The 67,729-nt window shown below is 48.3% G+C and overlaps 3 protein-coding genes across 3 annotated transcripts in view; all 3 read right to left on the reverse strand.

Moving 5' to 3' along the window:
- Nucleotides 1-3,424, reverse strand: part of LOC144274137 (butyrophilin subfamily 1 member A1-like) — a 15,491-nt gene extending 12,067 nt beyond the window's left edge. Inside the window, exons 1-3 of the mRNA XM_077832783.1 lie at nt 3,373-3,424; nt 2,292-2,396; nt 348-695 (exon numbers count right to left, since the gene is read on the reverse strand). Of these exons, the coding sequence (XP_077688909.1) occupies nt 348-695; nt 2,292-2,396; nt 3,373-3,424 (505 nt within the window). The remainder of the gene's footprint in view (nt 1-347; nt 696-2,291; nt 2,397-3,372) is intronic.
- Nucleotides 3,425-15,475: 12,051 nt separating this feature from the next.
- LOC144274138 (butyrophilin subfamily 1 member A1-like) lies at nt 15,476-39,582 on the reverse strand. The gene is made up of 9 exons (XM_077832785.1): nt 39,573-39,582; nt 38,548-38,676; nt 35,330-35,677; nt 33,859-34,140; nt 32,454-32,558; nt 31,132-31,152; nt 29,777-29,797; nt 19,253-19,279; nt 15,476-15,984 (listed from the first exon to the last, which is right to left on the reverse strand). The coding sequence occupies exons 1-9, from the start codon at nt 39,580-39,582 to the stop codon at nt 15,476-15,478; spliced, it is 1,452 nt and encodes a 483-aa protein (XP_077688911.1).
- A 2,806-nt stretch (nt 39,583-42,388) lies between these two features.
- LOC144274139 (butyrophilin subfamily 1 member A1-like) lies at nt 42,389-59,383 on the reverse strand. Its single transcript, XM_077832786.1, has 11 exons — nt 58,836-59,383; nt 58,478-58,561; nt 57,736-57,852; nt 55,795-56,142; nt 54,872-55,153; nt 53,823-53,927; nt 53,080-53,100; nt 51,632-51,652; nt 51,057-51,150; nt 46,384-46,589; nt 42,389-44,607 (listed from the first exon to the last, which is right to left on the reverse strand). Exons 3-11 carry the CDS (start codon nt 57,833-57,835, stop codon nt 44,090-44,092), a joined length of 1,695 nt encoding a protein of 564 aa, XP_077688912.1. The 5' UTR covers nt 57,836-57,852; nt 58,478-58,561; nt 58,836-59,383; the 3' UTR covers nt 42,389-44,089.
- Nucleotides 59,384-67,729: the final 8,346 nt, after the last annotated feature.

Genomic DNA, 67,729 nt, shown 5'->3' on the forward strand with positions numbered 1-67,729 from the left:
GCCATAAAAGTCTGGCAGCCCCACCTTAGCCACACATCCTAGAAACCACTGCAGAGCAATTGGAAGGCTTTATGTGTCCAGAAGGCCTTTCCCTCTTAATTAAAGACCCCTTTGGGAGTCAATCAAGACTGGGCAAGAAAGTGCCTTGCCCATCCTGAAAATGTGTTTAATAACACGTCGGGAAAGTTTTCAGCATATTTTCCCAAGTATGAAAGTGGCTGTTTGCTGAAAGTTAGATACACTGTGTTACTGCAAAATATTTCACAAGCAAGGAGTCACAGCTGTTGTGATAGGAAAGAACAAAGCCTGCAGACCACACACAGTTAAAACTGACACAAGGTACTGACCTGCTACCCGCAGTTCCAATACGGTTTCTTCATAAAAAGTACCATCTTGAACAAAGCAGTGGTATTGTCCTTCATCAGAGGGTCTGATATTGAGAATCCTCAAGGGAACATTTCCATCTGTGAGTCCGGCTTTCAAAAGCTCTGTCCTTCCCTCATACTCTGGCATCTGCCCTTCATACTGATCCTTCCCATCACGGTACAGGTGCACAAAGGATACAAATTCAGGTCGGAACCATCTCACCTCCATGTTTGCAGCGCTCATCCGGGGGGACAGGTGACAGGGGAACACAGCTTCCTGACCCAGGATGGCAGCGACAGGGTCAGGGGGTCCAATCACCGTGAATTTTGCTGGAAAATGCACCGGGACAGCAATAACAACAACAACAACCTTGGTGAGGCAGAGAACTGGGAATGGACATGCTCGGTGTATAGTTGAGACAAGCTATTCAAGTAGCCCCTTTTTCTAAGTGCTCTCAAATTGACACGCTTACTGACATTGGCATGAGATTTGCTGGTCCTCACCAGGAATAAGGGGAGGGTTGGTGGGCCATATCTGGTGTTCTTCCACCCAAGGCGCTCCTGAGATCTAGGCCTATTGCTCTAGGCAACTGTTGAACTATTGTGGTTCAATACTTCATATGATCAAGAGACCAATTAACCAAACGTTGCCAAATGTATTGCCTAAGGACAAATCAGTACACTATGAAAAGGAGACATACATATCCTCCTTCTGGAAAGCAATCCTTACCTTGCAGTGTGCTCACCTTACACAGAAATTGTGCTTCAAAAATGCACCACCAATACCACTTATATTTATACCAGGGGTGTTTGCAAGTGAAAAAGCACTTTATCCGTCACCCCCTCCAACCCCCCACTTCTTAATCTTGTTCTGTACGTTCCTTATTGCTGTTTCGGACAGAACATTCCAAACCAGGTGGGAGCACACGTACATCCCAGCCACTGCTAGGACATGCCATTCATGTCTCTTGGCTTTGATAGGCTTCTGATGTTCTACCGTGAACACTAACTTAACTTTAGCAAAGTTTGGTGGGATATTTGATGTGGGTGAACAGAATTGTTAGAAGAGCATAATACATTCCGTTAATTTCCCAGCACCACATGTAAAGAGAGAATTACTGTGCATATAATACCTAATAATAAGGTGGTGTATACTACACCTAACATATATGTATTAGCTAACAGGCCCAATAAAAAAAGTCACATGACATAGAATATCAGGGTTGGAAGGGACCTCAGGAGGTCATCTAGTCCAACCCCCTGCTCAAAGGGGGACCAATCCGCAATTTTTGCCCCAGGTCCCTAAATGGCCCCCTCATGGATTAAACTCACAACCCTGGGTTTCGCAGCCCAATGCTCAAACCACTGAGCTCCCTCCCCCAAATAGACTCCTAGTGGAATCAAAACGAGCTCCGATATTCCACAGTGGAGAGAGGAGGCGGCGCAATTGTCATGTAGGGCCCTCACCAGGGGCCCACACCATCAGGTATTGATACCTGTCCCCAGCCTCTCTCAGATATTCTAGTTCTTATTTCATTTTTGTGCACATGTGGGGCTCTAACTATGGCTCCGATCTCTGGATATCTCAGATCCTCTAAGATAATTTATGTACTTTATGAATTATTCTTGTTATGGTTAAACTCTTCAACAAGTGTCCAGTCAATGCTCTGGGCATCCTTGACAACCTTTTCAAGAGACTCGTGTGAAGAAACAGACCTGAGCCCTATCCCAGGAGCAAATAAAATAACCCCGCAGCAGCAACAGAATGAGAGCAAACAATGGATAATGAAGGTGCTGATCTTGTTGCGTGGTTACATTTACACACCGGGAGTAGTTACATTGACTCTGAGTGGAGCATGTTGTTCAGACACTTCAGGAGCCTCAATAAATTCTCTAAGAAACAGCAGCCACGGGGCGAATTCCTACCTGATCCCATCCTGTGAACAGAACAGGTAAGGAAGCAAATGATAATCCCAGGGAGAAGGGAGCTGTGGCAGGATGAGTAAACCTTCATCTGCACTGTAACTTGACCTAGACAACGGGAAGAAGGAGGAAAGAAAACTCATCTTAGTGAACATAACACTGAGACTAACAGGAAATCATTAAAGTCAAACATTAAAGAGGACACATTAAATAAGAAAGGAATAAATGCATTATTAAGTGAACTTTTTCATATTACGTAGTTAGAACAGCCATTTAAATAAACTGAATATGTGTTTCCTTTATGAGTCTGAATTTGTCCCATCCCTACAAAATCCACATTAAAAAAAGTAAGATCCGTGTAGAAGTTGGTAGTAATTCCATCAATGGAGAAAAAAGTTTTAAGGAATGAGAAACAGTGTGTGTTTGTCAGGTTTCAGAGAAGCAGCCATGTTAGTCTGTATTCGCAAAAAGAAAAGGAGGACTTGTGGCACCTTAGAGACTAACAAATTTATTTGAGCATAAGCTTTCATGGGCTACAGCTCACTTCATCGGATGCATGTGTGTTTGTGTATGAGAGAGAAAGATTCTTTGTTTTTTACCCATTTCTTTTCTTTCAACATATCAGAGGCAAAATGATTTAGTCCCATAAACAGAATTATCAAGTATCAGAGATAACAGAGAAAGAGGCTGCCCAAAAAGTTGGATTTGCAAGCATTTGTAACTTACTTTTCAAAACAGAAATCTACAATAAGTTAATTCATAGCCAGACTCCCTTTGAATGCATTGAGAGCAGGATCAGGTCCAGTTTTCCTGAATAAAATATAAAGAGGAAAGACAAAAAATTCTTACATTGAATAGCCACAATACACTGGTGTTAAATTCCAATGAAAGGGGAGGAAACAAAATCGCTCAGATAAAATTTGGAATATATAGTTCAAAAGCAAAGTTTATATTCAGAGTCAGATACATTTATCTGGGATTACTGGATCATTTCGCAGCTATTTATTCACCCAAAGACTAAATGTCTCGTAGGAGCTATCAAAGAGCAGCAGAGAGAGTATTCAAGTGACAGAAGCTCACCTACCTGATGACTCCTGGAAATCAGCTTTGGGACCGTTTTGAGCTCTCCCTGGCATCTCCGGGTTTTCTACAATCCTCATCCATTCTCCTCTGGGGGGTTTACATTTTCAGTGATGATTTCAGTGAGGCCAAATTAAGCGAGGAGAAATGACAGAGACAAGGAGCTGGATCCCAGGCTTTGCTTCCAAATATCTGCCAAAACGGTGTCTCTTTTTTGTCAAGACACTGAAGCGAGATGTGTCTCTCTCGAGGCCTCCACCACACTAGAAAGCGAAAGTAGGAAAGGGAGGGGCACGCGGGGGGGGGGTTCCGTCCCTTCACCCCCACATTGCCCTTTGGGGTGAAGGATCCTCTCCCGGAGAAGTCCACCCAGGGGTCCCGTCTTGACTCAGATCTACCCAAGGGCCCCAGTTTGGCGGAAGCCCCGTGAGAATTTCGCAGAGACTCGGCTCCCTGCTCCGCGAGACCTGCTACCTGCGGGACCGGATTTCTGACGGCGCTGGGTTCACACGCATCAGGGGCCCCCCGGTCGCTCCACTTCTGCTGCAGCCCAGCGGCCGCGGCGCCGGCTCCGCTCTCCAGCCCCTTCCCCTAGGACCGGCCCCGGGGCTTCTCCTCCGCCCCCCACCCCGCCCACTAGCTCCTGCTCTCCGCTGGCCGGCTGAGGGCTCCTCTCGTCCCCCCCGTCCCCCCCCGCCCGTCACTGGCAAGCAGCCTGCGGGGGGCCGGAGAGGAGCCCTCAGCCACTGCCCTGCCGCTCCTCCGGGCTGCCGGTGCCGCTTCGGGCTCCCCCGGGGTCAGGCAGCCCAAAGCCAGGGACTGTCACCCAGCCGCCCGGGGGGAGCGGAGCGGATGGAGTCCCTGCCTGCCGCTCAGCTGGGGGGGTGGGGGGGGGCGCTAGGACTAGGGAGAAGGTGGGCGGGGGGGGGATCCTGTTTACCCCTCCCCCGCCCTGCTGGCCTGCAGTTTACTCCTGGCACCTCCCTCGCTCCAGGGACCAACCCTAGCTCCCCCCCCCCGCTGTGCTTTTGCCCCAGGCCCTGCCCCGCTCCAGTCAGCAGGGACTAATCCTCCCCCCATGCCCTACTGTGCTCGTCTTGCCCCTGGCCCCTGCCTCGCTCCAGCTGGGGACCAATCCTTCCCCCCCCCACATGCCCCCCTGTGCTCTTGCCCCTGGTCCCTGCCTCGCTCCAGCTGGGGACCAATCCTTCCCCCACATGCCCCCCTGTGCTCTTGCCCCTGGCCCCTGCCTCGCTCCAGCTGAGGACCAATCCTCCCCCCCCCCCCATTCCCCTCTGTGCTCTTGCCCCTGGCCACTGCCACACTCCAGCTGGGGACCAATCCTCTCCCCCCCCCATGCCCCTCTGTGCTCTTGCCCCTGGCCCCTGCCTCCCTCCAGCTGTGGACCAATTCTTCCACCCCCCACATGCCCCCCTGGGCTCTTGCCCCTGGCCCCTGCCTCCCTCCAGCTGGGGACCAATCCTTCCCCCCCCCACATGCCCCCCTGTGCTCTTGCCCCTGGCCCCTGCCTCCCTCCAGCTGGGGACCAATCCTTCCCCCCACACACATGCCTCCCTGTGCTCTTGCCCCTGGCCCCTGCCTCCCTCCAGCTGGGGACCAATCCTTCCCCCCACACACATGCCTCCCTGTGCTCTTGCCCCTGGACCCTGCCTCCCTCTAGCTGGGGACCAATCCTTCCAACCCCACTGTGTCTCGCTGTCAGGGTAGATAACAATCAATGATTTTTTAAAAAAAAATTAAAAATTGGATTTTTTCATTTAAATTGGATTTTTTTGAGAAAATGCTTTTTGAGAAAAAAACCTATCTAAAGATGAGATATTTTTGAGCTATAACCTATCATAGAATAGGGATGATAAATTATATTTCTATAGTATGAGACAATATATTCATGTAATGTTTGAGAAAAGTTTTGTAAATGAGTTCTAATAGTTCATGGATTAGGGACCCAATCTTATGGGGTTCCACAGGCTTCTCTATAGATTATTTAGGTTAATCTTTCTATCTACCCAATGGGACTCAGTGCTCAGTCTAGAAGACACCATCAGAGATGCTTAATTTTTCAGTTCTCAAACTGCGGATTTGGGTCTCCAGAGGTAACATGCTTGTTAACAGCAAAAATGTTTTAAAATAAATAAATAATATGTAAAGGTGAGAAATAACAGACCTCAACTCTATTGTCCCTCTGCAATTTTGTGTACATGGAGTCAATCCCTTTGTACCTCTCTCTAAAAGTGCAAAGTTTCAAAAAGTTCAATGAATAGAAGACTGTTGGGGGCAGAATAGATCTGGACAAGGAGAAGTCTGGACATAAATGTGAAAAGCGAGGGACATATGCTTTTTTGTTAAAATATTATATGTTTGCTGTTGAAGAAAAAAATCCAGAATACTTAACGTTGTTTTTGTTAAATAAAATAATTGAAATGTCTGTCTGGTGATGTTCTCCTCCTAATACAGCCAGGCAAGAAAATCCTCCAATTATTAATGATTAATCTGTTGAATTGGAGATGGTTCACCTCCCAGTGACAATAAATATCTGCTTCAATTACCTTTGGTAAATGAAATAACCAATCATTCATTTTCTGATATAGCTGTAAAACTAATCTGAAAAGTTTTCAAAATAAATCACTGTTTAAAAATGTATAGTGTGTACCTTCTAAAAATGAAACCTACATCGATCTCTGAGTTGTGAAGAATATGTATTAAGGTTGTAACAACAAACAAGAATGCACATTTATATAGAAAACCCTGATTAAATCGAGACTTCCTGACTAGTGATTTAAATCATGATTTAAATCAAATGCACCCTGCCTGCTGTGCTCTTGCCCCTGGCCCCTTCATTCCCCAGGGGGCCCCACAAATATGTTTGGCGCCAGGCTCACAAAAAGCTAATCCGGCCCTGTTTAATACAATCATAATAACCATTATATTTTTCATCTGCTGCGCCAAATGAAAACTCCCCTTTTAATTACTTCAGTAATAAACAGCCCTTGTACGCTACACTGGAGTTTATGGTGAAGGGAGTGTCTTTATTGCTGTAAGGTCGAAGGTTAAAGCCAAACCTCTCTCTGTTCTCAGCTACAAATCAAACAGGGACCAAACTGCGTAAGTTGTTAGTTCTAAGTCCTGACTGGTCAGCAGACATAGTGCTCCCCTTGTGACAGGATCCCCCGCGTGCAAACTGGATCTGGGGTACCACTGTGGCCCCTTACGTCTCCAGCCTGGGCTGTCTCTCACAATGCTTTGAAGCAGTAAACCCCATTGGGAGCTGTCATCACTCAGCACAAAAATAGGTGGAACCCCACACCCAGCTGGATTGCCTGAATGCTCCCAGAGCCACTCACACATCACACAGAGAAAGGCACCAGCCAATATCCCCCAGCTCCCCAGCCTTGCACCCCAGTGTAAGTTTATTGCCCAGTATGGAGAGGACATGCACCAGCCAGAAATGGAAATCCAGCTGAGGTGAGAAAGGAAAGCTTGCCAGAGATGTGGCTTGTTACCCAGGGCTGCTGTAAAGTTGGATACAATGTTGCACTATTTAATGCACTACACTGTGGAATTTGTATGTTCTTGCAGCTGGATGGTGTGAGCTGAAATTATTTTCCTTTAGGGGAAGGCTGTCATTGCTCCTTGTTTTGCTGGGGAATGCATGGCTGGAGATCTGTAGCCATCAGTCACTCGCCTTCATACTGCTGCTGTTTCATGTGGCTGGGCCCTGCAGCCAGAACTCTTCTGTGGCAGAGTGGATCTGAGATCAGGATCAAGAGGGAATCTGGGGAGTGGCCTTCTGGAGCCAGAACAGGAGCTGCAGCTGCGATGGGAAAGGTGTGCTGGGCAGAGGCATCCTGGGGAAGCAGCTGGTTACTTCCTGAGCAACCAGATACAATATTATTACAGATCCTGACTCACATTGTGATGAGATACATTGCTACCCTTGTGTAAGGCAAACTGGCTACATGGTTGTAAACTTGCTTCTAACCAGCCTTGCTGCTTCATGGCATCCAGATGCTGTCAGCTCTGGTGCATGGGCTCAGGGTGAGAATCTCACTGCTGCTGGGTTTTTGTTGCTGGTGAACGTATTGCCTGAGAATTGCAGTCATCAGTCAGACACTTTCTCCCCCCAATTACAAAGTATTTGAGAGGCTGCACAAGGTCACTTCAGGTGGAACTGGGAAAAGAACCCAGCTCTCCAATATGGAAAACCCAGGTGCTAGCCACTCATTCCTACTGCCTTTGGGTTGAATGCATAAAATAGATATGATCTGGTTAGCACCACTGCACAACAGAGCCAGGCACAGAACCTTGGAGCTCTGACCTCTAATCTGGCTCGTAAGCATTTGTGTACCTGATGGAACAGTGTGTCAAGTCCCCCAACAGTGATTGGCCTCAGAAATAATGGTGGGGGACCGGGGAGGCCATGTTACAAATCCTGCTGCTGTGGGAGTGGGGACTGAGGGGTATTAAAAAAAGAAAACTAAAATATATAATTTAATTCACCCGCTCGTTGAAAATGTTATAAGCAATTGATTGAGGGGCAATGTGCCCTGAAATCCTGGTATTCCAGATTGAAAACATCAGTCTCAAAATATGGGCTGGGATTTTCTCAGGAGCCAAGTCCCCATTGAATTCCTGCCCTGAAGCCCTGGGGATTGCACTGGTTGGACAGACGTGGTCTAAGAAGCATTAGGGCCAAGCCCCATTAGACAGGCTGATTTGATGTAAGAATGGTTGGGCTTTGCCCTAGTGCTGTCCTGAACACTCTCAGCAGCAATGCCTTCCGGGTAGGTATCTACAGTCCCAGTCCCTAGAAAGATCACCAAAGCAGTGGATCCTGAGAGATTTGAAGATGCTGCACTGTGGGACTCATGGAACCGCTGTGGTTGGTCCTTGCCCATGTACACCACAGAACAGGTCAGACTGACCCAGGTCAGCACAGCCCAGGGGTTAGTTTTGTTGCAATCCAGTGTAATCCCAGTGGTAAATGACATGGACCCCTGAGCTGTCTGGAGCCCTTTTGTGTGTGGATTCAAGGTGCTGGGGGGGTGGGGGGAAGGGGGGAGGTCTGTGCATTATTTAGCACAGTCACCTCCTGTGCCGGCATCTGAGTTTAACCTTCAGTAGTATCTCCCAATGAGAAACCTCATCTCCCTGCTGGGCCTGGGATGTTTGTCAAAGAGTCTTTCCTTCCTAATGGCTGCACTTCATCACTGCTCAGTGCTGTTGTGGGGTGGCAGGCTGGTCTAGCAGTTTGGGCACTGGACTGGACCTTCGGATATCTTGGTTGTATTCCCAATTCTGCCACTGACCTACTGCATGACCTTGGACAAGTCACTGCCCTCTCTGTGCCTCAGTTTCCCTTCCCCACCTCTTGTCTACTTCGTCTGCAACCTGTTCAAGGTGGGCATTGTCCCTCATTGTGTTTTATGCAGGGCCCAGATCTCATTTGGGGGCTGTGGGGACTGCTGTGATCCAAATAAAACTAATAATAAGTTCTATGATACAAATCAGTAACAAGATCAACAGCTTGTAACTTCCCCATCTCCAGCCTGAAGGCAGCATTCTCACATAGACCGGCCTGCAGCTCTTGTGATTCAAGCCTCACTGATCATTTAACCGCTTCTGTTCTATAAAAAGCAATTTTCCAATGTGCTGGGGGGAGGGGACTTGACACCTGGCTCTGCCCAGGCCCCACCCCGACTCCACCCCTTTCCCCAAGGCCCCACCCCAATTCTACTCACCCCATTCTACCCCATCCCCGGAGGGTAACAATGCTTACTCCTCCTCCTCTCCCCTCAATAGCCCCCACAGCTGAGCTTGACAGGCGGGAGGCACGGAGAGGCACTGATCAGCAGGACCTGACAGCAGGACTCATGCGGTCGGCACCTATGATAAAAAAGTTCCCTTATTTCACCAGGGGAAGCTGGTTTTAATAAGGATTCCACTTCTTAGATAAAAGTCTCCCATGTCAGGTATCTTTAAAGATTATTTTTTGCCCTTCTTGCCACTCTCCCAGATCATCTATTTTTCAGTAGTATCTCCCATTCAATGAAGGCTTTGGAGAGCTGAATGATGTACACTTGCAACAGGCAACTTCCGGTGAAATGAACCTTGTAACCAAAGTTATTACCATTAAATTTGACAGCAACTCCCTACCTTGTACTCCTGGGCAGCTTCCTCTATAGGAACCACCGTGTGAGCTCTGTGCACTTGGGATCTGTCGCACACCACACAGATGGGGGTTTGATCCTCTTCACAGAACAGTTTCAGAGCCTCCTGGTGTTCCCCACACACCCTGCCCCCTCCTGCTCCTTTCGCTGCCTGAAAAGTCAGCCCCTTTGGCTATTTCTACATTTGCCAGCTGCCTGTTGGGCCTGAGGTTTCTCTGTTGCACAGTTTCTCTGCACGGAGGGCAGGAGGCGGCTGTGTCAGGTCCCTCCCAGCACTGGGCGATGCAGGCTCGGCAGAGATTGTGCCCACACTCCAGAGTGACAGGGTGTGTGAAATACTCCAGACAGACGGGCCATGTCGCTTCCTCCTGGAGACTTTCCACGGGGCTCTCTGCAGCCATGGCTCTCTCTGGGCAGTGGGACAAGGTTACTTTCACTTTCCTGAGGTCAGGAAGGTAGGGGCAGGCTGGTGGTGGGGGTGCTGTACCAGCACTGATGGTGAAAAAAATCCAAATAAAAACAAAAAACAAAAGCCTTGCCCCCAACTGCCCCAGCCAGGGCCCCCACAATGCCAGAGCCAGACCCCCACGCCTCCACCCCACTCTGGGCCCCATGCAACACCCCCCCACACACACACACACTGTCCATGCTAAGGCCTCCACCATACACCCCCACACGCTGTACATACCAGCACCCCCTACTCATTCTGCATTCAAATCCCTCCCCCCATACACTCTGGGGACCCCCTGAAGCAACACGTCTCTGTGCCCCGCCAGAAACCCACACAGCCAGTGTCCCCTTTGCCCCTCTTACCCCCTCCCCCCCACACGATACCACCAGTCCAGTGTGCCCACCAGGACCCACCAACCAACACTAAGAGAAAGACAGGCCAACACACCGAGCAGAACTTTTAATATTTTTTTAAAAAAAGAAAAAGAAAAAAAAGCAGGGGAGCCGACCCGAGGTGCAGCCAGTACACACCCAGAGCAGATCCCCAACAGACAACCCCTCCCAGGCTGGTGCACCCCAGATAACCAAAGACTGACCAATAATTAGCACAGGGCAGTGGGTGCCACTCCCCTCCCCCCACCAGCCCAGTCGAGCCACCCCCAGCCCAGCTGTGCCAACCCCCCCAACTCGCGCAAACCCTGCTGCAGCCTCCGCCTGCCCCTCCCCCACACAGCCTGTGTGTCCCCCCGACCCCAGCTGCCCCACAACAGCCTCCCCGCCCCGGTGCACTGCAACTGCCAGGCCAGCAGGGCAAGGGCAGGTTAAATCGATGCTGCCCTGCTGCAGGTACTGCTATCCCCCCCTCAAACCACAACGCCCCGCCCCCCCAACCAAAAACCTCCCTGCCGTGAACCAGGCGCAGCAAAGCAAGCTGGTGGCTGGGGTGGCCCTGCTGAAGGGGCGGCAATTCGGCAGCAGCCCCTCTCCGTTGTTTCCCAAGGCTGGAATTCACTTCACCTCTGGGTGTCCTCGATCCCACCTGCCACATGGGGCTAATGCTGACCCTGCCTCCTAGGCTGAATCCATTCATGGCTGTGTGATGATGGGGGAAATGGCGATACCAAGGTGAGTAGATTTGGGCTGAATTACTCCACAGTCTGAGAGTGAGAGCCAGCTCCATGCAGGGGGCACGGGAGAGAGAGGGACTCAGGCCAGCTCCACATAGAGGGGGGTCAGGGCTTTAGCCCTGCAGCTTCTGTTGCTAGGGCATCTTGGGGTCCTGAACTGGGGGCTTCAGCCCCACGTCTTCTCCCAGGGTCCAGGGCTTCTCCCACCCACCCTGCGCAGCTTCTGCCGGGGTCCGTGGCAGTGTTCCCTGTAATTTTTTATGTCCATGTGCAGAATGACTTTTGTTATGTGCACCAGTATGGAGGTGTGTGGTGGGGCTGGGGCCAAGCGGTCTCGGGGGGGTCAGGGCTGGGGCATAGGGTTCGAGTGCGGGGCAGGTGAGGGCTCTGGCTGTGCATGTGGGGTTAGGGGTCAGGCTGGTGATGAAGGGTTTGGGGTGCTGGCTGCCCCGGGTACTACCCTCAGCCCTCTCTCACCGAAGCAGCTTGGGGCCACTTGAGAGGTGCCTCTCCATGGTCACAGCATCTCCAGTGGCTCGGCTGGGGGCATCTGTCCCCCAGCCAGAGCAGGTCCAGGCTAGGCTTGGTGGGGGTCAGGGAAGGGGCGTAGCTGAGAGGGAATTTAGGTCCGGGGCTTCTCCTTTATCCCCACCCTGCCCAGCGCATCTCCTGCTGGGGTCTGGAGCTTCTCCTCCCCCTAATCTGCCACTGCACCCATCCAGCCTGTGCGCATAGGAGCCCTGCAGCACGCCTGGGTGATTTCAAACGGCCTGGAGCTCCCAGCCACCGCTACCAGGACCACCGCAGTGGTGGCAGCCAGGGTCCCCAGGCCCTTTGAAATCTCCTGGGCCCCTAGGCAATTGCCCCCTTGCCCCCCCCAGTGGCCCCTGGTGGGTGAAAGGTGTAACTGCAGCACGTCTCTGACGATGTATTTTCTGCAGAGAAAAAGAAAATTCTGGATGGCACATGAATTCTGTGCCTATGCAGGGGCACAGAATCCCCTGAGCAGTGTTTGATTCTTGTGTTGCTCTCCCTTTTATCTAATCCCCGGTAAATGCAGTTTCACCCCTTTTAATTATTTATTTTATTACTCTCATTGTTCTTAGTTCACCATCACTTTGGGTAAGACTGTGTAGAGGTATGTGCTTGTGCTACCTGGTTCACGATTGACTTACTTCGCCCGTGTTCACTAAGGGCACTGGCCTATTGTTGGTTTAAAGCCCCTTAAACGGATGAATGTAGCAGCTTCCCTTTGTCCAGGTTAACGGTTACACATGAGAGCAAGACACAATAGCAAAGAGAAGACCCGAGGCCACTCTGGAATTTTTGTGTTGTGTGTGTGTGTGTGTGTGTCCACACGCGCACCCAGTCACAAGTTGACTGAGAGAGTTTGGAGCAGTGAGCAAAGGAAGATTTCTGAGGTTTTTTTGGATGGGTGGGATGGTTTGGTGCCTCCTTAGATAATGGAAACAGAACTTCCTGCATACTTTGTAAATACACTAGATTGTATGAAAGATACCAGACTCATCATCAAATTCTGCTCTCAGCTAGAACAGTGCGCAGGGCCTTGAACATCAGCCATCCACTCGGGTCAACCTAATAACACTCTCTTGTATGACATCTCTCTCACAGGCAAATTTCTACTGTAATTTTAACTAAACATAGATATACAGTAGTGATAACCCCAAGAAATCATATGGTACATCATGCATCAAAGAATTATGATTTAAAACCAAATATGTTTGGGGTTCTTTTCATTTTTTGTTTCTGAGCCTTTAGGGGTGCATTAGATTCATATTTTCACATTTTTTCCAAAACCACAAGTTAAAATTTTTTTTATTGGTATACTTAGTGAAAACTGTGATTCTCAAGCAATCATTTGATTCCAGAAGTTTGTGCTTTCAGAATAAAAACACCAAATACTGCCACCCTCATGGTAAAATGGCAAGAGTCGGTAAAACTGGTGATATGTATTTGGCTATCTAGACACACATGACACTAGTATCAATGAGAATTGCACTGAATACAGCTAAGGACATGGTTACATTATGTTTCTGGATACAGGCCGTAGTTTGCAAGCTGAAATTGCAACCATTGATTGCCTGTTACTGCTCCGAAAGGTTCCATATATCTGAAATGCCTTTATGTTCCTATGACAATTAATACCATTTTGGACTTCCAATGTTATGAACTTTTTATACCTTTTAATTAAAAATAATAAACCTAATGTCTGTAACTAATCCTCCCATTCTGTGAACACTGAAGCATATGCTTTTTGGAGGTAGCTGCCCTGGGACATGTGTAAGGTGATCAGTAGATACTGCCAGGCTTATGGCCTGAGGACGTCCTGATTTTTTGTACCTCAGTGGTGGCAACCCTATTTCAAAGCCTTCGCTGTCCTTCATTCTCACTAGTTTACTTTTCTTCCCTTCCAAACAGGGGCATCGTTTGCTGTGGGCAGGTGCCCCTCCAACCTTGGTTCCCCAGCCCCCAACATTTTCATAGCTCTTCGCCAGGGGTTGTGTGAAAAACAGCCCCCTGTCAGATTTAGCCGTCAGATTTAGCCATCATGTTTAGCTACCAGTGGGGGTTTCTGATACTATCCATATCACGTCTTGCTTTCCTATCTGAATTAACTACCCGCAACTTTCCACATGGGTGTCTCATTCAGAGGGCCCTGCCTGCCACATCCCTCCTCACCCCTGAGAGACAGCCCCCCCACCTGCCACTCGCCACATCCTTCCTCACCCCCCGCCCCTGTGAAACGCCTGCCTGCTGCTCACCACGTCCCCTGTGAGATCCTTCCCCCACTGGTCTCCAGGTCCCTCCTTTCCTCCACCCCCCAACAAAATCCACCCCCCACTACCATTTGCCTCATCCCTCCTCATCCCCCAGCCCCTGCAAGATCTCCCAGCCCGCGGGTCACTGTGTCCCTCCTTTCCTCCACCCTCCCCGAAAGACTGCCCAGCGCACCCTGTCCCTCCTCTCATCCACCCCCCTACCCGCGAGATGCCTCTACCCATCACTCACTGTGCCCCTCCTCTCCTCCATCCCCTTGCCCATGAGACCCCCCCATACCTCACTCATTATGTCCCTCCTCTCACCCATCGCCTACCCGCAAGACCCCCACCTGCTCGCTGGATCCCTCCTCACCCCTCCTCCCCATCAAGAGCCCTCCCCTCTTGCCGCATCCCTTATCAACGCTGCCCTCACATGGGCAGGAGAGTGATGCAGCCAACGGTGGTGGCTGGGCAGGGCCTGGGGCAAAGTGGGGACAGGGCCAGTGGGGGGGATGGAATGTGGATGCAAGAGGTGGGACAGGGAACTAACCTCCCCCAGGGGAAGCTTCACCCACTGCCCATGTTAAAGCTGTTTTAGTGCTTGAGGGGTTCACAGTTGATACCTGGTGAGTGAAATCTAAATACAGAACAGACAACCAGTGTGGGGTTTGTGCCCTGCTTTGTAACTGCCCTGAGGTTGGACCTCACGTTCTTGAGCTGCCCACAACAATTACAGCTGGGACATTAAGGTGAAGGAAACAAGAAGAATTGTTTGTAGTGTTTTTATTTTACAGTAAGTAGGTGGAAAGCAGGAAAGTAAAAGGAGCTAAGACAGAGTTTAATGACCACAGCATATTGTAAGGAGATCCACAGCTACTCAGAGCAGTTTGCTTAATAGCACTAAAATAGCACCAATGCCCAGGAATTAATATAGGGAATTAATGAGTTACAGTCTCACTTTCAGTAACATGTCATAAATCCCTCTGTCCCTCTCAGGTTCCCTTTCCTTCTCCCTTTTCTTTCATACTCTCCTTTTCTACTCAGCATTTTTCTAGCCCTCACTTGTGATCCCTGTTTATTTTCCTGTGTCTTTCCCACTCTCCTCCCCTCCCTCCCACAGATCAACCCCCTTGGCTGCTCCCTTCTTTCCCCTGATTTTCTGCCTTCCCCTCTTGCTGCCCCAGCGAGATCTAATGCCACAGATCTGCACAAAATGCTCCCAGCTGCTACAGAGCTTCCAGCTTCTCCCAAAACCCTGATTGATTCATGCTGGGTCCCTGCCTCCTCCACCTCTGCCTGTCCCCAGCCCGGCTGTTAGTTCTGCCCCCTGCCCAGCCCCCACCTCTGCCCCTCAGGGCCCCTCTGCCCCTCCTGCAGCCCCAGGGGTTCCTTCCCCTCCCCCTCTGTCTCCTGTTGCTGCAGGGAGGGAGGGGGAGGAGCTTCCACTGGTCATAGAGATGAGGGGCCGGGGCTGGGTAGATGGGAGTCCTCCAAGGTCATAGAGACTAGGAGCCATGAGGCTAGAGAGGCTGATTTCCGGTTCCCCCCTCTTGCTGTGGGTCTCAGGGACGCAGGCGGAGCCGGGTTCCCCACCCCACCCAGAGCCAGGGGCGGATTCTCTCCCCAGGGACGGAGCCCGGCGGGAAAGTGAAGATCGGGGCCTCGTCACCAGCATCGATAAATGTCACCTGCCCCCGGTCACAGTCCAGACAAACCCAGATCCTGCTGGGGGCCCGGCTCCGGGGCAGGGGGGTCACAGGGGAGCTGAGAGCCCGGAACTGATCCCCCCACCGCTCCACAGCCCAGATCCCCCCCTCAGGGCTACGGCTGATCCCTCCCTTCCTCCCCACAGACTCTCTGGCCACCCCCACAGCCCAGTATCCCCCACCCTCCACCTCCCAGCAATGTCTCCCCGCGGTGAATCCCTCACAGCCCAGCACACAGGGCCAAGAGTCAAATCTCTCAGGGTTGTCGGGCAGTCGCTGCCGCGTGTCTCCCCATCTCACACTTTTCCCACCCTCAGACAGGACGAGTTGGGGATGAGCCGTGTCTGGATCCAGAGTCACATTCGCTGGGGAGAGAGAATCAGAGCGTGAGGGGCAGAGCTCGGCCCTGGGGGAGGGTTTGATGGCGTCAGTGACAGAATCTGCCCCAGCTGGGGAGTGACTCAGGGAATCTCCTTCCTCCAGGATTTACCCGTCAGCTCTGAAGGGGGAGCAGCTCAGAGATGTCAGCACAGTGCAGGGGAGAGTCACGCCCCGGGCAGAGATGGGCCAGCCATGCAGCCAAAGGGTCACTTGAGCCAGGTCTGGGACTCAGGCTCTTTCCTGTCCTGCTCCACATCTCTCCAGGGAGGGGACTAGAGACCCAGGTTTCATGGGGGGCCCCACAGAGTGGTGAGAAACTGAGCTCCCTCTCCTCAGTGCTCACTGACACGCCTCACCTCTCCCTGCAGTTTCCCATCTTAAACCCCACATTCCCAGATGAGAGAGAGCATTGCTATGGGGAGAGAATAGATGCCTCCCATCCCTGCACCCTCAGCCTACGTGAGAGCAAGGGAATGCTGGGGGAGAAGGAGCACAAGGTTCATCTTCCCGTCTGACTCTGGCAAAGACCAGACTAACTCAGCAGACACATATTAACAGACACACACACCCCTCACTCACTCAGCCCTTGCCCAGCATGGGGCAGGAGCGGTGACTGTGGGCAGGGATGGCCTGTGCTGGTGGAGGGTCCAGCCGGGAAATGAAAGGGTCTGAGCGGGAAGGGCAGGGGAAGGGCAGCCTGCCCTGCCACTAGTGAAATGGGGGCACTAGGACCCCGCGGCAGCAGATGATGCAGGGAGGTAGCAAGGAGCTGCAGGGGAGAGACAGGGACACTCTGCTCTGGGGCCCAGGGAGGTGCAAGGGGGGCAACAAGGGGGGAACAGGGGACACTCGGAGGGGGCATGGGGGCGGGGTGGGAGGTGGGGCCAGGGGGAGACCTGGCCCCGAACATTGGTGGAGCCGGGCCCTCAATATTGCTGGAGCCACGAGCCCATATAACTCACCGCTGCGGCTTGCCAGTAGGGCCGTACCAGGGCCTATTGGCTTCCTTTCACCTCTGCTGTTATTACCTGTAAAGCTCCTTTCTCCACTCCCGCTACCCTGCTGTTCTCTGGCAACATATTTTGTCCCTGGGGTTGGCCCATTAGCTGGTGTCCCGTGTGTGTGTTTTATGATACAATCTCCAATTCCATGATCGCACACTGTTTTTGCCACTGGACCCCTGCCTCATTCTTTCACTGCCCAGGATGGATGCACAAGGGGTGAGAATTAAGGGCGTACAGGCCAGGATAAAACTAGCATTTCCTAACTACCAAGTGTTTGACATTTCAACCTAAATCATCTTCTGTTCAGGGGGGTTGTGCAATATTCTGTACTTGTATCATGTCCCTTCTTGCTCCTCTCTTTTAAAGGTAAAAATCCCCCGTTTTTTCAATCTCTCCTTGTGCTGATTCTCATTGCCTTTCTCTGAGCCCCCTTTTCTTCTTCAGTACCCTTTCTGAGGTGGGGTGAGAAGTACCCAATACAGTACTCCCGATGAGGGCAAAACACTGATTTCTATAACGGCTGTATAATATCTCCATGTTGTTCACCATCCCCCTTTTATGGATTCTCAGATTTTGTTTGACCTTTTCCCCAGAGCTGCGCAGTGAGCAGAGGGTTTTCTCAAGCTGGCCACAGTGAATTCCAGGTTGCATTACTGAGGCCTTGGCTACACTTGCACGTTATAGCGCAATAGAGCCGCCCAGAGCGCTCTCCCTCACTCCCCGTCCACACTGGCAAGGCACGTAGAGCGTTCTGACTCCCTGGCTAGAGCGCGGCTGGTCCTCCACCTCCCCGGCAGGGATAAGGTTTGCTGCGTATTGGGTGAGACTCTGCAGCGTCAGTGTGGACGAGGAGTAACGTTACAGCGCTCTGATTGCCCTCCGGAAACGTCCCATCATCCCATTAACTGAAGTGACCGCTCTTGTCTTTGTTGAGAACTCCGGCAGGAATGCGGAAGTGGCCCTTTCAAAGCTCCATTTCGGAGCCGGCTGCTTATCAGCTCGGAGAAAAAAAACAAACAGCTACTGTTTGCTTTGAGTGACGGAGAGAGAGGCGGGGGTCTGAACTTACAGACAGCGTGGTGACACACTCTCAGCATCCCAAAAACCCACTCTCTCTCCCCCCACATACACACAACACACTCCACTCCACCCCACGCCCATTTGAAAAGCACGCTGCAGCCACTTGAATGCTGGGATAGCTGCCCATAATGCACCGCTCCCAATGCCGCTGCCAATGTGGCCATGCCCCTGCGCTGTCAGCTCTCAGTGTGGACAGACTGCGGCGCTTCCCCTACTGTGCTCTCCGAAGGCTGGTTTAACCCAAAACGCTCTACAGCTGCCAGTGTAGCCAAGCCCTGAGCTGCTGATGCACTTATTTTCAAACCCTGTAATGTGAATGAGTCGCTCAATTTTTTCCCTCCATGATATGTTAATTTATCACCAGTGCACTTCATATCCCACCAGGTTTCCCTTTCACACAACTTGCGGGGGGAGAGGTCCCTCTGAACCGCCTCACAGTCTTCACTGGACTTGACTAGCCAACCTCAGCTGTGGCCCTCTGGAAGAAGAATCATTCCCCACAGGGACCACTCCCGAAATGCCCTGTGCATCCCTCTATTCCTCTCCCACTCCCTAACCTCATCCCTCCCCATACCACTCCTCTCCTGCCCCATCTTCCCCAAGGAATTCCAGAGCGCGCACTGGCTCCTTCTGTGCCCTTACTGGCTTCTCATGCAGCTTGGATCCTGCCGTGTGTTTGGGGGGTTGCAGTCAGTGTGTGATAGGGTCTCGGTATCTCTGTATGTGACCTATGGGGGTCTGTGTGCAGTGAATGTGCTAAGCCCTGCTGGCTGCCATGTACCTGTGCCACGGCTAGAGCAGCAGCAGCAGCTGTCTGGGCACATGCAACTCGGTTAGGGCTTCTGAAAATTGAAATGAGCAGCCTAGACATTAACCTGGCCCTGGCCCAGCCCTTTGTCCACCCCTCCCTCCCTGAGCCTCCAGCCCCATCAGGGACTCTAACAGCATCTCACTGAGAATCCTCTGAGCTTCCAGTGGGCACAAAAGAGCTCCTTGGGCACCCAAAATCACAATGTTGGCCAGACAAACCTTTGAGTCTTTTCACCTTAGTACAGAGCCATCCCTGCCCCAAAGAGCTAGTGTAAAATATTAACTGTGTGACAAAAGGGGACTGGAAGTCTCAGGGCAGGGGAGCTTTGGATATCGATGCAATAGGAGCTGTAGTTACCTGGGCAGACGATGTTTCTTCTCCAGTCTGAAACCAAACACAGAGAGAGGGATGAGAACTCAGCTGAGCAAATGCAGCAACACCAGGGCTCTGGGATGAAGAGCAGCTGGCTTAAGCTGAACCCAGGCAAGAGCAAAGTGATTGAGAAGCAGGGACACATTTTGAAGAACGAGATGAGACTCTGCCCTTCATTTCATTGAATCTGTACAGCCCCCGTTCACCAAAGTCGAGGTGCAAAGACTAGGTGACCTGGTAGCATCAGTGTCTAAACATCCCAGCTCACTAGGCCCAGGGCTACCCTGGGGTGGGTGCGGGGAGGGGGAGATTGACCTAAGATGCACAACTTCAGCTACGGGAATAGCGTAGCTGAAGTCGACGTATTCAGGTCGACTTACTTTGGCGTCCTCACGGTGGCGAGTTGATAGCTGCCACTCCCCCGTCGACTCCGCTTGCGCCTCTCGAGGCGGTGGAGAACCGGAGTTGACAGGAGAGCGCTCGGGGACTGATTTATCACGTCTACACTAGATGGGATAAATCAACCCCCGATAGATTGATTGCTACCCGCCAATCCGCCCTAGGAAACTCTGCCTCTTCCTGGGGGCAGGAATCTGGCCAGTGATCCCTGCCTCTGCCACCGCCAGGCTGGGTTACTGTCGCTCACTGAATCTACAGCTGAGTGTGAAGGCTCCAGCTGGTACCGAATGCAGCTGCCGGCCTTCTCCAGGGCTTAGGCCACAGTGAACCCATCAGGCCCATGTTCCAATCCCTTCACTGGCTCCCAGTCCCCTTCTGATGCCAGTTTAAGGCCTTGGTTTTAATCTGCAAATCAATTAAAGAATCCAGCCCCAGCGGAGGCTGTTTGTGAGCCGTCCAGGTAGGAGGCTACAGAGGCCCCTGCTCCGCCCCCACCCCACCTCATTCCACCCCCTTCCCGAAGTCCCCGGCCCCACCCTGCCTCTTCCCCTCCTCCCCCAAGCGTGTCACATCCCCGCTCCTCCCCTTCCTTCCCAAAGCATCCTGAGTGCTGTGAAACAGCTGTTTTGCGGCAGGTGGGAGGCACTGGGAGGGAGGGGGAGGAGTTGGTCAGCGAGGACGCCAGTGGGCACCGCGGGGAGGGGACAGCTTGGCTGTGGGTTGGTGCAGAGCACCCACTAATTTTTCCTTGTGGGTGCTCCGGGGCTGTCGGCACCTATGGCCAGTGGTGACAGCGAGAGCAGCAGCAGCAAGCCAGTTGCAGAGGTGGACGAAGCAGTGGACATGTTGCTCAATGTCCCCGCCCCCCCACCACACACACACACACCTTTCAGGGTTGGGAGGTGAATCCATGTGAGGGCACCTCTGAACTCTGGGTCTTGGCTGATTAAGAACAACCACCTGTGAGTGGGCTGCAGCAGCGGGAGAGGGGAGTGGTGTGTTACAGGTCATTCGCTCATTGGATTTTCACACGGCAAGGTGGGAAACTGAGGCAAAGGACACTGCCCAATGTACTGTGGGGTGGGGGTTTGCTTAGGGTAACATGCTTTCAAATCATGGCTGTGGTGTTTTCCCAAAACAATGCTGGGTTCCCTTTGCCTTGTAATAAAAGTTTTCTTTTGTTACACTCAGGGCGGGTGAGTGGGAAGGTTTGTCTCTTACCCTGTATCTACACTAGCAGGCCCCTGACTGACAAAAGTTTCACCGACAAAAGCACCGGTGTGGACAGTGCTATGTTGGCGGGAGACACTCTCCCACCGACATAGCTACTGCCGCTCGTTGGGGGGGGTTAAAGTATGCTGGTGGGAGGTCGGCATCCAGCGGCTACACGGGAGAGCCCATTGCAGGGAGGCTGCAGGGGTACGGCTGTGCCGCTATAAGCCTTAAAGGGGCCATTGTAGAGCCTTAAAAAGGCTCAGGAGTGAAATTTGCCCAGATTATTGTGTGGGGTCTCAAGGTTTTTCTCTTCTGTATTGCTAGGAGGAACCCTTGACACTGCACCCAGTCCTTGGTGCTCCCGACTCCACCTGGCAGAAGGGTGAGAGATCGAGAGATCCAGAGGTAGTTTCAACACCACGGAAAAGGCTGCATTCGAGAAATAGAAACACTTACCAAGTTCACGTTGAAGATCATCTAGGTAACAAAGAATCAGAAACAAATACACACTAATTAAGTGCATCTCTTCCAGGATGGAATCAACCCCAGCCTCCCATCATGCAGCCTGTCCCTCTCAAACCCATAGAACCAGGCAATGGGCAGGGAAACTACTGAGGTCTGGAGAGAAGAGTCCCTTTCCAACCCACAGGAAGGGAACAGAGCACCTGCAAAGTCCCATAGGGTGCGGCTACACAGCAACTGAATACCCCCAATTGACCCATGGCAGCTAACCAGGCTCACAAGACATGGGCTGGGGGCCTGTAAAATTGTGGGGTAGACATTTGGGCTCATTTTGTGTCTACACTAGAGTAAAGTATCAAAAAATAACTGATTATCTGCATGGACTTACAGTTCTGAAAGTTCTGAATTCCCTAGCGAATTAGGGCCAGATTTTTAAAAGTATTTAGGTTCCTAACTCCCACTGATTTCAATTGGCATTAGGTGTCCAAATACCTTTAAAAAGCTACCCTTAGAGCCCAATGCCACTTCCTTGCATATTCCATGTTCCCATTCACTTTGCTGGGAGCTTTAGGAGTGCACGGAATGTAATATTGGGCCCTAAAATTATCAACATTATTCTTTTAGTGATGTGACTTGTGCATTTAGCGTTGGATCCTACACTCGTTGAAATCAAAGGCACAGCTCTAACTGATGTTAGTGGTGCAGCATCAGGGCATTCAAGTTTTTCTCATTTAAAAAATAAAACATGAGGAGACAAATTTGTACAAAGTTTTCCTTGTTGGAGAAAAGGGCACAACACTTACTGATTTGTGTATCACGGTTCCCTAAAAAAACAGAAATAAATATAAATTATTATTAGGAGCATTTTTCTCATGGATATACGGTTGTCTGAGTTTTGTGAAAGTTGAACATCGTGTCTCACTTTTCATAGAACCAGTTGGGGTGAAACTGATCAGGCTTAATCTCATCGCAGTTTCCTTTTAACATTAAATGAAAAAATGAACAACTCCTCCTCCAATATAATTACACACAAGATCCACATTGGACCCAATTATTTACTTGTCAGATGAGGCAAGAGGACATTTGAGGGCACAGAGTCCTCCTGGTCCCCCATGTCATGGTGCCTCCAGCACCATGTGGATTTCATCCTCAGAGAAGATACATTTCAAAGAACATTTTCTTTCTGGTTTTCTCTTACCCACATACTGAATAATTATCAATACATTATCCCTGATATTTCATGTGATACTCAAATTGATCTCTGTTTAATAATTATCATCATAAATAATAAACAGCAAACAACTTAATGGAAAAGGTTCTATGTGGAGAAAAATTGAATTTACTGATTTCTCCAAGATGTTTCCCTAAAGAAATGAAATGAAGCAAACAGATGGAAATACAAGTTATTTAAGAAGATTTCCAGTTAATGGAGATTTCAAGGTGTGTTTTCATGATATGAATGCCTGGCCCCTAAACACCAAACATTTCATTCATGTTTTACTAACCATGTGGCCACACTAGAGTTAAGTGTCCAACAGTAACTGACTATTTTCAAGGATTTACAAATGCAGGAACACCAGGGCTCTGGGATGAAGAGCAGCTGGCTTAAGCTGAACCCAGGCAAGAGCAAAGTGATTCAGAAGCTGAGACACATTTTGTAGAACTAGATAAGACTCTCCCCTTCATTCCTGGGAATTTGCACAGCCCCCATTCACCAAAGTCGAGATGCAAAGACTCAGGTCCCATGTGACCCTTCCCTAGGCCTAGTTGACCAGGTAGCATCAGTGTCTAAACATCTCAGCTCACTGGGAAACTCTGCATCATCCTGTGGGCAAGAATCTGGCCACAGTGATCCCTGCCTCTGCCACCACCAGGCTGTAGATCACTGAATCTACAGCTGAGTGTGAAGGCTCCAGCTGGTATCGAATGCAGCTGCCGGCCTTCTCCAGGGCTTAGGCCACAGTGATCCCATCAGGCCCATGTTCCAGTCCCTTCACTGGCTCCCAATCCCCTTCTGATGCCAGTTGAAGGCCTTGGTGTTAATCTGCAAATCAATTAAAGAATCCAGCCCCACTGGAGGCTGTTTGTGAGTCGTCCAGGTAGGAGGCTACAGAGGCAGAGCATTGTACAGGGCACCCAGGTTGCAGGGTGGGACTGACACAGCTACCCATTACTCTGGATTGTACCCTGGGTGTGTCACAGTCACACCCTGAATTAAAACTCACTGGCTAAGCAGGGGGCAGAGATGCCAAAGCCCAGTAAAGATCAGAGGGGGTGGGGACAGGTGTTCCTGCCTGATGCTATGAACTCCCCTTCGAGAGCCCTAGGTACCATTTGACCCTCCCCTCCCCTCTCCCGTGTTGAAAGCCAGAGCTGATTAGACTCCATGGAGAGCCCTTGTTTCAGTTCAGTGGTTGCAAGAGCTGAAACCATTGATGAGCAGGCCTGGGGCCAAGTCGCAGACCTGGTGTGGGGACAGGGCTGCAGGGAACAGCATGGAGACGCAGCAGGAGACACGGCCTGCTGGAGCCCCTGGGCAGGTCGGGGAACCTCAGAAGGCGCCGTTGCGGAAGTGGCAGTGGGTGGCCAGCAGCAGCCGTGGTAACCCCAGTGGAGCTGAGCGGTGGCAGAGGGAACAGCAGCAGAGAAACCAGCAGAACCCGCGGCAGAGGCATCAGCCAGCGGGGCAGAGACAGCAGCCGCCGCGAGCCAGTTCCAGAGGCAGGAGTGGCAGCAGAGGCGTTGCTCGACGTCCCTCACCCTTTTTCAGGGATGGGAGGTAGCGAGCAGCCAGGGGCCTAGGTGCCGACTTCCCCTCTGGCCGGTGGGTGCTGAGCCCCTGCTCCACACCAGGCCTCGCCCCCACTCCAGCCCTTCCCCCAAACCCCTGCCCCACCTCTTCCCACCCCTGCTCCACCCCCCCACTCCACCCCTTCCCCAAACCTCTACCCCACCTCTTCCCACCCCTGCTCCACCCCCTCATTCCAGCCCTGCCCCAAGTCCCCACCCCTGCTCCGCCCCCGTCCCACCTCATTCCACTCCCTTTCCGAAGACCCCGTCCCCACCTCGCCTTTTCCCCGCCTCCTCCCCCTTCTTCTCAGAGAATTCTGAGTGCCGTGAAACAGCTGTTTTGCGGCAGGCAGCAGGCACTGGGAGGGAGGGGGAAGAGTTGGTCAGCGAGGCCGTCAATGGGTGAGATGCACTGGTGGGAGGGGGGAGCTTGGCTGTGGGTGGGTGCAGAGCACCCACGAACTTTTCCCCATGGGTGCTCCGGGGCTGTCGGCACCTATGGCCAGTAGTGACACTGATAGCAGCAGCAGCAAGCCAGTTGCAGAGGTGGAGGCAGCAGCGGACGTGTTGCTCAATGCTTCCCCCACCCCGACCCCCCAGCACCACACACACACACAAACACCCTTCAGGGGTGGAAGGTGAATCCATGTGAGGGCACCTCTGAACTCTGGGTCTTGGCTGATTAAGAACAACCACCTGTGAGTGGGCTGCAGCGGCGGGAGAGGGGAGTGGTGTGTTACAGGTCATTCGCTCATTGGATTTTCACATGGCAAGGTGGGAAACTGAGGCAAAGGACACTGCCCAATGTACTGTGGGGTGGGGGTTTGCTTAGGGTTACATGCTTTCGAATCATGGCTGTGGTGTTTTCCCAAAACAATGCTGGGTTCCCTTTGCCTTGTAATAAAAGTTTTCTTTTGTTACACTCAGGGCGGGTGAGTGGGAAGGTTTGTCTCTTACCCTGTATCTACACTAGCAGGCCCCTGACTGACAAAAGTTTCACCGACAAAAGCACCGGTGTGGACAGTGCTATGTTGGCGGGAGACACTCTCCCACCGACATAGCTACTGCCGCTCGTTGGGGGGGGTTAAATTATGCTGGTGGGAGGTCGGCATCCAGCGGCTACACGGGAGAGCCCATTGCAGGGAGGCTGCAGGGGTACGGCTGTGCCGCTATAAGCCTTAAAGGGGCCATTGTAGAGCCTTAAAAAGGCTCAGGAGTGAAATTTGCCCAGATTATTGTGTGGGGTCTCAAGGTTTTTCTCTTCTGTATTGCTAGGAGGAACCCCTGACACTGCACCCAGTCCTTGGTGCTCCCGACTCCACCTGGCAGAAGGGTGAGAGATCGAGAGATCCAGAGGTAGTTTCAACACCACGGAAAAGGCTGCATTCGAGAAATAGAAACACTTACCAAGTTCACGTTGAAGATCATCTAGGTAACAAAGAATCAGAAACAAATACACACTAATTAAGTGCATCTCTTCCAGGATGGAATCAACCCCAGCCTCCCATCATGCAGCCTGTCCCTCTCAAACCCATTGATCCAGGCAATGGGCAGGGAAACTACTGAGGTCTGGAGAGAAGAGTCCCTTTCCAACCCACGGGCAGGGCACGGAGCACCTGCGAAGCCCCATAGGGTGTGGCTACACAGCAGCTGAATACCCCCAATTGACCCATGGCAGCTAACCAGGCTCACAAGACATGGGCTGGGGGCCTGTAAAATTGTGGGGTAGACATTTGGGCTCATTTTGTGTCTACACTAGAGTAAAGTATCAAAAAATAACTGATTATCTGCATGGACTTACAGTTCTGAAAGTTCTGAATTCCCTAGCGAATTAGGGCCAGATTTTTAAAAGTATTTAGGTTCCTAACTCCCACTGATTTCAATTGGCATTAGGTGTCCAAATACCTTTAAAAAGCTACCCTTAGAGCCCAATGCCACTTCCTTGCATATTCCATGTTCCCATTCACTTTGCTGGGAGCTTTAGGAGTGCACGGAATGTAATATTGGGCCCTAAAATTATCAACATTATTCTTTTAGTGATGTGACTTGTGCATTTAGCGTTGGATCCTACACTCGTTGAAATCAAAGGCACAGCTCTAACTGATGTTAGTGGTGCAGCATCAGGGCATTCAAGTTTTTCTCATTTAAAAAATAAAACATGAGGAGACAAATTTGTACAAAGTTTTCCTTGTTGGAGAAAAGGGCACAACACTTACTGATTTGTGTATCACGGTTCCCTAAAAAAACAGAAATAAATATAAATTATTATTAGGAGCATTTTTCTCATGGATATACGGTTGTCTGAGTTTTGTGAAAGTTGAACAGCGTGTCTCACTTTTCATAGAACCAGTTGGGGTGAAATTGATCAGGCTTAATCTCATCGCAGTTTCCTTTTAACATTAAATGAAAAAATGAACAACTCCTCCTCCAATATAATTACACACAAGATCCACATTGGACCAAATTATTTACTTGTCAGATGAGGCAAGAGGACATTTGAGGGCACAGAGTCCTCCTGGTCCCCCATGTCATGGTGCCTCCAGCACCATGTGGATTTCACCCTCAGAGAAGATACATTTCAAAGAACATTTTCTTTCTGGTTTTCTCTTACCCACATACTGAATAATTATCAATACATTATCCCTGATATTTCATGTGATACTCAAATTGATCTCTGTTTAATAATTATCATCATAAATAATAAACAGCAAACAACTTAATGGAAAAGGTTCCATGTGGAGAAAAATTGAATTTACTGATTTCTCCAAGATGTTTCCCTAGAGAAATGAAATAAAGCAAACAGATGGAAATACAAATTATTTAAGAAGATTTCTAGTTAATGGAGATTTAAAGGAGTGTTTTCATGATATGAATGCCTGGCCCCTAAACACCAAACATTTCATTCATGTTTTACTAACCATGTGGCCACACTAGAGTTAAGTGTCCAACAGTAACTGACTATTTTCAAGGATTTACAAATGCAGGAACACTAGGGCTCTGGGATGAAGAGCAGCTGGCTTAAGCTGAACCCAGGCAAGAGCAAAGTGATTCAGAAGCTGAGACGCATTTTGTAGAACTAGATAAGACTCTCCCCTTCATTCCTGGGAATTTGTACAGCCCCCATTCACCAAAGTCGAGGTGCAAAGACTCAGGTCCTATGTGACCCTTCACTAGGCCTAGGTGACCAGGTAGCACCCGTGTCTAAACATCTCAGCTCACTGGGAAACTCTACATCATCCTGTGGGCAAGAATCTGGCCACAGTGATCCCTGCCTCTGCCACGGCCAGGCTGCGTTACTGTAGATCACTGAATCTACAGCTGAGTGTGAAGGCTCCAGCTGGTACCTAGTACAGCTGCTGGCCTTCTCCAGGGCTTAGGCCACTGTGATCCCATCAGGCCCATGTTCCAGTCCCTTCACTGGCTCCCAGGCCCCTTCTGATGCCAGTTGAAGGCCTTGGTGTTAATCTGCAATTAAATTAAAGAATCCAGCCCCACTGGAGGCTGTTTCTGAGTCGTCCAGGTAGGAGGCTACAGAGGCAGAGCATTGTACAGGGCACCCAGGTTGCAGGGTGGGACTGACACAGCTACCCATTACTCTGGATTGTACCCTGGGTGTGTCACAGTCACACCCTGAATTAAAACTCACTGGCTAAGCAGGGGGCAGAGATGCCAAAGCCCAATGAAAATCAGAGGGGGTGGGGACAGGTGTTCCTGCCTGATGCTATGAACTCCCCTTCGAGAGCCCTAGGTACCATTTGACCCTCCCCTCCCCTCTCCCGTGTTGAAAGCCAGAGCTGATTAGACTCCATGGAGAGCCCTTGTTTCAGTTCAGTGGTTACAAGAGCTGAAACCATTGATGAGCAGGCCTGGGGCCAAGTCGCAGACCTGGTGTGGGGACAGGGCTGCAGGGAACAGCATGGAGACGCAGCAGGAGACACGGCCTGCTGGAGCCCCTGGGCAGGTCGGGGAACCTCAGAAGGCGCCGTTGCGGAAGTGGCAGTGGGTGGCCAGCAGCAGCCGTGGTAACCCCAGTGGAGCTGAGCGGTGGCAGAGGTAACAGCAGCAGAGAAACCAGCAGAACCCGCGGCAGAGGCATCAGCCAGCGGGGCAGAGACAGCAGCCGCCGCGAGCCAGTTCCAGAGGCAGGAGTGGCAGGAGAGGCGTTGCTCGACGTCCCTCACCCTTTTTCAGGGATGGGAGGCAGTGAGCAGCCAGGGGTCTAGGTGCCGACTTCCCCTCTGGCCGGTGGGTGCTGAGCCCCTGCTCCACACCAGGCCTCGCCCCCACTCCAGCCCTTCCCCCAAACCCCTGCCCCACCTCTTCCCACCCCTGCTCCACCCCCCCACTCCACCCCTTCCCCAAACCTCTACCCCACCTCTTCCCACCCCTGCTCCACCCCCTCATTCCAGCCCTGCCCCAAGTCCCCACCCCTGCTCCGCCCCCGTCCCACCTCATTCCACTCCCTTTCTGAAGACCCCGTCCCCACCTCGCCTTTTCCCCGCCTCCTCCCCCTTCTTCTCAGAGAATTCTGAGTGCCGTGAAACAGCTGTTTTGCGGCAGGCAGCAGGCACTGGGAGGGAGGGGGAAGAGTTGGTCAGTGAGGCCGTCAATGGGTGAGATGCGCTGGTGGGAGGGGGGAGTTTGGCTGTGGGTGGGTGCAGAGCACCCACGAACTTTTCCCCATGGGTGCTCCGGGGCTGTCAGCACCTATGGCCAGTGGTGACAGTGATAGCAGCAGCAGCAGCAAGCCAGTTGCAGAGGTGAAAGCAGCAGCGGACGTGTTGCTCAATGCCCCTCACCAAACACACACACACCTTTCAGGGGTGGGAGGTGAGTCCATGTGAGGGCACCTCTGAACTCTGGGTCTTGGCTGATTAAGAACAACCACCTGTGAGTGGGCTGCAGTGGCGGGAGAGGGGAGTGGTGTGTCACAGGTCATTCGCTCATCAGATTTTCACATGGCAAGGTGGGAAACTGAGGCAAAGGACACTGCCCAATGTACTGTGGGGTGGGGGTTTCCTTAGGGTTACATGCTTTCGAATTATGGCTGTGGTGTTTTCCCAAAACAATGCCAGGTTCCTTTTCCCTTGTAATAAAAGTTTTCTTTTCTTACACTTAGGGCGGGTGAGTGGGAAGTTTTGTCTCTTATTCTGTGCATAAACTAGCACGTTTGTCAGTACAACTTTTGTCAGTCGGGGTATGAAAAAAGCAGGCCCCTGACTGACAAAAGTTTCACCGACAAAAGCACCGGTGTGGACAGTGCTATGTTGGCGGGAGACACTCTCCCACCGACATAGCTACTGCCGCTCGTTGGGGGGGGTTAAATTATGCTGGTGGGAGGTCGGCATCCAGCGGCTACACGGGAGAGCCCATTGCAGGGCAGCTGCAGGGGTACGGCTGTGCCGCTATAAGCCTTAAAGGGGCCACTATAGAGCCTTGAAAAGGCTCAGGAGTGAAATGTGCCCAGATTATTGGGTGGGGTCTCCAAGGTTTTCTCTTTTGTGTTGCTAAGAGGAACCTTTGACGCTGACCCCAGTCCTTGGTGCTGCCGACTCCACCTGGCAGAAGGGTGAGAGATTGATAGATCCAGAGATAGTTTCAACACCACGGAAAAGGCTGCATTCGAGAAATAGAAACACTTACCAAGTTCTCTTTGAAGATCATCTAGGTAACAAAGAATCAGAAACAAATACACACTGATTAAGTGCATCTCTTCGAGGATGGAATCAACCCCAGCCTCCCATCATGCAGCCTGTCCCTCTCATACCCATTGATCCAGGCAATGGGCAGGGAAACTCCTGAGGTCTGGGGAGAAGAGTCCCTTTCCAACCCACGGGCAGGGCACGGAGCACCTGTGAAGCCCCATAGGGTGTGGCTACACAGCAGCTGAATACCCCCAATTGACCCATGGCAGTTAACCAGGTTCACAAGACATGGGCTGGGGGCCTGTAAAATTGTGATGTAGACATTTGGGCTCATTTTGTGTCTACACTAAAGTAAAGTATCAAAAAATAACTGATTATCTACATGGACTGACAGTTCTGAAAGTTTTCAATTCCCAAGGGAATTGAAGCCAGATTTTTAAAGGTATTTAGGTTCCTAACTCCCACTGATTTCAATTAGCATAAGGTGTCCAAATACCTTTAAAAAGCTACCCTTAGAGCCCATTCCCGCTTCCTTGCATATTCCATGTTCCCATTCACTTTGCTGGGAGCTTTAGGAGTGCACGGATGGTAATATTGGGCCCTAAAATTATCAACATTATTCTTTTAGTGGTGTGACTTGTGCATTTAGTGTTGGATCCTACACTCGTTGAAATCAAAGGCACAGCTCTAATTGATGTTAGTGGTGCAGCATCAGGGCATTCATGTTTTTCTCATTTAAAAAATAAAACACGAGGAGACAAATTTGAACAAAGTTATCCTTGCTGGAGAAAAGGACACAACACTTACTTATTTTTGTATCACGTTTCCCTAAAAAAAACCCAAAAAAACAGAAATAAATATAAATTATTATTAGGAGCATTTTTCTCATGGATATTCGGTTGTCTGAGTTTTGTGAAACATCGTGTCTCACTTTTCATATTACCAGTTGGGGTGAAATTGATCAGGGTTAATCTCATCCCAATTTCCTTTTAACATTAAATGAAAAAATGAACAACTCCTCCTCCAATATAATTACACACAAGATCCACATTGAAGCAAATTATTTACTTGCCGGATGAGGAAAGAGGACATTTGAGGGCACAGAGTCTTCCTGGTCCCCCATGTCATGGTGCCTCCAGAACCATGTGGATTTCACTCTCAGAGAAGATACATTTCAAAGAACATTTTCTTTCTGATTTTCTCTTACCCACATGCTGAATAATTATCAATATATTATCCCTGATATTTCATGTGATACTCAAATTGATCTCTCTTTAATAATGATCATCATAAATAATAAAACATCAAACAACTCAATGGAAAAGGTTCTATGTGGAGAAAAATTGAACTTACTGATTTCTCCAAGATGTTTCCCTAAAGAAATGAAATAAAGCAAACAGATGTAAATACAAGTTATTTAAGAAAATTTCCAGTTAATGGAGATTTAAAGAAGTTTTTTCATGATATGAACGCCTGGCCCCTGAATACCAAACATTTCATTCATGTTTAACGAGCCATGTGGCCAAACTAGAGTTAAGTGTCCAACAGTAACTGACTATTGTCAAGGATTTACAATTCTGAAAGGTTTGAATTCCTTATGGAATTAGGGTCTGATTTTTCAAGGCATTGAGGAGCCTAACTCTCACTGATTTCAGTGAGAGTTAACTGACCAAATAAAAATCTATCCATTAGAGTCCAATCCTGCTTCTTGTATTATCTCTCACATTCCCATTGGCTTTGCTGGGAGCTCTGGGGTGCAGACTCGAATTTCTGGCCCTCAAATTATCAGCATTATTTTTTTTAGCAATTTGACTTGTGCATTCAGTGCTTAATCCTACACTCATTGAAGTCAATGGCAAAGATCTAACTGATGTTAGTGACGCAGTATCTGGGCTTTCATCTTTTTCTGGTTAAAAAAACTCCACCCCAAAAATTCACAGAAAAACAAAGAAATACCCTTATGAGGAGTCAAATTTGTACAGAAGTTTTACTTGTTGGAGGAAAGAGCACAACTCGTACAGATTTCTATATCCTGTTCCATTAAAAATAAACAGAAATAAATATAAATTCTTATTAGGAGCATTCTTCCCTTGGTTATACAGTTGTCTGCATTTCGTGAAAGTTGCACAGTGATTATACAATTCATGAGCCTTTGAGGGTTTCATGTTCTCAACACCAGGAGAAAAAGGTTTCCCTTCTCCATCTCTGACTTCTTGTTCCTCACCATTTTCAGAACTCAGGTTAAGTCTCAGAGCTCATGTCTATTCAGACCCCTCTTTTCTACTGTGTATATTTTTTTAATATTATCTATTGGGATGAAATTTGTCCATGGGGACTGAGGAGGGAATAACTGCACAGCTGGGTGGGAAGTGGGCAGAAAAGAGTGAGGAGTGGAGAAGGTTTTGGATCACTCTCCCCCCCCTTCCCCAAGTGCTCCATTCAGCTTAACTGAGGCAGTTCTGGGGGAGAAATATTCTGGGCCTGTAAAGGGCCGATGAAGATCACTGCCCCCTGGAGCAAATGGGAACCTTAGTAACGTTTTCTGCTGCGGGGAGCATAGGGCATGTCTGTGCTTCCCCTGCTTGGCCCAGTGTAAAATTTCATTCTTCCCTTTTTTCATTTATTAGAAGAAAATTTCTTGTTAATTTCACTAAATTTTCCCCTGTGACATTTACCTTTTATTTTAAATAGATAAACAGTGAGGCCAATGAAACCAAACAAAACCAGCAGGATCACACTCAGAGCCACCATCCATGGATTCACCCTCGGGAAAAAGGAATCTGAAAAATAAACCCCCAGGATTTGCATTAGTTTGGAAGCAGGGACAAAACTAATTTTTTTTCTATTGCATGTAAATATATAAATAGTCCCCAGCAGGACGTATGTGAAGTAAGAGTGAAAACATGACACCCCCCCCCCCCCCACGCTGCACAAAAGACCAAAACCTGATTTTAAAAATTACTCCAACCAACACAGCTTTAGCACTGATCAACCAGTGAATGAACAGGCCTGGTTTGATTCATGCTATTCAGAGCTTTATTGAGCTGAGGGGCAAATTCTTTGCTCACAAAACCTCATTGACTTCAGTGGAGTTATGCCAGCAAACAATTTGGTCCTCACTATTCAGCAACATTCAGAAATTGCAGAAGTCGTTAGAATATTTTGGTGAGTCACTAATAATTTCCTCAATTATTTCGACGAATCATAATTGCAATGAATCCAAACATTAAGTGCTAGAAATTGATTCATCTTCTTTTGCTGTTCTTGTGTTTACAGCATTTACATCATCTAGCCAGGGTGGGCATTTCAAACATGCCTAAGGCCTTCTCCACACAGGATTTGTGCCCTGGTTTCGTGAAATTGGTGTAACACTCATGCAGTCATTGTTACACTGATTCCACAGCTGACCATGTAAGAGGATTGCCCCAATTTAACTAAACTGATTTACAATTTAAGGTTTTCTCAATCAGCTTAATAGTGTCCTTTATCCATTTAGTATAAATCAGTAAGGAACTAACTTACGCTAAATATATAGGACACTGAAACTGAAATAAGAGCATTCAAACAAGGGTTTTCATCAATAACTCAGGAGATAATCAGGGCAGCTTTTGTGTGTAGACAAAGGCAAAGTGAGTTATGAGCACAAGTCCCACTGAATGTCAACAGAAACAAGCCCACATCATTTGGTGACATTTCACTTATAGAAAAGGTAGCAAACAAACGATGGTATAAAAATTGCTACGTTCAAAAAAAATCACTGAGGGGAAGTTAAGTTTTTAAGAACAAACTCTTCTCAAAATCAGTCTCTCTCTCTTTTTTTTTTAAAGTAAGAGTTTCAGGAGTATCAGAGTTAAGATTAAATTTACATGAAACCCAAAACTCTGATAACTCTGAATGTGCAAAATTAAGGCAATCAGATTGCCTGAGTTGTGACCCTGTTAAGGTTCCAGTTTCTGAACTTCTTTGTTTTTAGGTAGGTTGTAAAATATGCACAACAGATGCTTCAGTTCTTTGTTTCCTATGTTTTGTTTTGTTTCTGATGGAGGTGATTTCAGTATGTGGGTTTAGCTGGTAACTGACCTGCTATATAAACTGTTGATTCCTTTTCTTGATTGAGAAGGGTGTTCCTGATCAAACAGGACAGGTTCTGGTTTGAACGTTCTTTTATAATAATAGAATTTTCTGTTTCAAACAGGCTACTATCCCTGAGGGATTTTGCTTCAGAGAGCGATGGTAATTCTTTCCCACTGAGATCTCTCCAAAGAACCTTGGGCTCTGGAAACCAACCAGCCGATTGACAAACCATCCGGATCCCTCCATCCTGGTGACTCTCCACAGAGATGAGAGGATTGGAGCCCAAACCTAGAGGAAAATTACGTAAATGTGTGATAAATCAATGGGGTAACTTAACAGCTAAAAAAGGATGAGTGATAGATTGTGGATCCATTACTCCCACTCAAGATCACTTGCTCATGTAGAAGGGATAAATGAACACTGGAATTTCTGAATTCCCAATACGCATGGACACAGGAAAACACGTGAACAAATATTTAAAATAATTTCACTGAATAAGGAGAGATATTGTCCTCTCCACCCAAAAGCAAGGGAGCATTGAACACCTTTGGAAATCTGGCCACTTCATTTAAATACCTAGTGGAATATGAATTTTTCAAAAAGCCAGATTTTAGTATATTCGATAAAAATTTTGTTTGTTCTCTTTTTAAATCAGTCAATCAATCTAACTGGCTCCATGGTTCCTGTGTCGGAGCAGCAGGGCACAAACGCTCGGCCTCATCTGCTAGCAGTAAATACTTAACTTGTCCCTCCCCCACCTTTATGTGGCCTCAGCCAATGAGAAAGCTGCAACTGATTTTGACTGCACCCCTAAATAACCAGCAGTAGTGACCACGTCAGAAGGCCTGTACACCTGGCAGTCCCACCGTAGCCAGGCCTCAGAACGACGGCAGAGGAATTGGAAGACCAGGGGCCGTCCACACGTGAGAGGCTCCAGCAGCGCAGCTTCACCGCTGTGGTGCTTCAGTGTAGACACTACTTACCCCAAGGGCAGGACTTCTCCTGGCGTCCCAGGTGACACCCCTCTCTGAGAGGCAGGAGCTAGGTTGACAGAAGAATTCTTCTGTTGACCCAGCCCTGCCTGCATGGCGACTTAGGTCAGCTTAGTTTTGTCACTCATGGGGGGTGTATTTTTCACACCCCTGAGTGACCTAGTTCAGCAGACCTACTTTTCTCACGTAAACAAGGCCCATATTTGTCTAGAAGTCTTTTCCCTCCTTTCTCTCCCTCCTTTTGGAGTTAGTCAAGAACATTTTTTGGGCAAGGAAATCTCTTGACCATTCTGAAAATGTCTTTAATAAAACGTTGGGAAAGTTTTCAGCATATTTTCCAAAGTGTCTGAATGTGGTCGTGTGCTGAAATCTAGTCACATTGTGTTACTCTAAAATAATTCACAAGTTGCTAGTCACAGTTGTTGCAGTAGAAAAGAACAAAAACTGCAGCCCAGGATGAGATAATACAGACAAGAGCTGCTGACCTGCTACCTTCAGTTCCAACAGGGCTTCTTCATAAAAAGAACCATCTTGAACAAAACAGTGGTATTGTCCTTCATCTGAGCTTCTGATATTAACAATCTGCAAGGAAACATTCCCATCCGTGATGCCAGCTTTCAAAAGCTCCGTCCTTCCACGATATTCTGGCATCTGCTGTCCATACTCATCCTTTCTATGCCGATACAGGTGCACAAATGAAGTGAACTCAGATCGGAACCATCTCACCTCCATGTTCACAGCGCTCATCCTGGGGGACAGGTGACAGGGTAACACAATGTTCTCACCCAAAATGGCAGTGACAGGGTGACCAGGACCCATCACTCTGAACTGAGCTGTGAAATACACCAAAGCAAAAAGAGAACAACCTCAGAGAGAAAATAAAATATATTCATGACTGATTCAATAGGTTCATACTTTCCAAAAATTCAGCCTGGGGCAGACCCCTGGTATGCAAATTTCCAGCCTGAACATTGAAAATTTGGCACAATAAGAAACAACTGAAAAGGGTGGGGGGGAAGAGTTACATTAATAAGTGACAGGCCAGCTCACGTATAGGTGTCACTGGTTACTCCCCATATATTAATTTGACATGCCACAGAGCCATTTCAGTGCCCCGTGAACAGACAGGGTGACCTGAGTATATACACTGTGTACCTGAGCTCTGTGATCTGTTCTGACCATCACTATATTTCTGATGTGATTTCTCAGCATTGGTTTGAATATGAGAAGGATGAAAAGATGAAATCCTGACTCCACTGAAGTCAACAGAGATCTCCTAGAATTTCACCCTAATGTTTTGGGACCCAGCTTCTTTGGAGACCACCACCTCGTACGAGGACACAATTTTCATTGAGATCAGCTGAGGTTCTTGAGTTTCCCTCCTTTGCCCCCCTCCACCTGTATTTAGTGAGACGGGGTCACTGCCAGGACATTTTCAGTAAAGGGTCTTCTACTCTGGGACCCACGTGCCTTGACCTCACTGAGCCAAATCACTTCAGCTTTAGGCCAGTTGGCCTTGGTGTTTGAGAAAGGATTGGGTCACAGAGGATGCAAGCATGTGAACTAGGATGCTCAGCGTGACCCAAGGTGCGTAGGGCTGCCCACAGTGGAAATGCCAAGGTCAGGGAAGGCTGCAAAAAGGAGAGCAGCTTCTCCCAAAACTGGTGGTTTACACTATAGTTAGATTCACCAACCAGTCACAAACTGTGCTCCTGATCCCCCACACTGGATATCAGAAAAGAAATCAAACAGCCCCCTTTACTGCATTCCAATCTCTGGCTCCCAATCAGCGAATAGGTTCAGTACAGTGAGACATTACTTAAAACTCTGTTCACTTTACAAAATGTTCTTTTAATTCCCCAAAGGACCAGACACATTACCAGATCAATACTAATTTGAATCTTACCCAAAAGACCATGCTGCCAGCCAATCCTTTAGTATCTAAAACTAAAGGTTTTATTAGAAAAGAAAAGGAACGAAAGAGAAGAGAGTTGCTAAATGGTCAAAGCAATCAGATAGATAGATAGATAGATAGATAGATAGATAAAAGAAAGTGACTTCAGAATCCATATATCAGGTTCTTAGCAGCACTGGTGAATTTGCTAGCTTGCAAAGTCCCTCTGGAACACATCCAGAGCTTGGATGGGTCTATCAGTCCTTTGTTCAAAGCTTCAATTTGTAGGGAAGTTACTCCAGAGGCGAGAAGCAGGACTGCAGACAAAATGGAGAAGATGCAGCTGCCTTTTTATATCCTTTGCCATGTGGCGTGTACATCCTTTGTCCCAAACACTAACTCACAGCACATGGGCATAAAAAGGTACTTGGAGTCCCCTGTCCATAGGCATGTCCTTACATGTCCTGAAAAACAACGAGGAGCCCGGTGGCACCTTAAAGACTAAGATTTATTTGGGGCGTAAGCTTTTCCCAAATAAATCTGTTAGTCTTTAAGGTGCCACTGGACTCCTCGTTGTTTTTGTGGATATAGACTAACACGGCTACCTCTCTGATACTTGTCTACATGTCCTGCTGACTCATAGCCCCGGGCTTCTCTCAATGGTTCATTCTACAGCTGATTGCCTTTGATGGGCCATCAAGAGGGCCGGATAGTGCTGATGCTGGACTGTCTGGGGGTGTCACCCAAATGCACAGCACAAGATTGACACACAAATATACCACACATATTTATATCTCACCATACAAAGATGATACATACCTATAAACAAGCTTATCATATTTAGCAAATCATGCCTTTTCCACTGATACCTTACATAGAATCATAGAACTGGAAGGGACCTTGAGAGGTCATCGAGTCCAGCCCCCTGCACTCATGGCAGGACCAGCACCACCTAGACCATCCCTGACAGGTGTTTGTCTAACCTGCTCTTAAAAATCTGCAATGACAGAGATTCCACAACCTCCCTGTGCAATTGATTCCAGTGCCTAACCACCCTGACAGTTAGGAAGTTTTTCCTAATGTCCAACCTAAACCTTTCTTGCTGCAATTTAAGTCCATTGCTTCTTGTCCTATCATCAGAGGTTAAGGAGAACAATTTTTCTCCCTCCTCCTTATAACAAGCTTTTAGGTATTTGAAAACTGTTAACATGTCCCCTCTCAGTCTTCTCTTTCCCAGACTAAACAAAACCAGTTCTTTCAATCTTCCCTCATAGGTTATGTTTTCCAGACCCCTAATCATCCTTGTTGCTCTACTCTGCACTCTCTCCAATTTGTCCGTATCTTTTCTGAAATGTGGCGCCCAGAACTGGACACAATATTCCAGCTGAGGCCTAATCAACGCAGTGTAGAGCAGTAGAATTACTTCTCGTGGCATATCTTGTATAAGATTTATTGCGATTTTGTAATATTGGTATCAATGCTACTATAAATGGTCACCCATATTCCATACAGCCTCACACACAGATACTATAATGATATAAGTATCTAGATAGATAGAGAAACTGCGTTGCCTCATATGCAGCGGGTGGAGAATTACTCCTCCAGAAGTGCTGGGGAGGAAGTGGAGACTTATTTATTGATATTGAGCCAATCTGAAATTCGTGTTACGGGTGGGTTTGGGGGTTGTTTTGGTTTTGGTTTTTTTTTTTTTCCCCCAGTTTTGTACAAAGGAGTGGAATAGGCATAATTTATAAATCACTGCGATGAAACAAATCCTACAACCAGCAGCAGGATCAGTGGGATTCCTACCTGATTCCAGCTTGTGAATGTGATAAGTAATGAAGAAAATGACCAAATGAGGCAGAGAGGTGATCATTGTGGAGCTAGGACAGAATGAAAGAACCTTCCTCTTCACTGTAACTTGATCTGGACAACAGGCTAGGGAAGAGAAAAATACTTTACCAAAACATGTTTTGCATTCAAATCTGATTTGTTAGAAAAAGGAACTATTATCTGTAGTTAGTGAATTGAACGGATTGTTTCTGGTCACCATGTCCTTCAAGATTTTAGAGCTGGTAGACCTCATCCTCTCACACCTTGTTTTTAATGATAGGTTGGAAACGGAAAACTAACTTTCCTGCTTTTTCAACTCCCAACTGGTTTCTCAACTTTGAATGGACGAGTCATTGAACTGAGCCAGTTGGGTTCATTGAAATGAATAAAATATTTTCTCTGCACTTGCAGAAGAAGCTATTGCTGTCAAAAGCTGGGTGAGCCCTTCAACAAATTCTGGTTGCACCACTTCGTTGATCTTATTTTCTTTAAAACTTCTCCAGCAAACACGTACTGCTTGAATGTTATACATTACATATATGCCTTAGCATCAGCTGTCATAATTTTAATTTGAAAGATAATTTCTAATTTTAAAAAATCCAAGTTAAAGAAAAGCCTCTGATCTAAATTTTCTTTTAAAAAATCATTTTTAAAGATGAATTTTCATCCACCCTGAGTGTCTGATATTTCCTTCAGACCCCATTGCCAAAGAACTACAGCACTTTGAAGATTTACATTAATAGGTGGGATACATTGGATTGGATGAATTATTGAAGAAAGCTGAAAATTGTTTGTCTCTTTCAAAAACAGAGCAGCAGCACTGCCAACCACAGTATCCAAAAATCAAAAGTCAGTGTAACCCCGGCCCACCCTAACGTGTTCGGTCTGTGTCGTATTGTCCGGTCTTGTGTTGTCTGCAGTGGCACTTGAACAGTTTTTAAAGTGTGGGTGCTGAAAGCCAGTGAAACTGCCCCACACTTTTCACCTCGTGCCCCCCTTACCTCTCTCCATGGCCTACACCCCCTCCCCTCAGAGCTGGGGCTGGGACCAGGGCTGTGTCTCTAGGAGTGCAGGGACACAGACAGGGGTCAAGGGGCTGAGGCTGGTGGCAGACATGGGGCCAGAAGTGGATTCCCCACATGCGGGGCCAGGAGAGGAGCCCCAGGCACGGGACCGGGAGTGGAGCCCCATGTAAAACCTGGGGATGCTGTAGTACCCCCCAACGCCCCTGCTTCCCATGCCTATGATTGTCTGGTCTTGTAGCTTTGATAAGCTGTAAAACTGTATAATTGTTTAATTTTATTAGAGCATCCATGAAGAATGTGGTATTTGGGAACATATGCAAGTTGTACATTGTTGTGGTTGTTTTGTGCTTTAAAATGTTTGTTTCTTTATGAAAATCAATCCAAAAAATCCTCTCCTCCCTCCCCGTCATGCACACACATAATTGAAATAAAAATCACAATTGGGTCAAAAAAATATAAGTGATTGACTTAAAATCAATATTTTAAAAAATACATTTTGAGTTCCTATTTTTTGCCATTTGGTTTTTGAACCCTGACTGTGCACTCAGGTCTTAATCTTAAACTTTGCCCTGCAACCATAAAAGCTAGAAATTCATGTTTACTTGAAATGAAATCTGAGATTCTCACATCAATTTATAACTAGAGCATTCGGGCTTTCAGAAAATTACCGAATACTGTGAGACTTAAAATAAAAATCACACAAAGTTATGAGAGTTGACAACACTGGAGCTGGTCAAAAATGTTTAAACAAAAATGATTTTTTCAATCGAAAATGGCGTTTGGATTTTTTTTTAAAAAAACTGATGATTTCCTATTATTTTAATGTTTCTAATTTCTCAGTGAAATGATGCTAAATGAAAAAAATATTTCAAATTGATTCAAAATGAGAAACCCTAATCAAATGGAATAAAAACATTTTATTCACCCATCCTTTATCCTGTCTCAAAGGAGGAAAGGGAGCAAAAATGAAAACGGAAAAAGAAAAACTAAAATCGAATTTTTTGTTCAATAATACGTGATTGAAATTTGAAAAATAAGCAAATTCTTTTAAACAAAAACATAATTTGTAAATAGCTGTACTCCAACAGATTTCTTCATAATATTGCCCCTTGAATGGCTTTTCACACAGGAGGAGATAATCTGTTACACAATGTATAAATTTCCCTTTTTTAGTATGGCCTGAAGTCCCTACTCAGTGACACTCCTGAACACAGGATCAACTTGAGGCACATGCTCACTTCCCACTGAGTTCAGGAGGAGAAAAGGAGGCAGTTTTCTGCTTTGATTGATTCTGAGCATAATTGTATTTTTTACAAGAACAAAAGGATTCACCCCCTCCCCGCAGTCAAGAGGCAGAAAACTGCAATGAGAGCACAGGCAGAAAACTAGACTGATGGCCGCTGGGTTTGGTGCAGGAAATTTTCTGTATTCAAAATAGAGGAAGTTACAAATCTCCCCCAAGAACAGTCTTGGGTCCACTGCTCTTGAATAAAATTCAGCAAAACAAAGAAATGACGAATTCAACAAGCTGTAAAAGTCTCGTGTTACATTACTGTGAAAACAATCCGCAATGTATGTGACAGTCCATCACTTTCAATGTAGATGTACTGTCAAGTTCCCAGAAAGAGAGAAACAAATTCTCACAGGATTATTTACTCCTTGTGTTTTGAATAATCTGTCCAAGCAATAAGGAGCGTGCATTAGACGTTAGAAACAGTCCTTCTGGAGCAAAATTAACCCACCTGGTTGGGTCTTCTGAGCAGTCGGGTGTGGTCAGACTTGGCTCCTCTGGCTGGGACAGTCCCAGGCTCGGTGACTGTTCCCGTCGGTCACGGAGGCGGCTCAGCTCATTTTAGCGATTGAGGAGCTGCAGTTTTGTCTCGGGGCTTCTCCAGGGAAGGTTGTGAACAGAAACAGGGTTTGTTCCGATCGATAAACGTGGCTCAGCTCGCGGCCTTTGCCCGGGGACAGTGAAAGTAACACTGGAAATTGCCTCAGTCCAACCCCTGTCCCGGGGAAGGGAGAGTCTCCTCTTAAAGACACAGCCCCAGTCCCGCGGGGCCGCCAGTGCGGGGGGGACCGGAACTTTCTGTTAAAATTTAACATAAAGGGGGTTTGTTGTTGCGGGAGAGGGGGTTTGTTTTGGGGTTGTTTTTTTTCCTATTTAGTTGACTAGACGCAGCAAAAGCAGGAAGCAGATTCTCTCTGAAATCAGGCCTGGATTCAGGTAACTGGGTCACCTGAACAGCGGACTCTCAGTCCAGTCCGGATTTCAAAAAGAGAAAAGCTTTTGCTGACTATCATAAACTAAATGGCAACCCCCCCCCCCCACAGCCAAAAACAAAGCCCCTTTTGTTAACATACAGTGACAGTTTCCCACTGACGATCGTGACCTTCCAAAACAGCAAGGTCATCAGAAGTGATTTGCTCTGTGCCGTGCTGGCCCCCGTCTATGAGAGAGACAAGGTGGAGGGTGTTTGATCTTTTACTGGATCAACTTCTGTTGGGGAAAGAGACAAGCTTTCCAGCAACACAGACCTAAAGAAGAGCTCGGTGTAGCTCCAAAGCTCCTCTCTCTCAACAACAGGAGTTGGTCCCCTAAAAGATTTGATCTCCCCCACCTGGTCTGAGTTCAACAAAACTCAAACTTCTGAAAACCAAGAAATACAGAGTTAAGGTAAAAAGAAAAGGAGTACTTGTGGCACCTTAGAGACTAACCAATTTATTTGAGATGCACAAATCCAGGTTTTCTCACCCTCCGCCCCCCCCCCCCACTGCTGGTAATAGCCCATCCAAAGTGACCACTCTCTTCACAATGTGTATGATAATCAAGGTGGGCCATTTCCTGCACAAATCCAGGTTTTCTCACCCCCCCACCCCCCATACACACACAAACTCACTCTCCTGCTGATAATAGCTCATCCAAAGTGACCACTCTCCCTACAATGTGCATGGTAATCAAGGTGGGTCATTTCCAGCACAGATCCAGGCTTTCTCAACCTGCTCCCCCCCCCCACCCGGGAACACACACACACACACACACATAAACTCACTCTCCTGCTGGCAATAGCTCATCCAAACTGGCCACTCTCCAAGTTTAAATCCAAGTTTAACCTGAACGTCAGGGGGGGTGGTAGGAAAAAGCAAGGGGAAATAGGCTACCTTGCATAATGACTTAGCCACTCCCAGTCTCTATTTAAGCCTAAATTAATAGTATCCAATTTGCAAATGAATTCCAATTCAGCAGTTTCTCGCTGGAGTCTGGATTTGAAGTTTTTTTGTTGTAAGATAGCGACCTTCATGTCTGTAGTCGCGTGACCAGAGAGATTGAAGTGTTCTCCGACTGGTTTATGAATGTTATAATTCTTGACATCTGATTTGTGTCCATTTATTCTTTTACGTAGAGACTGTCCAGTTTGACCAATGTACATGGCAGAGGGGCATTGCTGGCACATGATGGCATATATCACATTGGTGGATGTGCAGGTGAACGAGCTTCTGATAGTGTGGCTGATGTGATTAGGCCCTGTGATGGTGTCCCCTGAATAGATATGTGGGCACAGTTGGCAACGGGCTTTGTTGCAAGGATAGGTTCCTGGGCTAGTGGTTCTGTTGTGTGGTATGTGGTTGTTGGTGAGTATTTGCTTCAGGTTGCGGGGCTGTCTGTAGGCAAGGACTGGCCTGTCTCCCAAGATTTGTGAGAGTGTTGGGTCATCCTTCAGGATAGGTTGTAGATCCTTAATAATGCGTTGGAGGGGTTTTAGTTGGGGGCTGAAGGTGACGGCTAGTGGCGTTCTGTTATTTTCTTTGTTAGGCCTGTCCTGTAGTAGGTGACTTCTGGGAACTCTTCTGGCTCTATCAATCTGTTTCTTCACTTCCACAGGTGGGTATTGTAGTTGTAAGAAAGCTTGATAGAGATCTTGTAGGTGTCCCTCTCACATTCCCTTTCCTTCTCCCTTTTCCTTCATTGTCTCTTTTTCTACTCAGCATTTTTCTAGCCCTCACTTGTGATACCTATTTATTTTCCTCTCCCACTCTCCCCTCCTCCCTCCCACAGATCATCCCCCTTGGCTGCTCCATTCTTTCCCCTGATTTTATCCCTTCTCCTCCTGCTGCCCCAATGAGATCTAAGGACACAGATCTGTACAAAACGCTCTCTGCTGCTGCAGAGCTTCCAGCTTCTCCCAAAACCCTGATTGATTAATTCTGTGCCACCCTCACCTCTGCCTGTCCCCAACCCGATTGTTCATTCTACCTCCTGCCCAGCCCCCACATCTGCCTCTCATGGCCCTCTGGCAGCTCCAAGGGGCTCTTCTTCCTCCCCCTCCCGTCCCTGAGGCTGCAGGGAGGGCAGGGAGGAGATTCTAGGGGTCATAGAGATGAGGAGCCAGAGGGTTGGGTAGCCAGAAGTCCTCTACGGTCATAAAGACTAGGGCATGCGAGGATAGAAAGGCTGATTTTGGGGCCCCCAGTGAGATATTCCACCCCCTGTCTCAGGGACATAAGCTGAGCCTTGATCCTCCCACCCCCAACCAGAACCAGGGTCGGATTCTCTCCCCAGGGATGGAGCCTGGTGGGAAAGTGAAGATCGGGGCCCCATCATCAGCATCACTAAATGTCACCTGCCACCGGTCACAGTCCAGACAAACCCGGATCCTGCTGGGGACCTGGCTCAGGGGCAGAGGGGCCTCAGGGGAGGTGAGAGCCCGGAACTGCCCCCCGCACTGCCCCACAGCCCAGATCCCCTGCTCAGGGCTAAGGCTGATCCATCCCTTCCTCCTCACAGACTCTCTGGCCACCCCCACAGCCCAGAGTTCCCCATCCCCCACCTCCACCTCCCAGCAATGTGTCTCCGCGGTGAATCCCTCACAGCCCAGCACACAGGCCCGAGAATCAAATCTCTCAGGGTTGTCGGGCAGATCCTGCCGTGTGTCTCCCCATCTCACACTTTTCCCATCCTCAGACAGGACGAGTTGGGACTGAGCCGTGTCTGGATCCAGCGTCACATTCACTAGGAAAAGAGAGAATCAGAGCGTGAGGGGCAGAGCTCAGCCCTGGGGGAGGCTGGGGCCATTTCTCACACTCCCCAGCAGCCCCATCCTGGCTGGGACAGGCCTGGATCCCAGGGAGCTGCCTCTGACCTGGGCTCCTAAGACTGAGCAGGGATGTCACTGCACTTCCTCAGTCTTTTTCTCTTCAGCTGCCAGCTCCCTCTGCTGGGGCTGCTCCATTCCCAGTGGCAGAGACACAGCCAGGAAGGTGTCAGAAGTTTTTATTGAGGAGGGAACAGAGGAGGCAAGAACCAGCTTTAAACCCCAGAGGGAAGCTCCCTCCCCAATGCAGAGACGGGTCCGTGATGGAGTGAAAGGATCTTTCCCCTCCTGCGCCCACCTCTCCCCAGGGAAGGGACTAAAGACTCTGGCAGCCCCAGCAGATGGTACAACTCAGTGAACATTGGCAGAGCCTCCCCGCACCCCACCTTCAATCTCACTGTGTCCCAGCTCCCCCTGTGCTGGACTTTGCTGTGGGGCCTCCCCACTGCACCCGGCCTGCTCTGAAATGTCACAGCTCGGACAGCAACAGGCCACACGCTACCAGGACTGAACCTGCCCAGAATGTCACTGCTCAGCAGCAATCACAGCACAAAGGTCCAGTAGCCTGGGGGAGGGAGGGGTCAGCACCACTGAAGGGGGTTCATGGTGGAACGAGGCAGAAGCAATGCGTGTGGGGAGAGCAGGGGCAAATTAGGGTTTTGTGAGGCCCTGGGCCAGAGCAAGTGGGGGCTTCTCCCGACCTCTTCTCCCTGAAGTCCGCCATCCCCCCCTGCGCTTCTTCCAGGGAAATGGGGTCAGGGTACAGGGGCTTGCCACACTCCGCCCACCTGGCGCTCCAGGCGGATAGCAGGGCAAGCCCCTGCACCCCCAACTTCACTCCCCGGCTGAAGTGCCAGGTGGGTGGAGTGGGGCAAGCCCTTGAGCTCTGACCCAGGACTGCTGGGCAGGCAGAACAGGTTGGGGCCCAGAGGCGTCCATTTTTCTGGGGCCGCCCAATTGGCTGGGGCCCGTGGGCACAGGCCCTGTTAGCCCAGTGGCTAATCCGCCACTAGGAGGATGTGTGGAACAGGTGGCAGGTGGAAATAAGGAGAGGGTCATGCCAGTGATGTGGAGACTGAAGTGACGTCCTGTTTACCAGAGACAGGAACATACTTGGGCCATGGTGGATAGAGAGAGGAGAAAAGAGACAAGCTCACAGCTCTGATCATAGGAGCTTCCTACATCTTTATAATGGACCCAAGGGAACCCTTCTCTGTGATCAAGGCTTGAGGCTGGAGCAAGGGTCTCACACAGACACAGTCCCTGCTCACCCCATCAGTGTGGGGTCACTGCAGAGCTCCTGGCTTTCTTCAATGGGAAAAAGATGAAGGAAGAAACAGGGAGACACTGGAGATCAGCCATCAGCACAGGAAGATTAAACAAACTGCCCCTGGAGAAGTGGCTGTGGACTGGATCTGTACAATGAGTAGGAGCTGCAGTCTCAGATCTCTGCAGGGTGCAGCGCACATGCTGGCAGTGGAGGGGAAGGAAGAGTAGATGCGATATGATGTCGATTCAGTATAGTGTGGTAGGACATAGGCACAAACCCTGCCTCATGATGCGCAGTGAAATGCCGGGTGCTGGGGAGGTCTGCCCTGAACGATCACATCAACCCCCACATTCGAGGAAAAAAGGGGCACATTGCCTCATGGGAACAGATATTTGGACATTGATAAAATATGATCTTAAATTACCTTCTTCTATAGGTGCCACAGATCTTCTCCACCCTAAAACCAGCCACATAATTAGAGATGAGAGCGGATCTGAACACGTATTGCATGATTCAATATTGTACAAACTAATGACTGATGGAAAAAGAAAGTTCTTCCAGACATATACTAAAATGTAAAGCATCAGAACCTCCATTAGGTTGCATGAGTGTCTCTCTCCCAGGGTGGATCTTCACTGCAGAGTTAGCCCAGGATCTTACTTGTCTGCTTCCCCAAACTGTTACTTGTGCAAGCCCAAAAACTCTGACTCAAGTTTGGTGGTGTTTTACACCCAGGCTAGCTGGCAAGACTTTGGGTACAGGCTATTGCCCAGGGTCCACTTTAATTCAGGTTGGTTACGTCCCACACTTTGCAGTGTGGAGGGAGGTTAATAATCTCAGGGGCTGATAGTTCACCAGAGCCTTCTGACAATTCCTCCTGGGCCATATTTTTTTGGCCACTACCCACTTTATTACTGTATTGCTTACCAATTTGTCAAATTAGCTTTTCGTGTGAAATTCATCCAGTTTAGTCTTTCCCCATATTTTATAAAGTTACATGAAAAAGCAACCACCCACATCCCCCAAAGGAATGACAGTAAAAAAGCAAACAAACAAAAAAGGGTTTCCAAGGGCAACAACTTTAAAAATTAAATTTAAAAGCAAACATCTCCACCACAATTAAACAAACTGCCACACAAAGATAGAATTTTGTTACAAAAACTTTCTTGTCAGAGCAAGGACAATGATACTTACTTATTTCTTTATCTCGTATGGCTAAAAATTAAACAGAAATAAATACATATTTTTGTTCGGCATTTCCCTTTTCTTATTTTTTAGCTTTCTTTATCACCAATATGACAGTGAAGGCTGAAAGACATCAAACTCATCCTCAAAATGTCAGACTAGAGGGCCCAGTGGTCCCTTCTGGTCTTAAACTCTGTGACTCTATGTGACTCTATTATCAGTTTTTCAAAATAGCTTTTGGTGTGAAATCTCTCCAATTTACCATTACCCCATATTTTACAGAATTACAGTAACCCTTCCCAGAATAATCATAAAAAGAAAGGAGAGAAACCAAAAGATGTCATATTGCAACAAAAGTGTAAACGTTAAATTTAAAATTGAACAACTCTACAAGAATGAAACAAGCTCCCACATGAGGATCCAATTTGATACCAAAAATAAATAAATGCTTGTCTGAGGAAGGACAATGACACTTACCAATTTCTATATCTCGTTTGTCTAAAAATTAAACAGAAATACATATATTGTTTGTTAGAAGTGTCCCTTTACTTATATTTTATTTCTCTTTATCATCAATACTAATGTTAAGGCTGAGAGATTGTTTCTATTCAACCTCCTCTTCAGGACAGTAAGGTGAGAGGATCCAGTGGCCCTTTCTGGTTTTAAACTCTGTGACTCTATAATTAATTCCTTCTCAGTTTTTCATTGGTGTGAAATATATCCACTTTAGTCTTTCCCCAGACAGTATAGAGTCACATTACAAAACAACCCGCCATCCTCCCCCAAAAGAATAATAATAATAATAAAATAATAATAATTAATAATAAATCATTCATAATAAAGCAACAAGCAAACAAACAAAAGGTTTCATATTGCAAGAACTTTAAAAGTTACATTTAAAAACGTTCTTGTCAGAGTAAGGACAATGATACTTACTTATTTCTTTATCTCGTAGGTCTAAAAATTAAACAGAAATAAATACATATTTTTGTTCAGCATTTCCCTTTTCTTAGTTTTCAGTTTTCTTTATCACCAGTATGACTGTGAAGGCTGAAAGACATCAAACTCATCCTCAAAATGCCAGACTAGAGGACCCAGTGGTCCCTTCTGGTCTTAAACTCTGTTACTCTATGACTCTATTGATCATCAATTTCTCATATTAACTTTTTGCAAGAAATTTATCCAGTTTAGTCTTTCCCTACATTTTGTTAAGTTACAATACCCCCCACAAAAGAATAATAATAAAAAGCAAGTAAGCAAACAAAAAAAAAGTTTAATATTGCAACAAAATTGTAAAAGTTAAATTTAAAAGCACACAACCCCACCACAATTAAACCAGCTCCCACATGAGGATCCAATTTGGTATTAAAATTTTCTTGTCAGAGAAAGGATAATGACACTTACCAATTTCTGTATCTCTTTTGCCTGAAAAGCAAACCGACAGACACATATTGTTTGTTAGGACTTCCCCTTTTCTTATGTTTTATTTCGCTTTCTCATCAATATGAAAATTAAGCCTGAGAGATATTTTTTTCTATTCAATCTCCGCTGGAGGAGGTCACATTAGAGGAGCCAGTCATTTCTTCTGTTCTTAAACTGTGTGACTCTATGATTCTATGGCTTATCAATTTTTCATATTAGCTTTTGCTGTGAAATTCATTCAGTTTAGTCTTTCCCCACATTGATTAAAGTTACATTACAAAACAAACCCCTGTCTGCCCCCAAAATAATTCTAGTAATAATAAAAAGCAAGCAAACAAACATAAAAGATTTCATATTGCAACAATTTTGAAAGTTCCATTGGAAAACAAACTTCCACATGAGGATCCAAACTGGTACAAAAAGTTTCTTGTCAGAGGAAGGAGAATGACACTTACTTATTTCTTTATCTCGTAGGTCTAAAAATTAAAGAGAAATAATATATACATTTGTTAGGCGTTTCCCTTTTCTTAGGTTTTATTTCTCTTCTTCAGGACGTCAGACAAGAGAGGGACAAGTGGTACCTTCTGGTCTTAAACTCTGTGACTCTATTGTTTATCAGTTTTTCAAATTAAATTTTGGTGTGAAATCTCTCCAATTTAGTGCCTCCTTCCCACATTTTATCACGTTACTGTAACCTCCCTCAACCAAAAAATAATAATAAATAAAAAAACAAACACGCAGACAAACAAAAACAGGTTAAATGTTGCAACTGAATTGTAAATGTTCAATTGAAAATCAAACAACTCCACAACAATTAAACAAACCCCCACATGAGGATCCAATTTCATACAAAAAATTTCTTGTCAGAGGAAGGATAATGACACTTACCAATTTCTATATTTCGTTTGCCTAAAAATGAAGCAGAAATACACAAATTGTTTGTTAGGTGTTTCCCTTTTCTTATGTTTTATTTCTCATTATCATCAATGTGATAAATAAGGCTTAGAAATTTTTTCTATTCCGCTGCCTCTTAAGGAGGTCAGACTAGATGATCTGGTCGTCTCTTCTGCTCATAAACTCTGTGATTCTATTAGAATCATAGAATCCTAGGACTGGAAGTCTAATCCCCTGCACTCGTGGCAGGACTAAATATTATCTAGACCATCCCCGACAGGTGTTTGTCTAACCTGCTCTTAAAAGTCTCCAAAGATGGAGATTCCACATCCTCCTTTATTCCATTTATTACTTACTCTGCCAGCTAGGAAGTTTTTCCTAATGTCTAACCTAAACCTTCCTCATGGCAATTTAAGCCCCTGCTTCTTGTCCTATCCTCAGAGGTTAATGACAACAATTTACTTCCCTCCTCCTTGTAACAACCTTTGATGTACTTGAAAACTGTTATCACGTCCCCCCTCAGCCTTCTCTTCTCCGAACTAAACAAATCCAATTACTCTATTGCTTACCAGTTAATCAAATTAGCTTTTTGTGTGAAACTTACCCAGGTTAGTCATTCCCCACATTTTATAAATTCATATTCCCTCCCCCCATGAGAATAATCATAAAAAACAAGTAAGCAACCAAAAAAAAAACAGGTTTAATAATGCAAAAATAAATAAAAAGGGTAAATTTAAAGCAAACAACGCCACAACAATTAATCAATCTGCCGACGATGGAGTACAGCAGTTTAGAACCATGCCCTTGGGACGACATGGGGCCGCTGCCACTTTCCAGCAGCCAATGGACAGAGTGCTGCGGCTGCAGGGATCCGACACGGCCACCTACACGGACGATATCATCATCTGCAGGGAGAGCTGGGACGAGCGTATGGAGCATGTCCCTGAGGTATCTGGGGCTCTCAAAGAGGCGGGTTTGACGGCCAACCCAACCAAGTGTCAGCTGCCCACCCAAGAAGTCACTTACCTAGGGTAGGATGTCAGGGGAGTGGGGGGCGGGGTGGGGGAGGGGGAGATACGATCTTTGGTACAAAAGTCTTAGTGGGCTGCCCCGTCCCTTTCACAAAGTAGCAAGTCCGGTGGTTTATGGGATTAGCAGGATACTATTGACAGTTCATCCCGAACTTTGCTACCATGGCTGCCCAGTTGACAGACCAGGTTAAGGACACTGCACCCATGTCAGGCATTGGGAGAAGAAGAACACCCTGTTCTCTATCCCAGCAGGAAGCTATTTCCACAGGAGGTAGCCTAATCAGTCATCAAGAAGGAGGCCCTGGAGGTGAAATGAGCCACTGATGCCCTTACTTGTAGGGTTAGCCCTTCCACCTAGTAACTGACTGTGCACCAATCCACTGGCTGCGCTCAGTGACAGGCCATAATCCAGGCATTATTCAGTGGCTTCACTCAATGAAGCCATACAGCTTTCGGGTGGTAAAAGCGTGGACTTCGTTTTCACAGGATGGTGGGGACATGAACTGGCCCCAGGACACCCCAGCCCAGGGTCTGAGAGGGAGGGTGGGCGAGGGAGTATACAAACCCCACATTGCGTCTCACGTGGTGAAAGGACAGTACTGGGCCCAGGTAGCCCCGCACATCCAGCCCTGCAGAGCATGCTTCAATTGGAGAGAGGGCTGGAAAGGGAGCAACCCAGCTCAGACGGGAGAGGCTGGGGAGGAGGACAGACCTGCCCTGAAGGCTCCTGACAAAGGACTGACCGTATACTTAGCCCCATCAGGGCTGATGGTTTCATTGCCTTTTCTTTTTCTTTTCACCTTATTTTGGATTGGAACCGGGGGAGACCAGCAGTTGGTTGGAAGTGACCCAGGGAGGGCAACTCGGAAAACAACTTTGGGGACCAGACACTGTTGAACCTCCTAAGGCCCTGGCTCAGAGCCCAGAAGAGTGGGTGGGCCCAGGCTCCCCTTCCACTGCCCACCTCCCTGCCCTTCTGATTCAAAGAGGGCCAGGACTGCAAGATCTGCCCACTGGGAGGGGGCACTAAGTGTGCTAACCACTAGGTCACATAACCACCGATGACCCTATCACGCTCCTATAGGGGGATCCAATTGTGTACAAAAAATTTCTTCTCAGAAGGAAGAAAATGACACTTACCAATTTCTAGATCTCGTTTCACTAAAACATAAACAGAAATATGTTATAAATTTTTTTATGAGCTTTTCTTGCCTTATGTGTTATTTCTCATTATCATCAATACAAAGTTAAGGCTGGGTGATTATTTTTACTCAACTTCCTTGTTTCTATTGCTTCCCCATCAAAAGGGAAAGTTTATCTAATTTAGACTTACCCCAAATTTTATTAAACTTGTTTAACACACCCTGTCCTGGGGCACAGCCCCATCCCAGTCAGGAAAAGACGAAAACTCCTCTGGGCTCAAGTGGCCTCATTCCTGCAGGGCCAGCTCCATTTGGAGGAAATGATCTCAAAAGAGAGAGGTTGTCACAGGAAGGGGGCCGCAACCAGCAAAAAGGCTGCTGAAACTCAGAGGAGCTGATTTCTGCAACAGAACCACTGTGAGGAAGAGAACGTGTGACCCTCTGCCACTCACAAGGGCCCTTCAGACCAGGTACAAACAGGGATGTGTGCAGAAATTTAAATTTGATCCCTTTTGGAGGGGCACATTCTGTACCCATCCCTGGAGCTCGCTCCCCCCACTGTTCTGGCCAGGGAAGGACTTTGCTCTTTCCCCTATGCCCACCTTGGCAGAGCACTCTTCCCTCCCACACAGGAGCTTGCTCTTTCCCCCACACCAGCAGGAGTTCGCTTTACCTTGCCTCCGCCCTGGCCCTGGCAGTAGGTTACTCTTCCCTGCCTCTGCAGCCCTGGGGTTGTAGAAGCTCTGTGCCCTCGATGATTATTTGGGGCCCCGTGCCTCTGCTTGACCCCCCTCCCCCCATGCATGACCCTGGGTACAAGCTGACTGCAGCAGGAGTGGCTGAAGATAAATCCTGTCATGGGGTTCAGCTGTTCTTAAACTTCTGTCATGAATTCACTTGATCGATGCTACACTCCCTGGTGACTGGACTTGCCATTATTTTCTCAGATGCTCCATCGATATGTGGTCTAAGGCCCAGACAACTAAGCAGCACCCAGACTTATGTCTTCTAGCCTGCCCTGAGAGCAAACAGTCCTTTTACCCCAATGGATAGCAATGTCACATTAGAGGAAACTGAGGCACAAAAAATTCATTAAAATAATGCAGAAAATTCCCATTTCAGCACACCTTCATTGACAAGCCAGATCTCTATAGATTCTTCTCAAAGACTCTGAGACTGAGGCTGGTTTGCATTGAAAACTTACACTCCTCGTACACGTAGCTATGCTGACCTAACCCCCTAATTCAAAGGACTTTTAAGGGGAAAGGGTCTTTGGAAACATCCAAACAGGCCCTGAAATGGTCCAACCTGTTACACATACTAACCCTCCCCCACCCAACAAACACACAGAAATAAAAATAAATCAGAGAAACCAAGAAGCGTATATGCAATTGTGTAACTTGGTCAAAGTCTGTATTTGTGGAAAAAAGGGAAATTGAAACTTACCAACTTCTTCAGTAAGTTTCGCTGAAAAGTACAGAAATAAATGTAAATTAATATCATCTCCTTGCTTCATTAAAAGTGTTTGAAGACGACTTCCTATAGGTACACAATTCATTAGGAAGGAAGTCTGATTGATTTGGAAATCAGGCAGATATTCTTTATGGATGAAGTTCAGCAGGTTAAGGACAGCTGTGCCTGAGTTATGTGACAGTGGGTATGATTTTTTAATTTCCTAACTGAGGAAGAAATGTGTTTCTTTACTGATTTACCACAAGGGCATTTCTACAGGGCCTCTCACTGTAATGTCCGGGTGCACTACACTTTATTAGCAGAAAAGAGATTTGAAGGACAAATATGAGAGGCTAGGCTTTGCAGAACCTTCTCTCAAGTGGGACCAGAGACAGACAGTGGTAATCTCCGGAGAACTAGCAGCAGAGGGAGATGAAGGACCAAGCAGAACACAGATGTATCTGCTATGATCCGATTCTCTGACTCAGTTCTATTGCCCAAGACTCTCCTCTCTCCTATTCTACTCCCCACCCCCTACACACACAGTCCTCTTCCGCTCTCCCCCCCACAGCCCTCCCCACCACCCTCTATCAATAAATTCACATGCATTCTTCTTCTTTATACAGGACAAGGTCAGCAGATCACACCTTCTTTTAATATTAAATTCCTAAATTGCTCTAATTTATTTATTAGAACAAAATCTTTATTTACAGTATATTTCTTCCTCTGATATTTACCTTTCATTTTAAAGAGATAAACAGTGAGGCCAATGAAAGCAAACAAAACCACCAGGATCACACTCAAAGTCGCCATCAAGGGATTCACCCTCGGGAAAAAGAGATCTGAAAAACAAAACACCAGAACTTGTCTTAATTTGGCTGATTACAGTCAGATGTTTTGATTTCATACAAATACATAAATGGTGCCCAGCAGGATTTGTGCAAGACAAGAGTGAAAGAATGGCCATGTGTACACTACACAAAAATGTGTAGATCGCTGGGTTTGCTCTGGCCCCTGCCTAAGGGCCAGAGCATACACACTCCAGGGAGGCCCTGTTCCTGCCTAAGGGCCGGAACCCCTGGACTATTTGGGGTTCAGCCCCATTACACCGGTTGGGATGCTAACATCAGTTTGCTAATTTCCCCTGAGACTAGGCAGCAATCCCAGTGGTATAGTGAGGCGGTGTGGCCTCCCTCCAATCCAGAGTGGGAGGGACGACCACCGCACCACTACACGAGGGTAAAATGAGTCCATTTGTGGATCTTGACCAAAGTGATGTAAGAAGCACAAGTCCAACTGAATGTCATTAGAAACAACATCACATGACGTAGGTGACGTTTCCCACAACAAGCAATGAACAATGAGTTGGTGCAGCAACAAGATCACAAAGAAGCCACATGACAAAACTTACCACATTCAAAAAAATCACTGAGGTGAAGTTAAGGTTGCAGGATCATATTGAGTCAGTGGATTGAGTGAAAATTTCTTCTAAAAAATGCTGGAAGATTTTTGTGTGTGTGCATACATGCGTGCAGGCTAGTATCAGGAAAGTCAGACTTCACATTAAATTTACATGAAATCCCAAACTTTGATTTTCTGAATACTCACAACTAGAGGGAATCAAATTACCTAAACTGTGATCCTGTAAATATACCAGTCTCCTATTTTCTGTGTTTGTACGTGGATTCTGAAATATCCACCACAGATGTTTCCGTTCTTTTCTTCCTATGTTTTGTTTGGTTTCTGGTGGTGGTGAGTTCAGTGTGGGGTTTGGATGGTGACTGACCTGCTATATAAACGGCTGATTCCTTGTCTTGATTGAGAACGGTGTTCCTGATGCAACAGGACAAGTTTTGGTTTGAATGTTCTGTTACAATGAGAGCAGTTTCTGTTTCAAACAGGTTGTTATCGCCACGGGATTTTGTTTCAGAGAGTGATGGTAAACGCTGCCCATTGAAATCTTTCCACAGCACCTCAGGCTCTGGGTACCAGCCAGCTGATCGACAAACCACCCGGATCCCTCCATCCTGGTGACCCTCCACAGAGATGAGAGGAGCAGAGCCCAGACCTAAGGGGAAAACACATAAAGGTGTCAATTCCATGAATTAATTTATAAAGCAGAAGGGATGAGGGACAGTTTGTGGATCCCTTACTCACACTAGAAAGCACTTGTTCACGGGGGTAGTCAGGAGAAGGGATAAATGAATACTGGATAAATGAGGGGATAAATGAATACTCAGTCTTGTCTAAGAGTGGTTAATATGTAGCTCCCCATCACCACCATCACCACTATAGAGTCTCAGCAAATAAGGCTGCATTTGATTTTAACTACACCCCTACATAACAACCAACCCATAAGAAGGCCATAAAAGTCTGGCAGCCCCACCTTAGCCACACATCCTAGAAACCACTGCAGAGCAATTGGAAGGCTTTATGTGTCCAGAAGGCCTTTCCCTCTTAATTAAAGACCCCTTTGGGAGTCAATCAAGACTGGGCAAGAAAGTGCCTTGCCCATCCTGAAAATGTGTTTAATAACACGTTGGGAAAGTTTTCAGCATATTTTCCCAAGTATGAAAGTGGCTGTTTGCTGAAAGTTAGATACACTGTGTTACTGCAAAATATTTCACAAGCAAGGAGTCACAGCTGTTGTGCTAGGAAAGAACAAAGCCTGCAGACCACACACAGTTAAAACTGACACAAGGTACTGACCTGCTACCCGCAGTTCCAATACGGTTTCTTCATAAAAAGTACCATCTTGAACAAAGCAGTGGTATTGTCCTTCATCAGAGGGTCTGATATTGAGAATCCTCAAGGGAACATTTCCATCTGTGAGTCCGGCTTTCAAAAGCTCTGTCCTTCCCTCATACTCTGGCATCTGCCCTTCATACTGATCCTTCCCATCATGGTACAGGTGCACAAAGGATACAAATTCAGGTCGGAACCATCTCACCTCCATGTTTGCAGCGCTCATCCGGGGGGACAGGTGACAGGGGAACACAGCTTCCTGACCCAGGATGGCAGCGACAGGGTCAGGGGGTCCAATCACCGTGAATTTTGCTGGAAAATGCACCGGGACAGCAATAACAACAACAACAACCTTGGTGAGGCAGAGAACTGGGAATGGACATGCTCGGTGTATAGTTGAGACAAGCTATTCAAGTAGCCCCTTTTTCTAAGTGCTCTCAAATTGACACGCTTACTGACATTGGCATGAGATTTGCTGGTCCTCACCAGGAATAAGGGGAGGGTTGGTGGGCCATATCTGGTGTTCTTCCACCAAGGCGCTCCTGAGATCTAGGCCTATTGCTCTAGGCAACTGTTGAACTATTGTGGTTCAATACTTCATATGATCAAGAGACCAATTAACCAAACGTTGCCAAATGTATTGCCTAAGGACAAATCAGTACACTATGAAAAGGAGACATACATATCCTCCTTCTGGAAAGCAATCCTTACCTTGCAGTGTGCTCACCTTACACAGAAATTGTGCTTCAAAAATACACCACCAAAACCACTTATATTTATACCAGGGGTGTTTGCAAGTGAAAAAGCACTTTATCCATCACCCCCTCCAATCCCCCACTTCTTAATCTTGTTCTGTACGTTCCTTATTGCTGTTTCGGACAGAACATTCCAAACCAGGTGGGAGCACACGTACATCCCAGCCACTGCTAGGACATGCCATTCATGTCTCTTGGCTTTGATAGGCTTCTGATGTTCTACCGTGAACACTAACTTAACTTTAGCAAAGTTTGGTGGGATATTTGATGTGGGTGAACAGAATTGTTAGAAGAGCATAATACATTCCGTTAATTGCCCATCACCATATGTAAAGAGAGAATTACTGTGCATATAATACCTAATAATAAGGTGGTGTATACTACACCTAACATATATGTATTAGCTAACAGGCCCAATAAAAAAAGTCACATGACATAGAATATCAGGGTTGGAAGGGACCTCAGGAGGTCATCTAGTCCAACCCCCTGCTCAAAGGGGGACCAATCCCCAATTTTTGCCCCAGGTCCCTAAATGGCCCCCTCATGGATTAAACTCACAACCCTGGGTTTAGCAGCCCAATGCTCAAACCACTGAGCTCCCTCCCCCAAATAGACTCCTAGTGGAATCAAAACGAGCTCCGATATTCCACAGTGGAGAGAGGAGGCGGCGCAATTGTCATGTAGGGCCCTCACCAGGGGCCCACACCATCAGGTATTAATACCTGTCCCCAGCCTCTCTCAGATATTCTAGTTCTTATTACATTTTTGTGCACATGGGGCTCTAACTATGGCTCCAATCTCTGGATATCTCAGATACTCTAAGATAATTTATGTACTTTATGAATTATTCTTGTTATGGTTAAACTCTTCAACAGGTGTCCAGTCAATGCTCTGGGCATCCTTGACAACCTTTTCAAGAGACTCGTGTGAAGAAACAGACCTGAGCCCTATCCCAGGAGCAAATAAAATAACCCCGCAGCAGCAACAGAATGAGAGCAAACAATGGATAATGAAGGTGCTGATCTTGCTGCGTGGTTACATTTACACACCGGGAGTAGTTACATTGACTCTGAGTGGAGCATGTTGTTCAGACACTTCAGGAGCCTAAATAAATTCTCTAAGAAACAGCAGCCACGGGGCGGATTCCTACCTGATCCCATCCTGTGAACAGAACACGTAAGGAAGCAAATGATAAACCCAGGGAGAGGGGAGCTGGCTTGGGAGCTGTGGCAGGATGAGAGAACCTTCATCTGCACTGTAACTTGACCTAGACAACGGGAAGAAGGAGGAAAGAAAACTCATCTTAGTGAACGTAACACTGAGACTAACAGGAAATCATTAAAGTCAAACATTAAAGAGGACACATTAAATAAGAAAGGAATAAATGCATTATTAAGTGAACTTTTTCATATTATGTAGTTAGAACAGCCATTTAAATAAACTGAATATGTGTTTCCTTTATGAGTCTGAATTTGTCCCATCCCTACAAAATCCACATTAAAAAAGTCAGATCGGTGTAGAAGTTGGTAGTAATTCCGTCAATGGAGAAAAAAGTTTTAAGGAATGAGAAACTGTGTGTTTGTCAGGTTTCAGAGAAGCAGCCGTGTTAGTCTGTATTCGCAAAAAGAAAAGGAGGACTTGTGGCACCTTAGAGACTAACAAATTTATTTGAGCATACGCTTTCATGGGCTACAGCTCACTTCATCGGATGCATGTGTGTTTGTGTGTGAGACAGAAAGATTCTTTGTTTTTGTTTGTTTTTTACCCATTTCTTTTCTTTCAACATATCAGAGGCAAAATGATTTAGTCCCATAAACAGAATTATCAAGTATCAGAGATAACAGAGAAAGAGGCTGCCCAAAAAGTTGGATTTGCAAGCATTTGTAACTTACTTTTCAAAACAGAAATCTACAATAAGTTAATTCATAGCCAGACTCCCTTTGAATGCATTGAGAGCAGGATCAGGTCCAGTTTTCCTGAATAAAATATAAAGAGGAAAGACAAAAAATTCTTACAACGAATAGCCACAATAGTCTGGTGTTAAATTCCAATGAAAGGGGAGGAAACAAAATCGCTCAGATAAAATTTGGAATATATAGTTCAAAAGCAAAGTTTATATTCAGAGTCAGATACATTTATCTGGGATTACTGGATCATTTTGCAGCTATTTATTCACCCAAAGACTAAATGTCTCGTAGGAGCTATCAAAGAGCAGCAGAGAGAGTATTCAAGTGACAGAAGCTCACCTACCTGATGACTCCTGGAAATCAGCTTTGGGACCGTTTTGAGCTCTCCCTGGCATCTCTGGGTTTTCTACAATCCTCATCCATTCTCCTCTGGGGGGTTTACATTTTCAGTGATGATTTCAGTGAGGCCAAATTAAGCGAGGAGAAATGACAGAGACAAGGAGCTGGATCCCAGGCTTTGCTTCCAAATATCTGCCAAAACGGTGTCTCTTTTTTGTCAAGACACTGAAGCGAGATGTGTCTCTCTCGATGCCTCCACCACACTAGAAAGCGAAAGTAGGAAAGGGAGGGGCACGCGGGGGGGGGGTTCCGTCCCTTCACCCCCACATTGCCCTTTGGGGTGAAGGATCCTCTCCCGGAGAAGTCCACCCAGGGGTCCCGTCTTGACTCAGATCTACCCAAGGGCCCCAGTTTGGCGGAAGCCCCGTGAGAATTTCGCAGAGACTCGGCTCCCTGCTCCGCGAGACCTGCTACCTGCGGGACCGGATTTCTGACGGCGCTGGGTTCACACGCATCAGGGGCCCCCCGGTCGCTCCACTTCTGCTGCAGCCCAGCGGCCGCAGCGCCGGCTCCGCTCTCCAGCCCCTTCCCCTAGGACCGGCCCCGGGGCTTCTCCTCCGCCCCCCACCCCGCCCACTCGCTCCTGCTCTCCGCTGGCCGGCTGAGGGCTCCTCTCGTCCCCCCGGCCCGTCACTGGCAAGCAGCCTGCGGGGGGCCGGAGAGGAGCCCTCAGCCACTGCCCTGCCGCTCCTCCGGGCTGCCGGTGCCGCTTCGGGCTCCCCCGGGGTCAGGCAGCCCAAAGCCAGGGACTGTCACCCAGCCGCCCGGGGGGAGCGGAGCGGATGGAGTCCCTGCCTGCCGCTCAGCTGGGGGGGTGGGGGGGGCGCTAGGACTAGGGAGAAGGTGGGCGGGGGGGGATCCTGTTTACCCCTCCCCCGCCCTGCTGGCCTGCAGTTTACTCCTGGCACCTCCCTCGCTCCAGGGACCAACCCTAGCTCCCCCCCCCGCTGTGCTTTTGCCCCAGGCCCTGCCCCGCTCCAGTCAGCAGGGATTAATCCTCCCCCCATGCCCTACTGTGCTCGTCTTGCCCCTGGCCCCTGCCTCGCTCCAGCTGGGGACCAATCCTTCCCCCCCCACACATGCCCCCCTGTGCTCTTGCCCCTGGCCCCTGCCTCGCTCCAGCTGGGGACCAATCCTCCCCCCCCCGCACATGCCCCCCTGTGCTCTTGCCCCTGGTCCCTGCCTCGCTCCAGCTGGGGACCAATCCTTCCCCCACATGCCCCCCTGTGCTCTTGCCCCTGGCCCCTGCCTCCCTCCAGCTGGGGACCAATCCTCCCCCCCCCCATTCCCCTCTGTGCTCTTGCCCCTGGCCACTGCCACACTCCAGCTGGGGACCAATCCTTCCCCCCCCACATGCCCCCCGTGCTCTTGCCCCTGGCCCCTGCCTCCCTCCAGCTGTGGACCAATTCTTCCACCCCCCACATGCCCCCCTGGGCTCTTGCCCCTGGTCCCTGCCTCGCTCCAGCTGGGGTCCAATCCTTCCCCCCCCCACATGCCCCCCTGTGCTCTTGCCCCTGGCCCCTGCCTCCCTCCAGCTGGGGACCAATCCTTCCCCCCCCCCACATGCCCCCCTGTGCTCTTGCCCCTGGCCCCTGCCTCCCTCCAGCTGGGGACCAATCCTTCCCCCCCCCCCCCACATGCCCCCCTGTGCTCTTGCCCCTGGCCCCTGCCTCCCTCCAGCTGGGGACCAATCCTTCCCCCCCACACACATGCCTCCCTGTGCTCTTGCCCCTGGCCCCTGCCTCCCTCCAGCTGGGGAGCAATCCTTCCAACCGCACTGTGTCTCGCTGTCAGGGTAGATAACAATCAATGATTTTTAAAAAAAATTAAAAAATTGGATTTTTTCATTTAAATTGGATTTTTTTGAGAAAATGCTTTTTGAGAAAAAAACCTATCTAAAGATGAGATATCTTTGAGCTATAACCTATCATAGAATAGGGATGATAAATTATATTTCTATAGTATGAGACAATATATTCATGTAATGTTTGAGAAAAGTTTTGTAAATGAGTTCTAATAGTTCATGGATTAGGGACCCAATCTTATGGGGTTCCACAGGCTTCTCTATAGATTATTTAGGTTAATCTTTCCATCTACCCAATGGGACTCAGTGCTCAGTCTAGAAGACACCATCAGAGATGCTTAATTTTTCAGTTCTCAAACTGCGGATTTGGGTCTCCAGAGGTAACATGCTTGTTAACAGCAAAAATGTTTTAAAATAAATAAATAATATGTAAAGGTGAGAAATAACAGACCTCAACTCTATTGTCCCTCTGCAAATTTGTGTACATGGAGTCAATCCCTTTGTACCTCTCTCTAAAAGTGCAAAGTTTCAAAAAGTTCAATGAATAGAAGACTGTTGGGGGCACAATAGATCTGGACAAGGAGAAGAAGTCTGGACATAAATGTGAAAAGCGAGGGACATATGCTTTTTTGTTAAAATATTATATGTTTGCTGTTGAAGAAAAAAATCCAGAATACTTAACGTTGTTTTCGTTAAATAAAATAATTGAAATGTCTGTCTGGTGATGTTCTCCTCCTAATACAGCCAGGCAAGAAAATCCTTCAATTATTAATGATTAATCTGTTGAATTGGAGATGGTTCACCTCCCAATGACAATAAATATCTGCTTCAATTACCTTTGGTAAATGAAATAACCAATCATTCATTTTCTGATATAGCTGTAAAACTAATCTGAAAAGTTTTCAAAATAAATCACTGTTTAAAAATGTATAGTGTGTACCTTCTAAAAATGAAACCTACATCGATCTCTGAGTTGTGAAGAATATGTATTAAGGTTGTAACAACAATCAAGAATGCACATGTATATAGAAAACCCTGATTAAATCGAGACTTCCTGACTAGTGATTTAAATCATGATTTAAATCAAATGCACCCTGCCTGCTGTGCTCTTGCCCCTGGCCCCTTCATTCCCCAGGGGGCCCCACAAATATGTTTGGCGCCAGGCTCACAAAAAGCTAATCCGGCCCTGTTTAATACAATCATAATAACCATTATATTTTTCATCTGCTGCGCCAAATGAAAACTCCCCTTTTAATTACTTCAGTAATAAACAGCCCTTGTACGCTACACTGGAGTTTATGGTGAAGGGAGTGTCTTTATTGCTGTAAGGTCGAAGGTTAAAGCCAAACCTCTCTCTGTTCTCAGCTACAAATCAAACAGGGACCAAACTGCGTAAGTTGTTAGTTCTAAGTCCTCACTGGTCAGCAGACATAGTGCTCCCCTTGTGACAGGATCCCCCACGTGCAAACTGGATCTGGGGTACCACTGTGGCCCCTTACGTCTCCAGCCTGGGCTGTCTCTCACAATGCTTTGAAGCAGTAAACCCCATTGGGAGCTGTCATCACTCAGCACAAAAATAGGTGGAACCCCACACCCAGCTGGATTGCCTGAATGCTCCCAGAGCCACTCACAAATCACACAGAGAAAGGCACCAGCCAATATCCCCCAGCTCCCCAGCCTTGCACCCCAGTGTAAGTTTATTGCCCAGTGTGGAGAGGACATGCACCAGCCAGAAATGGAAATCCAGCTGAGGTGAGAAAGGAAAGCTTGCCAGAGATGTGGCTTGTTACCAGGGCTGCTGTAAACTTGGATACAATGTTGCACTATTTAATGCACTACACTGTGGAATTTGTATGTTCTTGCAGCTGGATGGTGTGAGCTGAAATTATTTTCCTTTAGGGGAAGGCTGTCATTGCTCCTTGTTTTGCTGGGGAATGCATGGCTGGAGATCTGTAGCCATCAGTCACTCGCCTTCATACTGCTGCTGTTTCATGTGGCTGGGCCCTGCAGCCAGAACTCTTCTGTGGCAGAGTGGATCTGAGATCAGGATCAAGAGGGAATCTGGGGAGTGGCCTTCTGGAGCCAGAACAGGAGCTGCAGCTGCGATGGGAAAGGTGTGCTGGACAGAGGCATCCTGGGGAAGCAGCTGGTTACTTCCTGAGCAACCAGATACAATATTATTACAGATCCTGACTCACATTGTGATGAGATACATTGCTACCCTTGTGTAAGGCAAACTGGCTACATGGTTGTAAACTTGCTTCTAACCAGCCTTGCTGCTTCATGGCATCCAGATGCTGTCAGCTCTGGTGCATGGGCTCAGGGTGAGAATCTCACTGCTGCTGGGTTTTTGTTGCTGGTGAACGTATTGCCTGAGAATTGCAGTCATCAGTCAGACACTTTCTCCCCCCAATTACAAAGTATTTGAGAGGCTGCACAAGGTCACTTCAGGTGGAACTGGGAAAAGAACCCAGCTCTCCAATATGGAAAACCCAGGTGCTAGCCACTCATTCCTACTGCCTTTGGGTTGAATGCATAAAATAGATATGATCTGGTTAGCACCACTGCACAACAGAGCCAGGCACAGAACCTTGGAGCTCTGACCTCTAATCTGGCTCGTAAGCATTTGTGTACCTGATGGAACAGTGTGTCAAGTCCCCCAACAGTGATTGGCCTCAGAAATAATGGTGGGGGACCGGGGAGGCCATGTTACAAATCCTGCTGCTGTGGGAGTGGGGACTGAGGGGTATTAAAAAAAGAAAACTAAAATATATAATTTAATTCACCCGCTCGTTGAAAATGTTATAAGCAATTGATTGAGGGGCAATGTGCCCTGAAATCCTGGTATTCCAGATTGAAAACATCAGTCTCAAAATATGGGCTGGGATTTTCTCAGGAGCCAAGTCCCCATTGAATTCCTGCCCTGAAGCCCTGGGGATTGCACTGGTTGGACAGACGTGGTCTAAGAAGCATTAGGGCCAAGCCCCATTAGACAGGCTGATTTGATGTAAGAATGGTTGGGCTTTGCCCTAGTGCTGTCCTGAACACTCTCAGCAGCAATGCCTTCCGGGTAGGTATCTACAGTCCCAGTCCCTAGAAAGATCACCAAAGCAGTGGATCCTGAGAGATTTGAAGATGCTGCACTGTGGGACTCATGGAACCGCTGTGGTTGGTCCTTGCCCATGTACACCACAGAACAGGTCAGACTGACCCAGGTCAGCACAGCCCAGGGGTTAGTTTTGTTGCAATCCAGTGTAATCCCAGTGGTAAATGACATGGACCCCTGAGCTGTCTGGAGCCCTTTTGTGTGTGGATTCAAGGTGCTGGGGGGGTGGGGGGAAGGGGGGAGGTCCGTGCATTATTTAGCACAGTCACCTCCTGTGCCGGCATCTGAGTTTAACCTTCAGTAGTATCTCCCAATGAGAAACCTCATCTCCCTGCTGGGCCTGGGATGTTTGTCAAAGAGTCTTTCCTTCCTAATGGCCGCACTTCATCACTGCTCAGTGCTGTTGTGGGGTGGCAGGCTGGTCTAGCAGTTTGGGCACTGGACTGGACCTTCGGATATCTTGGTTGTATTCCCAATTCTGCCACTGACCTACTGCATGACCTTGGACAAGTCACTGCCCTCTCTGTGCCTCAGTTTCCCTTCCCCACCTCTTGTCTACTTCGTCTGCAACCTGTTCAAGGTGGGCATTGTCCCTCATTGTGTTTTATGCAGGGCCCAGATCTCATTTGGGGGCTGTGGGGACTGCTGTGATCCAAATAAAACTAATAATAAGTTCTATGATACAAATCAGTAACAAGATCAACAGCTTGTAACTTCCCCATCTCCAGCCTGAAGGCAGCATTCTCACATAGACCGGCCTGCAGCTCTTGTGATTCAAGCCTCACTGATCATTTAACCGCTTCTGTTCTATAAAAAGCAATTTTCCAATGTGCTGGGGGGAGGGGACTTGACACCTGGCTCTGCCCAGGCCCCACCCCGACTCCACCCCTTTCCCCAAGGCCCCACCCCAATTCTACTCACCCCATTCTACCCCATCCCCGGAGGGTAACAATGCTTACTCCTCCTCCTCTCCCCTCAATAGCCCCCACAGCTGAGCTTGACAGGCGGGAGGCACGGAGAGGCACTGATCAGCAGGACCTGACAGCAGGACCCATGCGGTCGGCACCTATGATAAAAAAGTTCCCTTATTTCACCAGGGGAAGCTGGTTTTAATAAGGATTCCACTTCTTAGATAAAAGTCTCCCATGTCAGGTATCTTTAAAGACTATTTTTTGCCCTTCTTGCCATTCTCCCAGATCATCTATTTTTCAGTAGTATCTCCCATTCAATGAAGGCTTTGGAGAGCTGAATGATGTACACTTGCAACAGGCAACTTCCGGTGAAATGAACCTTGTAACCAAAGTTATTACCATTAAATTTGACAGCAACTCCCTACCTTGTACTCCTGGGCAGCTTCCTCTATAGGAACCACCGTGTGAGCTCTGTGCACTTGGGATCTGTCGCACACCACACAGATGGGGGTTTGATCCTCTTCACAGAACAGTTTCAGAGCCTCCTGGTGTTCCCCACACACCCTGCCCCCTCCTGCTCCTTTCGCTGCCTGAAAAGTCAGCCCCTTTGGCTATTTCTACATTTGCCAGCTGCCTGTTGGGCCTGAGGTTTCTCTGTTGCACAGTTTCTCTGCACGGAGGGCAGGAGGCGGCTGTGTCAGGTCCCTCCCAGCACTGGGCGATGCAGGCTCGGCAGAGATTGTGCCCACACTCCAGAGTGACAGGGTGTGTGAAATACTCCAGACAGACAGGCCATGTCGCTTCCTCCTGGAGACTTTCCACGGGGCTCTCTGCAGCCATGGCTCCCTCTGGGCAGTGGGACAAGGTTACTTTCACTTTCCTGAGGTCAGGAAGGTAGGGGCAGGCTGGTGGTGGGGGTGCTGTACCAGCACTGATGGTGAAAAAAATCCAAATAAAAACAAAAAACAAAAGCCTTGCCCCCCAACTGCCCCAGCCAGGGCCCCCACAATGCCAGAGCCAGACCCCCACGCCTCCACCCCACTCTGGGCCCCATGCAACACCTCCCCCCCCCACACACACACTGTCCATGCTAAGGCCTCCACCATACACCCCCACACGCTGTACATACCAGCACCCCCTACTCATTCTGCATTCAAATCCCTCCCCCCATACACTCTGGGGACCCCCTGAAGCAACACGTCTCTGTGCCCCGCCAGAAACCCACACAGCCAGTGTCCCCTTTGCCCCTCTTACCCCCTCCCCCCCACACGATACCACCAGTCCAGTGTGCCCACCAGGACCCACCAACCAACACTAAGAGAAAGACAGGCCAACACACCGAGCAGAACTTTTAATATTTTTTTAAAAAAAGAAAAAGAAAAAAAAGCAGGGGAGCCGACCCGAGGTGCAGCCAGTACACACCCAGAGCAGATCCCCAACAGACAACCCCTCCCAGGCTGGTGCACCCCAGATAACCAAAGACTGACCAATAATTAGCACAGGGCAGTGGGTGCCACTCCCCTCCCCCCACCAGCCCAGTCGAGCCACCCCCAGCCCAGCTGTGCCAACCCCCCCAACTCGCGCAAACCCTGCTGCAGCCTCCGCCTGCCCCTCCCCCACACAGCCTGTGTGTCCCCCCGACCCCAGCTGCCCCACAACAGCCTCCCCGCCCCGGTGCACTGCAACTGCCAGGCCAGCAGGGCAAGGGCAGGTTAAATCGATGCTGCCCTGCTGCAGGTACCGCTATCCCCCCCTCAAACCACAACGCCCCGCCCCCCCAACCAAAAACCTCCCTGCCGTGAACCAGGTGCAGCAAAGCAAGCTGGTGGCTGGGGTGGCCCTGCTGAAGGGGCGGCAATTCGGCAGCAGCCCCTCTCCGTTGTTTCCCAAGGCTGCAATTCACTTCACCTCTGGGTGTCCTCGATCCCACCTGCCACATGGGGCTAATGCTGACCCTGCCTCCTAGGCTGAATCCATTCATGGCTGTGTGATGATGGGGGAAATGGCGATACCAAGGTGAGTAGATTTGGGCTGAATTACTCCACAGTCTGAGAGTGAGAGCCAGCTCCATGCAGGGGGCACGGGAGAGAGAGGGACTCAGGCCAGCTCCGCATAGAGGGGGGTCAGGGCTTTAGCCCTGCAGCTTCTGTTGCTAGGGCATCTTGGGGTCCTGAACTGGGGGCTTCAGCCCCACGTCTTCTCCCAGGGTCCAGGGCTTCTCCCACCCACCCTGCGCGGCTTCTGCCGGGGTCCGTGGCAGTGTTCCCTGTAATTTTTTATGTCCATGTGCAGAATGACTTTTGTTATGTGCACCAATATGGAGGTGTGTGGTGGGGCTGGGGCCAAGCGGTCTCGGGGGGGTCAGGGCTGGGGCATAGGGTTCGAGTGCAGGGCAGGTGAGGGCTCTGGCTGTGCATGTGGGGCTAGGGGGTCAGGCTGGTGATGAAGGGTTTGGGGTGCTGGCTGCCCTGGGGACTACCCCCAGCCCTCTCTCACCGGCTCCAGCTCGGGGCCACTTGAGAGGTGCCTCTCCACGGTCGCAGCATCTCCAGTGGCTCGGCTGGGGGCATCTGTCCCCCAGCCAGAGCAGGTCCGGGCTAGGCTTGGTGGGGGTCAGGGAAGGGGCGTAGCTGAGAGGGAATTTAGGTCCGGGACTTCTCCTTTATCCCCACCCTGCCCAGCGCATCTCCTGCCGGGGTCTGGAGCTTCTCCTCCCCCTAATCTGCCACTGCACCCATCCAGCCTGTGCGCATAGGAGCCCTGCAGCACGCCTGGGTGATTTCAAACGGCCTGGAGTTCCCAGCCACCGCTACCAGGACCACCGCAGTGGTGGCAGCCAGGGTCCCCAGGCCCTTTGAAATCTCCTGGGCCCCTAGGCAATTGCCCCCTTGCCCCCCCCAGTGGCCCCTGGTGGGTGAAAGGTGTAACTGCAGCACGTCTCTGACAATGTATTTTCTGCAGAGAAAAAGAAAATTCTGGATGGCACATGAATTCTGTGCCTACGCAGGGGCACAGAA

This window comes from Eretmochelys imbricata, chromosome 14, assembly GCF_965152235.1.
Source record: "Eretmochelys imbricata isolate rEreImb1 chromosome 14, rEreImb1.hap1, whole genome shotgun sequence".
In the NCBI taxonomy this organism is placed as follows: Eukaryota; Metazoa; Chordata; order Testudines; family Cheloniidae; genus Eretmochelys; species Eretmochelys imbricata.

Excerpts from the sequence above, each read along its gene's own strand:
- LOC144274138 (XM_077832785.1), bottom strand. Across the intron at positions 31,153-32,453 it reads TTATCTATTTAAAATAAAAG|GGAAACATCTTGGAGAAATC; the intron begins GTAAATGTCACA and ends TCATTTCTTTAG. Across the intron at positions 29,798-31,131 it reads GAAACATCTTGGAGAAATCA|ATGATCTTCAAAGAGAACTT; the intron begins GTAAGTTCAATT and ends TTTGTTACCTAG.
- LOC144274139 (XM_077832786.1), bottom strand. The coding sequence starts at position 57,835 with ATGAAGGTTCTCTCATCCTGCCACAGCTCCCAAGCCAGCTCCCCTCTC. Across the intron at positions 55,154-55,794 it reads ATTGGAACTGCGGGTAGCAG|GTCTGGGCTCTGCTCCTCTC; the intron begins GTCAGTACCTTG and ends TTTTCCCCTTAG. Across the intron at positions 53,928-54,871 it reads ATCAGCCGTTTATATAGCAG|ATCTCTTTTTCCCGAGGGTG; the intron begins GTCAGTCACCAT and ends TTTGTTTTTCAG.